This window comes from Amia ocellicauda, unplaced genomic scaffold (assembly GCF_036373705.1).
Source record: "Amia ocellicauda isolate fAmiCal2 unplaced genomic scaffold, fAmiCal2.hap1 HAP1_SCAFFOLD_34, whole genome shotgun sequence".
In the NCBI taxonomy this organism is placed as follows: Eukaryota; Metazoa; Chordata; class Actinopteri; order Amiiformes; family Amiidae; genus Amia; species Amia ocellicauda.
The window spans coordinates 315,944-376,891 of record NW_027102909.1 but is presented as its reverse complement, the minus strand read 5'-3'; the positions used below and the strand labels follow the sequence as shown (position 1 = coordinate 376,891).

The window sequence follows — 60,948 nt, the reverse complement described above, 5'->3', positions numbered from 1 at the left end:
CTGCTAAGCCACCTATTTTAGTATCATCTGCAAATTTGACAAGGTTGCTAAGTATCCCAGAGTCCAGATCATTAATATAGATTAGAAAAAGCAAAGGCCCTAGTACTGATCCCTGTGGAACTCCACTAACAACCTCACTCCAGTTAGAAGTGACTCCTCTAATCTGTTTCCTATACATCAACCAGTTCATAATCCATCTACTTACATGACCCTGAATGCCTACAGCTTCCAATTTGAGGATCAGTCTTTGGTGTGGAACCTTATCAAAAGCTTTTTGGAAATCTAAGTATATCATATCATATGCTTTCACGTGATCTACAGCTGCAGTTGTATGTTCAAAAAAATGTATTAAGTTAGTAAGACATGATCTGCCTCGTCTAAACCCATGTTGACTATCTCCAAGAATATGGTTTTCATTGAGATGCTCCTCTATTTTCTGTCTAATCATTTTTTCCAACATTTTACAGGTGATGCAGGTGAGACTGATTGGTCTGTAATTTCCTGGCTCAGTTTTGTCCCCTTTCTTGTGGATTGGTATGAAATTTGCTGTCTTCCAGTCAGTGGGAACATCCCCTGTTCTAAGTGTCATTTGAAATAATCGAGTTAACGGCCTATACATAATTTCCCTCATTTCTTTAAGTACTGTTGGAAATATCCCATCTGGCCCAGGTGATTTGTTTGATTTTAATTCTGCTAGTCCCTTTAGTACCTCCTCCTCATTTATCCTGATCTCTCTTAGGGTTTGACTGGATTGATTGTCAACCTGTGGCATGTCATCTGTTTTTTCTTTTGTACAAACCTCTGTGAAATACTCATTTAGAATATTTGCCACATCTTGTTCGTTTTCCAAGATACCTCCATTTTTGCCCTTTATCTGTTTCACCTCCTCCTTAATTGACTGCTTGCTGTTGTAATTTTGAAAAAAGCTCATTGCATTGGTTGTAGCTCCAAGAGCTATGTTTCTTTCTATTTCCCTCTTTGCTTTCCTGATCCCTTTCTTAAGATCTCTTTGCAGCTCAACATATTCTATGTATTTTGTTTCATCACCATCCCTTTTGTATGTGCTATACAACATTTTCTTCCTCTTTATATTTTTTTGCATGCCTCTGGTTTGTATGTATGTATGTATGTATGTATGTATGTATGTGTGGAAGGAAAGTTAGAAATTCTTTTCTCACAACTGTTTTTCTCTCTTGTATACTTAAGAAAGATAAGGTCAAGCTAGAAGGTCAGGAGGCCATAAGGTAGTTTGATTTCTCTTTGTTATTTACAATGAGAACCTTGGAGACAATGTCAAACAGAATGACCTACGTGCCTGTTCCCTAATACCATGTATAGACCTATGAACTCTGTTCGATAATGATATATGTTCTGCTTAGTTAGCCTTTAAGATAACATAGTAATGACTTTCTAGCATGTATGTATGTATGTATATATATATATATATATATGTATGAATGTATGTATGTCCAATTGCTTTTGACAATACAAATGAATTGAGAGGGAGAGAGAGAGAGAGAGAGACAGACAGACAGACTGACAAACAGAAAAACAGACACACACACAAACACACACACACACAGAGCCAGCCAGTCCGCCAGCCAGCCAGCCAGCCAGCCAGCCAGCCAGCCAGCCAGCCAGCTCAGCGATGACATCACGAGCCTCTCTCAGCTGACTGCTATGACATCACAGAGCACGTACATTCCGTTGCTTGCCGTCTGTCAACCACTCAGTCACTGCCAGCCAGACTGGCTGGCTGGCTGGATGTGGGGGCTGCTTGCTGCTGCTGCGTACCTTAGCAAGCTTATTTGCTTGACCGGCCTTCCTACTCCTCTGCCCACATGCCCACCTATGCCTCTACTCCAAGATACTTATACAATAGAAAAACTATGGTAATAATAATATAGCCCAAGACAAAAAATATTAATCTTTCTAGACTGTATTAAAGTTCAGCACTTCGGAAAAATAGAATTATTTTGTATTTCAATAAAACAAAAATTATTACTGGTATCCACACACCCAACCAATGTAAATGTCACGGACGGTGTTAATTAGCTCCTTAATCACCATTACTTATTATATTTATATTTCACTTCACTTTATGCAATATGGCTTGTGTATTTTGTTTGGTTCTATATTGCCATTATTTTGTGTGTTGATTATCTTTCACTTTATTGTTTAATTTGTTATTCACTTAGTATTATTTTGATTGTTTGCACGCGTGCCTTATTATTTTTGTTTCTTCTTTCTTACACAACTCACCTGGGTCCACCTGCACTCTTCACACGCGTCCCCACTTAATCACCCTGCCCTGGGTGAGGAGAGGATTATCTGCTGTAGTCCACTTTCCAATGTGGGAGGTCTCTGCGGCTCATATCTCATTCAATTATTTATTCATTTATCCTACATCAAGTTTATTTATTTTCCCACGTTTCATTCAATCACCATCAGAAGCTCTCTGTGCTAAAAGTGGCAGCACATTTGTCTCACACACATCAAACTCGCCTTTTCCTGCTTCCCAAGCCTTATCAACTTACTCAGACCCTCGTCAACTTACTCAAACCCTCTTCAACTTTGGTTAACATTGCTCTGCATTCTAACAGCTATTCTTTCTCCTATTCTTAATTTCTTACAAGAAATGTATTCAGGTTTTTTTATCAATATGTTTTATTTATATTTATACAGATGTCACTCCATTATTCGTTTATTGAAGTCATATATGTACCTAACAAAATATTAGCCAATAGGCCATTGATCTCAATAATGATTCCCATAATCCTAGGACACCTTCTCTTTTACTCTTCCTTTCCATTCTTACTTTTCTCCTGTAAAGCACTTTATATTACTTGAGCTTACTTATTCTATAGTTGTAATCTTATACTTCTGCGGTATCTTACCCTTTTTCTACATCACTCATCTTAAAACCATGGTCTACTTTGACTTTCATTTCAGGTATTATATGCTAGGCACCAATAACCAAACATTTTCTGAAAGACTGTAACATGTCACCAGACTGTTTACATTCTCCTGCTTTCACAGGCTGTCAGGGCTGCACCAGGCTCTCTTCTAGCCTTTCGTTTCCTTGAATTTGACTTTTGACAGAGCTTGTCCATAACATGATGTTTAACAAACAAATTCTGGTTCTTCTTGTGGAGACACCATGACTATTTATGTATTACTATTATTATCCATCTGTTTATTCAATGTATATTTTGGATTACTTTTCTTATAATAGTCTTTCTTTCTGATTTCTGATGCTTGAGGCACTCTGTATAGAGCCAAAGATCCTCATGAATATGATAAATCTGTTGTTACATTTTTAAATATAATTCTAAAATGATTGCCAAAACATAGACATTTACCTTATATCACCTTCAAACTATACATATTCATAAACACACAAAGCACATACACATTGATATCTAAAGATAATTCAGATATCCGATCTGTGGCATGTTTTATTGACCCTGCAGTGTCTCAAACAGCCCTTATAACTTATTATTTAAGCTTATGATTATTTAGAATAAAATGTCAAATAATCCCACTCGATTATTTCATTATTTCACTATCTCAGTTTTCTTGATCCATTGTGAAAAAGTTCTGTTATTTCCTCCTCATCTGTAGAGGCTACATTAGCCCACTCCCCGGTCTGATATTCTCGTAGTAACTGTATCCAAATGTTGGGCGGACATTTAGCCTTCACGATGATGTGTACATCGTGCGGGTGAAGGAGGTGAATAACCATCTTTTCATCTAGAATATCCCAAAAAGTTGTGTTACCCTGGTTTGGTTTTAATTTTGGGAGGGACGCCCATATCATTTCTTTTTCTCCTGGGGAGAAGGGGACATGGGTTTTAGTCGTATAGACTATTGATTGACCTTCCTCTTTACTCTGTCTAGTTTTGACTTGCATGGGTGCAGCTGGGACCGTTTTCAGAGCGGTCAGATCTGGATACAATGTATTATTATAACCAAAATCAGTGATTGATTTATATTCCGGATTATATGGGGGAGGAGTGCTAGCAAAACCTCCTTTTTCATATTCCCATGCTTTGCGATCTAAATCATCCCAATCGGGCCCGTCGTCCTCGGAGTGATCTGTGTCGCGACGCGCTCCTAACACGGCAGCACATCGCGCACCTACACCTTCACCTTTTCTGACCACTTTTCTTGCCCTTCTAATTTGCCTTGTAGTTCTATTAATTCTATCGTATTTTTCACAACTTCTGCTCTCAATTCACATTACTGTTTATGATGATCTTCCATTTCTGTTATTTTCTTTTCTTGATTCTCACCAACCTGACACAATATCACAATTCCTTTCTCTGTCTTATCTGGTTGTTGTTGCTTCCACCAGTCCCGGTGCTCCTTCGGAGACCAGTCTTTCTCCCAACTTCCTTCCAACATTTTCTTCTCTACATTCTGTTTTTTTATTTCTCAAAAAACCAATAATGCTGGTGTCACTCACTGTGACGATTTATCTGAAATATTACATTATTATATATTATATTATGTATATATATTATAATAAAAACAAACACTCCAGTAAGGTACGGACACCCGTACATGACACTGGCTAAGGTAAGGGAACCCATAAACAACCATAAGCACCCCCGGACCTAGGACAGACTGTAACTTGCTAACTTGCTAACTGTTTTGTTTGCTTCACATCGTTTGCTGCTAGTTGCATGCCAAACGAGTTCGTTCTGTCCAAAATATAAGCTTTTTTCTTCTAATAAACTCAATAAAAATACAGTGCACTAGCAACTATTTCCCTTTCAAAAGTTGTAGTCCCGTTTCAGTTAAAACAAAATGTGTTCTTCAAACAAAGAAAATACTTGTGTTTCTTTTCCCTCTTTACCTGCTCTTATCACAAAGCTTCTCAACACAATCTCAGGTGCAGGTGCACTCTGCGCTATCCTTTGCCCGAGCTTTGTCCAGGAAAACTCACTGTAGCCATCTTAGTTCAACACGGGCTCTCCTTACCTGCGAGTCACACGGGTCCAGTTCACTTTGCAAGTGAACAGTCTCTTCTCAGAAACAATAAGGAAACTTGGAAAGAAACACAATCCCAGGTCGGTGTTAAAAAAAAGTTCTTTGTTTTCATATTAAAAGAAAACATTTGTATTTTCTCTGCACACTTCACAGCTCCAATTAGCACACTCAACTAATCCCTGCCCCCCTCAGAACCGTCACTAAAGAAAGGTACTCACAGTCATTTTAAATATGACATCCTGTAGTGTTTGTTTTCAAAATATGATCTTATTATCACTTGAACCAAATAAATCCTTTGACCCACTAATACCAAATTACAGTTATGGGGGCCACAGATGTGATTTGAAAATACGATCTTCCATGTCTTTCTGTTGTGTTTTGACCTGGGGATCTGTAATTGTCCAAGTGGCTACTGCACATGTACTTATTTAATATTAAATGTGTTATTTAATTAGGCTTGGTTCTGGTGAGCATGTACAAGACGTCAGCTTTTTAAATAACTGTGTGTATTGGATCATACACATTTTAGAAATACTCTCTCAAACTTCCCGCATTGGTACCTCACCAGGGAGGTAGAAAACAGCAATAGCATTGAAAAAGTGTGATTGTAGTTCTGCTCTTCTGCAATATATTTCTACAATATCTTTAACATCTTCTTTAACATTGTTTTAAAGGCTGGGACCAATATGGTGGAATATCTCCAACACACGGACATTGAGAGACTCGACCCCTTTGTGCTGCTGCTCAGAGACCAACTCTCAGTTGTCTCTGAGTAGGCTATGGATCAACTTCCTTTCCTAATATGAAGGAGACCATGGATACAAAACCTATGAAAAACAGGTGATTATTGTTATTCTTCTCATTATAAACTACTTAATACATCTCTCCCATAAAGTACAACAGGATAGTGGTGACGTCATTCAGGATTGGATTGCCATTGGTCAAAAGCCCTCTGAGAGAAATTGTGTGGTGACACTCCACACTCTTAGAAGAAATTGTTCTGCACAGAACCATAAAGGGTTCCTCGAGTAATCGCTCTGGTGGATCCCTTTATGGTTCTATGTAGAACCCCTTCAAAGGGGTTACATGAAGAACCCCCAAACATAGCGTTCTACACAGAACCATTCGTTTTAAAATGTTATATATAGAACCCATTCAAAAGGGGGACACGTGCTATACCTGAATTTGTTTTCCAAATACAATCTTTAAAAAATGTATGAGTTCATATATACAAACACACATACACAACGTAAAAATCGCACTACTAGTGAAGTAACTTCATTTACATTATATGCCACAACTCCTCAATTTGGAACGCAAAAACAAGACATCTGATGTAAAAGTGTAAACTAATTACGAACAGCACTTTTGATTTTTATCTTCAATTCAGGGGCTACTTATTCGAACAGTAAACTGTATTCTCTCTTCAGAGTGACTGGAATGTTTTTGCCTACATTCAACTTAAATATGAAAGTTTCCAAAAACGGCATAGTTTTCTTTAAGGCTATTCAATGCCAAACACAAAATTCTCTCTGCTTTCAGTGCTTGTCCTTCAGCACAATTACACAGGTTCATGATGTTCTCATTTCAATACATTGTTTTCTTATTTAAACTATTTGACTTTGAGCTTACATTGAGAATAAAATCACTTTTGCAAGTAAAACCTGGCCAAGAAAGGAAGCAGCACTACAATAAAACAATACACAGAATACAAAGCAGTTCCTTCAAAAGTGAAAGTGATAAAGAGTGATGTCTGTCAGTAAATTACGTTGAGATACATATTGGTTATTTTGAATTAGGAGTCCAACTTCAATAACTTCTATTAACAAGCCAAAATACAGATCAGAATTACGGGTAATTGAAAATAATATGTAGCGCCTAGGTAAGCTTGGATGTGTTCAGAGAAACACTAAAAACGGACCTTCCTCACACCCGTCTTGTTGAGGTGGACGTGGTCATACAGGTGATGTGGCTGGATGTCTCAGTGGTGTGCCAGGTGGACGTTGGGGAGGAGGGCACATCTTCGGGATACTTCTGCGTTGATGGCCTGGATGATGTGCAGGGGCACGTCTGTGCGGGGCAGCAGTGTGGAGATGGTGATTTTGGCAGTTTGGAATTCCTCTGTGGCTTTCTTTGCCACCTGTCTCAGGGCTGAGGCCACATCGCCCCTGCGGGCACTCAGGTCGTTAGTGCCGGTGTGGATGAGGATGTGTTTGACCTGGCACAGCCTCCTCTTGGAGAGCAGCTCCAGGGCTCTCTGTGCTGTCGGGCACCAAAGCTTTTTCACTTTTCGCCCAGGGAAGAGGCGCCTCTCATCCAGGAACTTCCCATTGGAGTCGCTCAGAATGACCACCTCTGTGTTGACCTGCCACTCCGGGTTTTGCGTCGGGAGTGGTGGGGGCAGCGGGTGTGTTTTAGGGGAGTGGCGTTTCAGGGGTTTGTGTATTAGTGGCAGGTCTGGTGATAGTGGGGGTGTCAGGAGTGGTGTGGAGTGTGGGTGGATCAGTGGGTGCGTCAGTGGGTGCGTCAGGGGTTGTAGGTGTTGTGGGGTCAGTGCAGTGCAGTCTCTGTGCTCCTCTCTTAGCTTCTCCAGCTGGCTGTGCTGGGGTGTCCTGGTCAGCTCCTCCCTCGCTCTGTGCAGCTCCGTCCTCAGGGTTTGGCTCTGCTCCTCCTGGTCTCTCACTGCTGCTCTCAGCTTATGGATCTCAGCCTTGTGGTGCATCTTTAGTCCCTGAACTCCGCAAACTTCAGCTCCAGCACTGATAGGCATTCCTTTAGTGTTTTAATGTTGCTGGAGAGTTTTGGGGAGACAGGGGGGCAGTCTGTGGGAGATGGGGCACTGTCTGGCTCCGTGTGGCTGGGGGCAGACTGCAGGGTGGCCGGCTCTGGCTCGTGTTTCTCTACCTCAGTCTGCTGCTTTGAGGTGTGGAAGCCGAGAGATAATTGGTCCAGGCTGCTCTCGCTGTCCTGCACCATGATGGTCCCGTTGTGGTATACATTAAAAGTGAGCATCACACTGTCTGTGTCTTTCTCTACCAGCACTGAGATCTGCCTGCCTCTGCTAATGCCCCTCTTGTTGTTATTGGGGTATGTCTGGCACAGGGTTTTGTGAAAGGCGGTGGGGTACTGAGTGTAGAACAGTAGATTGTTCTTGACCCTGTTTTCTCCTTTACCGGTGTAGTCTAGGATGAGGGTCTCAGGAGATGCTCTCATCACAGCTTGTTTGTAGTCCTTCTTAGCCTGTGCAGAGCGAATGTCTTCAGGGTATCGGATTTCAAAAGGCAGCTCTGCAGTCAGACTGCTGTTCGATAGATTTGTATCAGTCTCAGTGGCAGTTGGGCTCTCTCCTACTGTCACTCTATTCAAATTGGAGCTCTGCATTTTCATTGGCTGAGTCAACTACTGAGAATGCTTATTTATTTTATTAATACATTTTTTTTTGTTTAATTATTTGTCTCTATAGGTGAAAGGTCTTACCTCCAATTCTTGTCTTCAGCTTTTCTTTTCTGACTTTTCTTCCTGAACTGTCTCTCTGCTTTCTTCTTTTTGTGTTTCTCTTAAAATTATTATTTTTTGAATACTTTTTCTTCTGAATTTCTATTCCATGTCTTCTGTGTATGTTTATAGTGCTATATATTCATTTGTAAATGACAAATTAAATCCGCTTATGTATAAAAACAAATGTTTTTTAGGAGCTCATATTCCTCTCTCTCTCTCTCTCTCTCTCTCTCTCTCTCTCTCTCTCTTTCTCTCTCTCCCTCTCAATTCAATTCATTTGTATTGTCAAAGCAATTGGACATACATACATACATATACATACATACATACATACATACATACATACATACATACATACATCTACACGGAAAATAAATAATAGAATTATGAATCACAATAAGATGTAATGAAGTACAGAAAATGAAAATGTAAAAAAATGTGATCTTTAATACATACAAATAAAGAAAATAGGTTTACTATTTCCAGATTCCTTTTTTGAAATACAATGACATGCATAACAAACAAGTATTTACATTATATTTACAGCCGGTGCTCCTGTGTCACTGTGTCCCTCAGGCTGTGGTAGGCGCTGACATATTGGGCAGCCAGGGTGGCTGTGTGTCCCTCCACCAGGAGGACTGAGCGTTTTTCTTTTTTATCAGTTTTGTCACAGGTTGGGTGGGCATCCATTATGTTGTTACAGAATTTGTCCCTTATTTTGGGCTAAAGCTTTCCGTGGAGGGGAACGTGGATCAGTTTGTACCATTTTTGGGAGAATCTGCCTTGTTGGGGCGGAGCTGTGACCAGGTGAACAGCAGATCGGGCATAGGTGGGCATGTGGGCAGAGGAGTTGGAAGGCCGGTCAAGCAAATAAGCTTGCTAAGGTACGCAGCAGCAGCAAGCATCCCCCACATCCAGCCAGCCAGCCAGTCTGGCTGGCAGTGACTGAGTGGTTGTCAGACGGCAAGCAACGGAATGTACGTGCTCTGTGATGTCATAGCAGTCAGCTGAGAGAGGCTCGTGATGTCATCGCTGAGCTGGCTGGCTGGCTGGCTCTGTGTGTGTGTGTGTATGTCTGTGTGTGTGTGTGTGTGTCTGTTTGTCTGTTTTTCAGTCTGTCTGTCTCTCTCTCTCTCTCTCTCTCTCTCTCTCTCCCTCTCAATTCAATTCATTTGTATTGTCAAAGCAATTGGACATACATACATGCATACATGCTAGAAAGTCATTACTATGTTATCTTAAAGGCTAACTAAGCAGAACATATATCATTATAGAACAGAGTCCATAGGTCTACACATGGTTTTAGGGAACAGGCACGTAGGTCATACCGTTTGACATTGTTTCCAAGGTTCTCATCGTAAATAACAAACAGAAATCAAACTAGCTTCTGGCCTGACCTTCTAGCTTGACTCTATCTTTCCGCCTTATATACTTGGTGAATAATTGAGGAAGTAGCACCAAGTGACCACATTAGGCTGCCTGAGGCTTTCTGGGGAGTGTAGTTGTCTAGGGTCGGTTTTCTTCCCTAGAGTGCAGACCTTGCAGCAGACCTGGCCTGACATGTCTGCCATGTATGACCCTGCCCCTTGGTTTGTCCCACATCCTCCCCCCCAGCTGCGACCCCATAGGTCGAGCGACAGCCGCAAAAAAGCATGCACCCGGGACAGCCCATCAACATTCCCCATGGCCTTCCCTGGCCTGTGCTGCAGGGTGAAATGAAAATGTTGGAGACTCAAAAACCACCTCATCACACGGGCATTCCTGTCTTTCGAACGATGCATCCAAGTGAGGGGGGCATGGTCAGTGATCAGGGTGAAGTGCCTGCCCAACAAATAGTATCGAAGACTGTCCAAAGCCCACTTCACTGCCAAACATTCTTCTTCAACTACCAAATAATTTATTTCATTGGATTCCAACTTTCTGCTAAGGAACAACACCGGGTGTTCGTGATCACCCATTCTTTGGGACAAAACCACTCCGATCCCCACCTCAGAGGCGTCCGTCTGGACTATAAATTCTTTCTGAAAGTCAGGTACCATTAAAACGGGGTTGCGGCAGAGCGCCTCCTGTAGGCTCCGGAAAGCCCGGTTTGCTGTATCACCCCATCTAACCATATTGGGTTCTGTAGCCTTAGTCATATCAGTCAGAGGGGCCGCTAAGGTAGCATAGTTGGGAATAAACCTCCGGTAATACCCAGTTAACCCTAAAAATGCCCTAACCTGCTTTTTATTGACAGGCCTAGGCCAAGAGTTTATGGCTTCAACCTTGGATATTTGGGGTTTCACCATACCCCTCCCTACTGTATAGCCCAAGTATTTGGCCTCTTCCAACCCCAAATTGCATTTGGTTGGATTAGCCATCAGGCCTGCTGCATGTATTGAATCCAATACCGCTTGGAGCTGAGACAAATGTGATTCCCAATCTGGACTGTGAATGACCACATCATCTAAATATGCTGCCGCATACGTCCTGTGTGGTCTAAGTATGTGGTCCATCAACCTTTGAAAGGTGGCAGGAGCACCATGCAGGCCAAAGGGCATCACTGTGTAGTGAAACAGACCATCTGGGGTTGCAAAGGCTGTTTTTTCTTTGGCACCCGGGGTCAAGGGAATCTGCCAGTAGCCCTTGGCTAAGTCAATAGTTGAAATATAGCGAGCATTCCCAATATTCTCTAACAATTCATCTACTCGGGGCATTGGGTATGCATCAAACTTTGAAATTTCATTAACCTTTCTAAAATCATTACAGAATCTCCAGGAGCCATCAGGTTTGGAAACCATGACTATAGGGCTGGACCACTCACTGTGGGATTCTTCAATAACCCCTGCCTCCAGCATTTCCTTAACCTCATTTCTAATAGTGTTCCTGCGAGCTTCTGGTACCCTGTAAGGCCTCATATTTACCTTCTTTCCTGGGAGAGACACAATGTTGTGAGAGACTAAATGGGTACGCCCCGGTATGCCGGAGAAAACTTCCCTATTACGTATTATCAAGTCGTTCACCTCCTTCAACTGGTCAGGTGACAAGGCAGCTGCAATATTCACCTTCGGTGTCCCTAGTGGCTGAGGGGGGTAAGTCAACATCAACACTTCCCTGTCCTTCCAGGCTTTTATTAAGTTGACATGATATATTTGTTCTGGGGGTCGGCGGCCGGGTTGCTGAACCTTATAGTTCACTTCCCGTATTCGCTCTATAATCTCATAAGGTCCCATCCACGTAGCCAGAAATTTACATTCTACAGTGGGAACCAACACCAACACCCTATCACCAGGCTGGAACACCCTCAGTGTAGCCTGACGATTATAGGCGAATTGTTGGTGTTCCTGTGCCTGCCTTAGGTGCTCTCTCACAATGGGAGTGACTGTGGCTATTCTCTCTTGCATAGCATTGATGTGCTCGACTACACTCCGGAAAGGAGTGGACTCGTGTTCCCACGTTTCACGGGCTATGTCTAATATCCCCCTGGGGTGCCTCCCATTTAACAGTTCAAAAGGCGAAAAGCCCAGGGAAGCCTGTGGGACTTCCCTAATGGCAGACATCAAGTAGGGCAGCATGAATTCCCAATTTTTCCCATCCTTATCGATTACCTTTCTTAGCATGGACTTCAAGGTCCTATTAAATCTCTCAACCAACCCATCTGTTTGTGGGTGGTAGACTGATGTTCTCAACTGCTTAACCTGCAACAATTTACACAGATCGGTCATAACCTTAGACATAAAGGGTGTGCCCTGATCTGTTAATATCTCCCTCGGTATCCCCACCCTACTACACATCAACATTAGCTCTTTTGCAATACCTTTTGAAGCCATGGTCCGCAGTGGAATGGCTTCTGGGTACCTGGTGGCATAATCCAAAATAACCAGTATATACTGATGCCCTCTGGCTGATTTTGGGAGAGGTCCCACCACATCCATAGCTATCCTAGCAAAGGGGGTCTCTATGATGGGCAAAGGGACCAGTGGGCTTCTGAAGGCTGGTTTAGGAGCATGTAGTTGAAATTAATGACATGAGCTACAATGTTCTGTCACGTCTGCATGTACGCCTGGCCAGTAAAACCTCCTCAGGAGTCTATCCTTGGTTTTGTCCATCCCCAGATGTCCCCCCAGGATATGCCCATGTGCCAGATTGAGAACTGTTCGTCTGAATGGGGTGGGAACTAGCAATTGCTCCACAATGTCCACCCCTATCTTATTTACACGGTACAATAGGTCATTTTTTACCATAAAATAAGGATAAGCTGTTGGCGGGTCTGCAGTAGTCATAGGGGTCCCATTTACTACCTTCACATTTTCTTTAGCATAGTGTAGAGTGAGATCTCGCACCTGTGCGCTGCCAAAATCAGTGGGGAGTCCCTCTAACACTGACACTTCTACATTGTCAGCTTCAGGGGTCTCTATGAATGGATTCTCACCCACCCTGCTAGTGCTGGGTTCCTCACCCTCCATAGGGTCATCTACGTCACTACATTCCACCCCTATGTTTTCAGTTTAATTTTCCCCAACCAAAACCTTCACTGTCGACTCAATATATACATACATACATACATACATGCTAGAAAATCATTACTATGTTATCTTAAAGGCTAACTAAGCAGAACATATTTCATTATAGAACAGAGTTCATAGATCTACACATGGTTTTAAGGAACAGGCACGTAGGTCATACCGTTTGACATTGTCTCCAAGGTTCTCATCGTAAATAACAAACAGAAATCAAACTACCTTATGGCCTCCTGACCTTCTAGCTTGACCTTATCTTTCTTAAGTATACAAGAGAGAAAAACAGGTTTGAGAAAATCATTTCTAACTTTCCTTCCATACAATAATACATACATACATACATACGGAAAATAAATAATAGAATTATGAATCTCAATATAATGTAATGAAGTACAGAAAAAGAAAATGTAATAAAATGTGATCTTTAATACATTCAAATAAAGAAAATAGGTTTACTATTTCCAGATTCCTTTTTGAAATACAATGACATGCATTACAAACGAGGCTTAGGTGGGCATTTGGGCATAGGAGTAGGAAGGCCGGTCAGGCAAATTAGCTTGCTAAGATACGCAGCAGCAGCAAGCAGCCCCCCCATCCAGCCAGCCAGCCAGTCTGGCTGGCAGTGACTGAGTGGTTGACAGACGGCAAGCAACGGAATGTACGTGCTCTGTGATGTCATAGCAGTCAGCTGAGAGAGGCTCGTGATGTCATGGCTGAGCTGGCTGGCTGTCTGGCTGGCTGGCTCTGTGTGTGTGTGTGTGTGTGTGTGTGTGTGTGTGCGTGTGTCTGTCTGTCTGTCAATTCATTTCAATTCAATTCAAAGGTGCTTTATTGGCATGATCTATCACAATATTGCCAAAGCAGATACAAATGTTCTATCAATCAAGACAAAACATTGCAATACAAGATTCAGTGGAACAAATATAGTACACATTGAAATAAAATTAAGTAGGATATAAACCATATTTGTTGTTTGTATCAAAATTTGTGTCATGACATCAGAAAAATCACTGTTTTTATTTTGTTTTGCAAATGGAGTGCCACAGGCTGGTGTCTACACACTGTCTCGCAGGCTGTGGCAGGTGGATACATATTGCGCTGCTAAGAAGGCAGTGCGCTCCTCCTCTCCCAGCAGGACGGGGAGTTTGCAGCAATCGGGGATCATGCTGAACTCAGGGATATGCATTTTTAATATTTTAAAGTATGTCTCCCTGATTTTTGTGTATTCAGGAAATGCGCCTGTGTTTCGACCTCCCCTAGGTCACACTGGCTGCACAGCCGCTCTTCTCTGGCAACCCAGAATTTTCTGTAGCGGCCTTTTTCAATGGCGAGGCTGTGGTCACTGAGCCTGTATTTAGTTAGATTTTGTCTCTCTTTTATATTTTGGATTTTTAAGTATTCAGCCAATGTAATGTTTCTATTCAGGGCCCGGTAGCATTCCAATTTGTTTTGTAATTCTAATTCGTGTCTCTAATCTTTTGTGTATTTGCTTTTCAGGTACATGTCAATTTTCCCAATTGTTGTTGTTTTGGTCATTGTGTGTTCGGGCTCTGTGAGCCTCAGAGCCGTGGGGGCGTTTCTGTGTACGTGTAAGATGTTTTTATTAAATTCTAGGTGGAATATTTCCATGGGGCTTTTGTCCCAATTGTTGTTATTGAGGTTCATGAGGGGACCCCACACTTCGCTCCCATATAGCAGGATTGGTTGGATGATGGAGTTTAATATTTTAATCCAAATAGTTATTGGTATTGTTGTTTTCCCAAATTGTGTCTTTATGGCATAAAATGCCCGGCGTGCCTTGTCTTTTAATGCGTTTATAGCCAGGCTGAAGCTCCCTGACGCACTGATGGTCAGGCCAAGGTAGTTGTATCTGGTGCAGTGCTCTAATCCAGTGCTGCCCAGAGTGAAGCGGTACCTGTTTCCCTGAGATGGGGCTTTTTTCTGGAAAACCATAACTCTGGTCTTGTCCAGATTGACTGCCAGGGCCCATTTCTGACAGTACTGCTCTAGCAGCGCCAGGTTCTGCTGAAGCCCCTGCTCTGTGGGCGACAGCAGCACCAGGTCGTCTGCATAGAGCAGGAACTTGATCTCTGTGTCATGGAGAGTTAGGCTGCGGGCGTCAGACTGCTCCAACACTGTGGCCAACTCGATGATGTAGATGTTGAACAGTGTTGGACTCAGACTGCAGCCCTGTCTCACTCCCCGCCCCTGAGTGAAGAACTCTGTTCTTGAGTTGCCAATTTGAACTCCGCATTTGTTTTCAGAATACATTGATTTAATGATGTCATAAACTTTACCCCCTACACCACTCTGTAGAAGTTTATAAAATAATCCCTTGTGCCAGATTGAGTCAAATGCCTTTCTAAAGTCTACAAAACAGGCAAATATTTTTCCTTTATTGTTTTGGGTATATTTATTTATGAGGGTGTGTAGAGTGTAAATATGATCGGTTGTGCGGTGTTTTGGTAGGAAGCCAATCTGACTCTTATTCAGGACACTGTGCTTGGTAAGGAAGGCCAGTATCTGGGCGTTGATGATACTGCAGAACACCTTCCCCAGGTTACTGCTCACACAGCTGCCCCAGTAGTTATTGGGGTCTAATTTGTCTCCACTTTTAAAAATCGGGGTGATCAATCCTTGATTCCCGACCTCAGGGAAACACCCGGCTCTCAGCACCAGGTTAAAGAGTTTGAGCAGAGCCTCCTGCAGCTGCGGGCTGCTGTGCTTCAGCATCTCAGGGCTGATGCTGTCGGGGCCGCTGGCTTTCCTGGGTTTGAGGATTTTGAGTTGATGTTTTAGTTCCTGTATTGTAAATGGGTTATCTAAGGGATTTTGGTTATTCTTAATGATTTCTTCCAATTTATTTAGGTTTTTTAATATTTTAACCTGTTCTGGCTTTGGATTGTTTTCAACATTTTGGTAAAGTTTTTCAAAGTGTGTTTTCCAGATTTCTCCATTTTGAATTGGTATTTCATTTTTTGTTTTTGGGGTATTTATTCTGCCCATATAGTGGTCTTTTTTCTTACTGAGGAGTTGCTTGTAGTGCCGCAGGGCCTGGCAGTAGCTGAGGCGAGCCTCCTGGTTGTCGGGCTCTCTGTGTTTAGTGTTGGAGAGATGTCTCAGGTGTTTCCTAGAAGTTTCACACTCCTGGTCACACCACTGTTCTTTTTTTCTTTTAGACGATTTCATATTTTGGTTTTTAATTGTTTTAATGTTTGATTTTAAAGCCAGTCTCTCAAATATTTCATTCAGTGTTTTGGTGGCTGAGTTTATTCCGTTTTGGTTTATTTGATAGTGTGAGGATTGATATCTGTCTAACATGTTTTCAATCTCATCACTATTCAGGGCTCTTGTGTAGTTCTCTGTGCTGGGCTCTGACCATCTCTAACTGGGTGGCAGGGAGACCAGTTTTGTGGGAAGTTTGGCTCTGACTTGTGGCTGCGCTGATCTTTTTAGGTAAAGTGTTATTTGGCTGTGGTCTGATAGTGGAGATTGTTGTCTGACTATAAACGCATTGTTGGCTTGTGGGTCCAGGTCAGTTATGGCGTAGTCCACCACACTGCTGCCCAGAGCCGAGCAGTATGTGAATCTCCCCAGAGAGTACCCCCTGGTCCTGCCATTGATGATATATAGACCCAGGCTTTTACATAGGCGCACTACCTGCTTCCTGCTCTTGTTTACCACGCTGTCGTGGCTGTGTCAGTGTGGAGGTGTGTGTGTGGCACAGCGGGGAGTCTCCGAACAGGTGTGTGTTCCCCTCTGTATTGATGTAGTCCATCTCTCTGCCAGTCCTGGCATTGAGATCGCCACACAGCAGTACAGAGCCCAGGGTCTGGAAGTGGCAGATTTCGTTTTGAAGCTCATGAAAGCCTTCCTCATTATAGTAGGGGGAGTCTGCGGGTGGCATATAAATTGCACATAGGTATATATCTGTGTTATTTTGTAGGGTGTCTTTTCTGATTTTCATCCACAGGTGTGTGTCTCCTCTCTGTACTGGGCATAGGGCTGCTCGGAGCTCCTCCCTGTACCACACGATAATCCCCCACGAGGCCCTGCCACACCTGACTTTGGGTTTTTTATAGGAGGGCACAATCAGCTCCCTGTATCCATTGTATCCATCCAGTGTATAGACATATCTGCACAGCACCAAGTCTCTACAAGAATGAAAACATCTGAACTATTTACAGTGTTGATCAGTTCAGGGCCTGTGCTCTTCATTCCAAAAGTTGAGGAGCGTAAACCCTGCATATTCCAACTGCTTATTTTAAAGGACATGTTAATATATTTTATTATACTTGTCTCTTCTACATAAGAAAGTTTAATTTGTGGTCTACAACTGATATTATATTACTATTAATAATTATATATGGATATACATAATAATCACTCAAAGATTTTATCTTTGCATCAAAATATCAGAATAATTAAATCACATTTTTTCTTACTCTCCATCTCCACAACCATATATATGTGTGTTGAGGCTCAGTTAACTCAGCAGTGTGGTACAGATGACACTGAGGAGTTGCCTTATCTGGGCCAGCTGGGCAGCATCGGGCCTCCAGGCTCTGGAAGCCGCTGCTGCGTGGCTGTGTGGCTGTGCTGGTCCCCGGCTGTCCGCTCTGCTGTGCTGGACGGGCCCTCTGGGGATGGGGGGGTGGGGAATGGGGCCGCGGGGTCTCAGGGGCTGGGGCTGGGGTGGAGCCGGTGGCTGGGGATGTGGCCGGGGGCTGGGGGGTTTGCTCCTGGTCTCGAGGTGGGGGTGTGTGGGGTTTCGGCCCAGGGTTGTGTCCTTGAGGACCTTTGAGATGATCCTCACACCCGTCTTGTTGAGGTGGACGTGGTCATACAGGTGATGTGGCTGGATGTCTCAGTGGTGTGCCAGGTGGACGTTGGGGAGGAGGGCACATCTTCGGGACACTTCTGCGTTGATGGCCTGGATGATGTGCAGGGGCACGTCTGTGCGGGGCAGCAGTGTGGAGATGGAAATTTTGGCAGTTGGGAATTCCTCTGTGGCTTTCGTTGCTACCTGTCTCAGGGCTGAGTCCACATCGCCCCTGCGGGCACTCAGGTCGTTAGTGCCGGTGTGGATGAGGATGTGTTTGACTTGGCAAAGCCTCCTCTTGGAGAGCAGCTCCAGGGCTCTCTGTGCTGTGGAGCACCAAAGCTTTTTCACTTTTCGCCCAGGGAAGAGGCGCCTCTCAGCAGGAACTTCCCATTGGATTCGCTCAGAATGACCACCTCTGCGTTGACCTGCCACTCCGGGTTTGCGTCGGGAGTGGTGGGGGCAGCGGGTGTGTTTTGGGGGAGTGGCATTTCAGGGGGTTGTGTATTAGTGGCAGGTCTGGTGATAGTGGGTGTGTCAGGAGTGGTGGGGAGTGTGGGTGGATCAGTGGGTGCGTCAGGGGTTGGAGGTGTTGTGGGGTCAGTGCAGTGCAGTCTCTGTGCTCCAGTGATGTGTAGCTCCTCTCTTAGCTCCTCCAGCTGGCTCTGCAGGCTCCTTAGCTGGCTGTGCTGGGGTGTCCTGGTCAGCTCCTCCCTCGCTCTGCGCAGCTCCGTCCTCAGGGTTTGGCTCTGCTCCTCCAGGTCTCTCACTGCTGCTCTCAGCTCATGGATCTCAGCCTTGTGCTGCATCTTTAGTCTGTGCATCTCATCCCGGAGCTGATCGCACAAAGAGGTCTGGGCCAGGGTGCTCAAGGTCTGCTCCCTGAACTCCGCAAACTCCAGCTCCAGCACTGATAGGCATTCCTTTAGTGTTTTAATGTTGCTGGAGAGTTTTGGGGAGACAGGGGGGCAGTCTGTGGGAGATGGGGCACTGTCTGGCTCCGTGTGGCTGGGGGCAGACTGCAGGGTGGCCGGCTCTGGCTCTTGTTTCTCTACCTCAGTCTGCTGCTTTGAGGTGTGGAAGCCGAGAGCTAATTGGTCCAGGCTGCTCTCGCTGCCCTGCACCATGATGGTCCCGTTGTGGTATACATTAAAAGTGAGCATCACACTGTCTGTGTCTTTCTCTACCAGCACTGAGATCTGCCTGCCTCTGCTAATGCCCCTCTTGTTGTTATTGGGGTATGTCTGGCACAGGGTTTTGTGAAAGGCGGTGTAGAACAGTAGATTGTTCTTGACCCTGTTTTCTCCTTTACCGGTGTAGTCTAGGATGAGGGTCTCAGGAGATGCTCTCATCACAGCTTGTTTGTAGTCCTTCTTAGCCTGTGCAGAGTGAATGTCTTCAGGGTATCGGATTTCAAAAGGCAGCTCTGCAGTCAGACTGCTGTTCGATAGATTTGTATCAGTCTCAGTGGCAGTTGGGCTCTCTCCTACTGTCACTCTATTCAAATCGGAGCTCTGCATTTTCATTGGCTGAGTCAACTACTGAGAATGCTTATTTATTTTATTAATACATATTTTTTTGTTTAATTATTTGTCTCTTACCTCCAATTCTTGTCTTCAGCTTTTCTTTTCTGACTTTTCTTCCTGAACTGTCTCTCTGCTTTCTTCTTTTTGTGTTTCTCTTAAAATTATTATTTTTTGAATACTTTTTCTTCTGAATTTCTATTCCATGTCTTCTGTGTATGTTTATAGTGCTATATATTCATTTGTAAATCACAAATTAAATCCGCTTGTGTATAAAAACAAATGTTTTTTAGGAGCTCATATTCCTCCCTCCCTCTCTCTCTCTCTCTCTCTCTCTCTCTCTCTCTCTCAATTAATTTCATTTGTATTGTCAAAGCAATTGGACATACATACACATACATACATATACACTCACCTAAAGGATTATTAGGAACACCTGTTCAATTTCTCATTAATGCAATTATCTAATCAACCAATCACATGGCAGTTGCTTCAATGCATTTAGGGGTGTGGTCCTGGTCAAGACAATCTCCTGAACTCCAAACTGAATGTCTGAATGGGAATGAAAGGTGATTTAAGCAATTTTGAGCGTGGCATGGTTGTTGGTGCCAGACGGGCCGGTCTGAGTATTTCACAATCTGCTCAGTTACTGGGATTTTCACGCACAACCATTTCTAGGGTTTACAAAGAATGGTGTGAAAAGGGAAAAACATCCAGTATGCGGCAGTCCTGTGGGCGAAAATGCCTTGTTGATGCTAGAGCTCAGAGGAGAATGGGCCGACTCGATTCAAGCTGATAGAAGAGCAACTTTGACTGAAATAACCACTCGCTACAACCGAGGTATGCAGCAAAGCATTTGTGATGCCACAACACGTACAACCTTGAGGCGGATGGGCTACAACAGCAGAAGACCCCACTGGGTACCACTCATCTCCACTACAAATAGGAAAAAGAGGTGAGACATTCAGATGGTAGAGTCAGAATTTGGCGTAAACAGAATGAGAACATGGATCCATCATGTCTTGTTACCACTGTGCAGGCTGGTGATGGTGGTGTAATGGTGTGGGGGATGTCTTCTTGGCACACTTTAGGCCCCTTAGTGCCAATTGGGCATCGTTTAAATGCTACGGCCTACCTGAGCATTGTTTCTGACCATGTCCATCCCTTTTTGACCACCATGTACCCATCCTCTGATGGCTACTTCCAGCAGGATAATGCACCATGTCACAAAGGTCGAATCATTTCAAATTGGTTTCTTGAACATGACAATGAGTTCACTGTACTAAACTGGCCCCCACAGTCACCAGATCTCAACCCAATAGAGCATCTTTGGGATGTGGTGGAACGGGAGCTTCGTGCCCTGGATGTGCATCCCACAAATCTCCATCAACTGCAAGATGCTATCCTATCAATATGGGCCAACATTTCTAAAGAATGCTTTCAGCACCTTGTTGAATCAATGCCACGTAGAATTAAAGCAGTTCTGAAGGCGAAAGGGGGTCAAACACAGTATTAGTATGGTGTTCCTAATAATCCTTTAGGTGATTTCATCGTAGCTCTTAATACTCTCTTTCTGTCTGGAGGAGATATAATTGAAGTATTGTACACGTACCCGGCTACTTTCAACACCCATTGCTGCACTGATATTTTTCCCTCAATTTTTCTTTATCCATTTTTTTCTTGCTGGAAGTTCCGTCAATACCCGTCAACCTTTAAGAGACATCATGCAGCCAGGCCTTTCGGCTTGTGGCCACACCGTCCTGAATGCGCCCGATCTCGTCAGATCTCGGAAGCTAAACGGGGCACGGCCTGGTCAGTACTTGGATGGGAGACTTCCTAGAAATACCAGGTGCTGTAAGCTTTTTACGTCTCCTGGGTAACTTCATCGTAGCTCTTAATACTCTCTTTCTGTCTCCAGGAGATATAATTGAAGAATTGTACACGTACCCGGCTACTTTCAACACCCTTTCCTGCACTGATATTTTTCCCTCCATTTTTCTATTTTTTTTTTTTTTTTTTGCTGGAAATTCCGTCAATACCCGCCAGCCTTTAAGAGACATCATGCAGCCAGGCATCTTGGCTTGCGGTCACACCATCCTGAACTCGCCCGATCTCGTCAGATCTCGGAAGCTAAACGGGGCAGGACCTGGTCAGTACATGAATGTGAGACCTCCTGGAAATACCTGGTGCTGCAAGCTTTTACGTCTCCTGGGTAACTTTATCGTAGCTCTTAATACTCTCTATCTGTCTGGAGGAGATATAATTGAAGTATTGTACACGTACCCAGCTACTGTCAACACCATTTGCTGCACTGATATTTTTCCATCCATTTTTCTTTTTTTTTTTTTTTTTTTGCTGGAAGTTCCGTCAATAACCGCCAACCTTTAAGAGACATCATGCAGTCAGGCATCTTGGCTTGCGGCCACACCATCCTGAACGCGCCCGATCTCGTCAGATCTCGGAAGCTAACGGGGCAGGGCCTGGTCAGTACTTGGATGGGAGACCTCCTAGAAATACCAGGTGCTGCAAGCTTTTTACGTCTCCTGGGTAACTTCATCATAGCTCTTAATACTCTCTTTCAGTCTGTAGGAGATATTATTGAAGAATTGTACACGTACCCGGCTACTTTCAACACCCTTTCCTGCACTGATATTTTTCCCTCCATTTTTCTATTTTTTTTTTTTTTTTTTTTGCTGGAAGTTCCGTCAATACCCGTCAACCTTTAAGAGACATCATGCAGCCAGGCCTCTTGGCTTGCGGCCACACCGTCCTGAACGCGCCCGATCTCATCAGATCTCGGAAGCTAACGGGGCAGGGCCTGGTCAGTACTTGGATGGGTGACCTCCTGGAAATACCAGGTGCTGCAAGCTTTTTACGTCTCCTGGGTAACTTCATCGTAGCTCTTAATACTCTCTTTCTGTCTCCAGGAGATATAATTGAAGAATTGTACACGTACCCGGCTACTTTCAACACCCTTTGCTGCACTGGTATATTTCCCTCTATTTTTCTTTTTTTTTTTTTGCTGGCAGTTCCGTCAATACCCGCCAGCCTTTAAGAGACATCATGCAGCCAGGCATCTCGGCTTGCGGCCACACCATCCTGAACACGCCCGATCTCGTCAGATCTCGGAAGCTAAACGGGGCAGGACCTGGTCAGTACATGAAAGTGAGACCTCCTGGAAATACCTAGTTCTGCAAGCTTTTACGTCTCCTGGGTAACTTTATCGTAGCTCTTAATACTCTCTCTCTGTCTGGAGGAGATATAATTGAAGTATTGTACACATATCCAGCTACTGTCAACACCCTTTGCTGCACTGATATTTTTCCATCCATTTTTCTTTTTTCTTTTTTTCTTTTTTTTTTTTGCTGGAAGTTCCGTCAATACCCGCCAACCTTTAAGAGACATCATGCAGCCAGGCCTTTCGGCTTGTGGCCACACCATCCTGAATGCGCCCGATCTCGTCAGATCTCGGAAGCTAAACGGGGCAGGGCCTGGTCAGTACTTGGATGGGAGACCTCCTAGAAATACCAGGTGCTGCAAGCTTTTTACGTCTCCTGGGTAACTTCATCGTAGCTCTTAATACTCTCTTTCTGTCTCCAAGAGATATAATTGAAGAATCGTACACGTACCCGGCTACTTTCAACACCCTTTGCTGCACTGGTATATTTCCCTCTATTTTTCTTTTTTTTTTTGCTGGCAGTTCCGTCAATACCCGCCAGCCTTTAAGAGACATCATGCAGCCAGGCATCTCGGCTTGCGGCCACACCATCCTGAACGCGCCCGATCTCGTCAGATCTCGGAAGCTAAACGCGGCAGGACCTGGTCAGTACATGAAAGTGAGACCTCCTGGAAATACCTAGTGCTGCAAGCTTTTACGTCTCCTGGGTAACTTTATCGTAGCTCTTAATACTCTCTCTCTGTCTGGAGGAGATATAATTGAAGTATTGTACACGTATCCAGCTACTGTCAACACCCTTTGCTGCACTGATATTTTTCCATCCATTTTTCTTTTTTCTTTTTTTCTTTTTTTTTTTTGCTGGAAGTTCCGTCAATACCCGCCAATCTTTAAGAGACATCATGCAGCCAGGCCTTTCGGCTTGTGGCCACACCGTCCTGAATGCGCCCGATCTCGTCAGATCTCGGAAGCTAAACGGGGCAGGACCTGGTCAGTACTTGGATGGGAGACCTCCTAGAAATACCAGGTGCTGCAAGCTTTTTACGTCTCCTGGGTAACTTCATCGTAGCTCTTAATACTCTCTTTCTGTCTCCAGGAGATATAATTGAAGAATTGTACACGTACCCGGCTACTTTCAACACCCTTTGCTGCACTGGTATATTTCCCTCTATTTTTCTTTTTTTTTTGCTGGCAGTTCCGTCAATACCCGCCAGCCTTAAAGAGACATCATGCAGCTGGGCCTCTCGGCTTTCGGCCACACCGTCCTGAATGCGCATGATATCGTCAGATCTCGGAAGCTAAACGGGGCAGGACCTGGTCAGTACTTGAATGTGAGACCTCCTGGAAATACCAGGTGCTGCAAGCTTTTACGTCTCCTGGGTAACTTTATCGTAGCTCTTAATACTCTCTTTCAGTCTGCAGGACATATAATTGAAGAATTGTACACGTACCCGGCTACTTTCAACACCCTTTCCTGCACTGATATTTTTCCTTCCATTTTTCTATTTTTTTTTTTTTTGATTTTGCTGGAAGTTCCGTCAATACCCGCCAACCTTTAAGAGACATCATGCAGCCAGGCCTTTCGGCTTGTGGCCACACCGTCCTGAATGCGCCCGATCTCGTCAGATCTCGGAAGCTAAACGGGGCAGGGCCTGGTCAGTACTTGGATGGGAGACCTCCTAGAAATACCAGGTGCTGCAAGCTTTTTACGTCTCCTGGGTAACTTCATCGTAGCTCTTAATACTCTCTTTCTGTCTCCAGGAGATATAATTGAAGAATTGTACACGTACCCGGCTACTTTCAACACCGTTTGCTGCACTGGTATATTTCCCTCTATTTTTCTTTTTTTTTTTTGCTGGCAGTTCCGTCAATACCCGCCAGCCTTTAAGAGACATCATGCAGCCACGCATCTCGGCTTGAGACCACACCATCCTAAACGCGCCCGATCTCGTCAGATCTCGGAAGCTAAACGGGGCAGGACCTGGTCAGTACATGAATGTGAGACCTGCTGGAAATACCTAGTGCTGCAAGCTTTTGCGTCTCCTGGGTAACTTTATCGTAGCTCTTAATACTCTCTCTCTGTCTGGAGGAGATATAATTGAAGTATTGTACACGTATCCAGCTACTGTCAACACCCTTTGCTGCACTGATATTTTTCCATCCATTTTTCTTTTTTCTTTTTTTATATTTTTTTTTTGCTGGAAGTTCCGTCAAAACCCGCCAACCTTTAAGAGACATCATGCAGCCAGGCATCTCGGCTTGCGGCCACACCGTCCTGAAGACGCAAGATCTCGTCAGATCTCGGAAGAAAAACTGGGCAGGGCCTCGTCAGTACTTGGATGAGTGACCTCCTGGAAATACCAGGTGCTGAAAGCTTTTTACATCTCCTGGGTAACTTCAGCGTAGCTCTTAATACTCTCATTCAGTCTGGAGGAGATATAATTGAAGAATTGTACATGTACCCGGCTACTTTCAACACCCTGTCCTGCACTGATATTTTTCCCTCCATTTTTCTATTTATTTATTTTTTATTTTTTGCTGGAAGTTCTGTCAATACCCGCCAGCCTTTAAGAGACATCATGCAGCCCGGCCTCTTGGCTTGTGGCCACACCGTCCTGAACACGCCCGATCTCGTCAGATCTCGGAAGCTAAACGGGGCAGGGCCTCGTCAGTACTTGGATGGGAGACCTCCTGGAAATTCCTGGTGCTGCAAGCGTTTTACGTCTCCTGGGTAACTTCATCGTAGCTCTTAATACTCTCTTTCTGTCTCCAGGAGATATAATTGAAGAATTGTACACGTACCCGGCTGCTTTCAACACCCTTTGCTGCACTGGTATATTTCCCTCTATTTTTCTTTTTTTTTTGCTGGCAGTTCCGTCAATACCCGCCAGCCTTTAAGAGACGTCATGCAGCCAGGCATCTTGGCTTGCGGCCACACCATCCTGAACGCGCCCGATCTCGTCAGATCTCGGAAGCTAACGGGGCAGGGCCTGGTCAGTACTTGGATGGGAGACCTCCTAGAAATACCAGGTGCTGGAAGCTTTTTACGTCTCCTGGGTAACTTCATCATAGCTCTTAATACTCTCTTTCAGTCTGTAGGAGATATTATTGAAGAATTGTACACGTACCCGGCTACTTTCAAAACCCATTGCTGCACTGATATTTTTCCCTCCATTTCTCTTTTTTCTTTTTTTTTTTGCTGGAAGTTCCGTCAATACCCGCCAGCCTTAAAGAGACATCATGCAGCTGGGCCTCTCGGCTTTCGGCCACACCGTCCTGAATGCGCATGATATCGTCAGATCTCGGAAGCTAAACGGGGCAGGACCTGGTCAGTACTTGAATGTGAGACCTCCTGGAAATACCAGGTGCTGCAAGCTTTTACGTCTCCTGGGTAACTTTATCGTAGCTCTTAATACTCTCTTTCAGTCTGCAGGAGATATAATTGAAGAATTGTACACGTACCCGGCTACTTTCAACACCCTTTCCTGCACTGATATTTTTCCTTCCATTTTTCTATTTTTTTTTTTTTTTCTTTTTGCTGGAAGTTCCGTCAATACCCGCCAACCTTTAAGAGACATCATGCAGCCAGGCCTTTCGGCTTGTGGCCACACCGTCCTGAATGCGCCCGATCTCGTCAGATCTCGGAAGCTAAACGGGGCAGGGCCTGGTCAGTACTTGGATGGGAGACCTCCTAGAAATACCAGGTGCTGCAAGCTTTTTACGTCTCCTGGGTAACTTCATCGTAGCTCTTAATACTCTCTTTCTGTCTCCAGGAGATATAATTGAAGAATTGTACACCTACCCGGCTACTTTCAACACCCTTTGCTGCACTGGTATATTTCCCTCTATTTTTCTTTTTTTTTTTTGCTGGCAGTTCCGTCAATACCCGCCAGCCTTTAAGAGACATCATGCAGCCACGCATCTCGGCTTGCGGCCACACCATCCTGAACGTGCCCGATCTCGTCAGATCTCGGAAGCTAAACGGGGCAGGAACTGGTCAGTACATGAATGTGAGACCTCCTGGAAATACCTGGTGCTGCAAGCTTTTACGTCTCCTGGGTAACTTTATCGTAGCTCTTAATACTCTCTCTCTGTCTGGAGGAGATATAATTGAAGTATTGTACACGTATCCAGCTACTGTCAACACCCTTTGCTGCACTGATATTTTTCCATCCATTTTTCTTTTTTCTTTTTTTATATTTTTTTTTTGCTGGAAGTTCCGTCAAAACCCGCCAGCCTTTAAGAGACATCATGCAGCCCGGCCTCTTGGCTTGTGGCCACACCGTCCTGAACACGCCCGATCTCGTCAGATCTCGGAAGCTAAACGGGGCAGGGCCTCGTCAGTACTTGGATGGGAGACCTCCTGGAAATACCTGGTGCTGCAAGCATTTTACGTCTCCTGGGAAACTTCATCGTAGCTCTTAATACTCTCTATCTGTCTGGAGGAGATATAATTGAAGTATTGTACACGTACCCGGCTACTTTCAACAGCCTTTGCTGCACTGATATTTTTCCCTCCATTTTCCATTTTTTTTTTTTTTTTTTTTGCTGGAAGTTCCGTCAATACCCGCCAGCCTTTAAGAGACATCATGCAGCCAGGCCTCTTGGCTTGCGGCCACACCGTCCTGAACGCGCCTGATCTCGGAGGCTAACGGGGCAGGGCCTGGTCAGTACTTGGATGGGTGACGTCCTGGAAATACCAGGTGCTGCAAGCTTTTTACGTCTCCTGGGTAACTTCATCATAGCTCTTAATACTCTCTTTCAGTCTGTAGGAGATATTATTGAAGAATTGTACACGTACCCGGCTACTTTCAAAACCCTTTGCTGCACTGATATTTTTCCCTCCATTTTTCTTTTTTCTTTTTTTTTTTGCTGGAAGTTCCGTCAATACCCGCCAGCCTTAAAGAGACATCATGCAGCCGGGCCTCTCGGCTTTCGGCCACACCGTCCTGAATGCGCATGATATCGTCAGATCTCGGAAGCTAAACGGGGCAGGACCTGGTCAGTACTTGAATGTGAGACCTCCTGGAAATACCAGGTGCTGCAAGCTTTTTACGTCTCCTGGGTAACTTTATCGTAGCTCTTAATGCTCTCTCTCAGTCTGCAGGAGATATAATTGAAGAATTGTACACGTACCCGGCTACTTTCAACACCCTTTCCTGCACTGATATTTTTCCCTCCATTTTTCTATTTTTTTTTTTTTTTTTTTTTGCTGGAAGTTCCGTCAATACCCGCCAACCTTTAAGAGACATCATGCAGCCAGGCCTTTCGGCTTGTGGCCACACCGTCCTGAATGCGCCCGATCTCGTCAGATCTCGGAAGCTAAACGGGGCAGGGCCTGGTCAGTACTTGGATGGGAGACCTCCTAGAAATATCAGGTGCTGCAAGCTTTTTACGTCTCCTGGGTAACTTCATCGTAGCTCTTAATACTCTCTTTCTGTCTCCAGGAGATATAATTGAAGAATTGTACACGTACCCGGCTACTTTCAACACCCTTTCCTGCACTGATATTTTTCCCTCCATTTTTCTATTTTTTTTTTTTTTTTTTTTTTGCTGGAAGTTCCGTCAATACCCGCCAACCTTTAAGAGACATCATGCAGCCAGGCCTTTCGGCTTGTGGCCACACTGTCCTGAATGTGCCCGATCTCGTCAGATCTCGGAAGCTAAACGGGGCAGGGCCTGGTCAGTACTTGGATGGGAGACCTCCTAGAAATATCAGGTGCTGCAAGCTTTTTACGTCTCCTGGGTAACTTCATCGTAGCTCTTAATACTCTCTTTCTGTCTCCAGGAGATATAATTGAAGAATTGTACACGTACCCGGCTACTTTCAACACCCTTTCCTGCACTGATATTTTTCCCTCCATTTTTCTATTTTTTTTTTTTTTTTTTTTTTGCTGGAAGTTCCGTCAATACCCGCCAACCTTTAAGAGACATCATGCAGCCAGGCCTTTCGGCTTGTGGCCACACTGTCCTGAATGTGCCCGATCTCGTCAGATCTCGGAAGCTAAACGGGGCAGGGCCTGGTCAGTACTTGGATGGGAGACCTCCTAGAAATACCAGGTGCTGCAAGCTTTTTACGTCTCCTGGGTAACTTCATCGTAGCTCTTAATACTCTCTTTCTGTCTCCAGGAGATATAATTGAAGAATTGTACACGTATCCGGCTACTTTCAACACCCTTTGCTGCACTGGTATATTTCCCTCTATTTTTCTTTTTTTTTTTGCTGGCAGTTCCGTCAATACCCGCCAACCTTTAAGAGACATCATGCAGCCAGGCCTTTCGGCTTGTGGCCACACTGTCCTGAATGTGCCCGATCTCAACAGATCTTGGAATTTAAACGGGGCAGGGCCTGGTCAGTACTTGGATGGGTGACCTCCTGGAATGCCAGGTGCTGCAAGCTTTTTACGTCTCCTGGGTAACTTCATCATAGCTCTTAATACTCTCTTTCAGTCTGTAGGAGATATTATTGAAGAATTGTACACGTACCCGGCTACTTTCAAAACCCTTTGCTGCACTGATATTTTTCCCTCCATTTTTCTTTTTTCTTTTTTTTTTTGCTGGAAGTTCCGTCAATACCCGCCAGCCTTAAAGAGACATCATGCAGCCGGGCCTCTCGGCTTTCGGCCACACCGTCCTGAATGCGCATGATATCGTCAGATCTCGGAAGCTAAACGGGGCAGGACCTGGTCAGTACTTGAATGTGAGACCTCCTGGAAATACCAGGTGCTGCAAGCTTTTTACGTCTCCTGGGTAACTTTATCGTAGCTCTTAATGCTCTCTCTCAGTCTGCAGGAGATATAATTGAAGAATTGTACACGTACCCGGCTACTTTCAACACCCTTTCCTGCACTGATATTTTTCCCTCCATTTTTCTATTTTTTTTTTTTTTTTTTTTTGCTGGAAGTTCCGTCAATACCCGCCAACCTTTAAGAGACATCATGCAGCCAGGCCTTTCGGCTTGTGGCCACACCGTCCTGAATGCGCCCGATCTCGTCAGATCTCGGAAGCTAAACGGGGCAGGGCCTGGTCAGTACTTGGATGGGAGACCTCCTAGAAATATCAGGTGCTGCAAGCTTTTTACGTCTCCTGGGTAACTTCATCGTAGCTCTTAATACTCTCTTTCTGTCTCCAGGAGATATAATTGAAGAATTGTACACGTACCCGGCTACTTTCAACACCCTTTCCTGCACTGATATTTTTCCCTCCATTTTTCTATTTTTTTTTTTTTTTTTTTTTTGCTGGAAGTTCCGTCAATACCCGCCAACCTTTAAGAGACATCATGCAGCCAGGCCTTTCGGCTTGTGGCCACACTGTCCTGAATGTGCCCGATCTCGTCAGATCTCGGAAGCTAAACGGGGCAGGGCCTGGTCAGTACTTGGATGGGAGACCTCCTAGAAATATCAGGTGCTGCAAGCTTTTTACGTCTCCTGGGTAACTTCATCGTAGCTCTTAATACTCTCTTTCTGTCTCCAGGAGATATAATTGAAGAATTGTACACGTACCCGGCTACTTTCAACACCCTTTCCTGCACTGATATTTTTCCCTCCATTTTTCTATTTTTTTTTTTTTTTTTTTTTTGCTGGAAGTTCCGTCAATACCCGCCAACCTTTAAGAGACATCATGCAGCCAGGCCTTTCGGCTTGTGGCCACACTGTCCTGAATGTGCCCGATCTCGTCAGATCTCGGAAGCTAAACGGGGCAGGGCCTGGTCAGTACTTGGATGGGAGACCTCCTAGAAATACCAGGTGCTGCAAGCTTTTTACGTCTCCTGGGTAACTTCATCGTAGCTCTTAATACTCTCTTTCTGTCTCCAGGAGATATAATTGAAGAATTGTACACGTATCCGGCTACTTTCAACACCCTTTGCTGCACTGGTATATTTCCCTCTATTTTTCTTTTTTTTTTTGCTGGCAGTTCCGTCAATACCCGCCAACCTTTAAGAGACATCATGCAGCCAGGCCTTTCGGCTTGTGGCCACACTGTCCTGAATGTGCCCGATCTCAACAGATCTTGGAATTTAAACGGGGCAGGGCCTGGTCAGTACTTGGATGGGTGACCTCCTGGAATGCCAGGTGCTGCAAGCTTTTTACGTCTCCTGGGTAACTTCATCGTAGCTCTTAATACTCTCTTTCTGTCTGGAGGAGATATAATTGAAGAATTGTACACGTACCCGGCTACTTTCAACACCCTTTCCTGCACTGATATTTTTCCCTCCATTTTTCTATTTTTTTTTTTTTTTTTTTGCTGGAAATTCCGTCAATACCCGCCAGCCTTTAAGAGACATCATGCAGCCAGGCATCTCGGCTTGCGGCCACACCATCCTGAACTCGCCCGATCTTGTCAGATCTTGGAAGCTAAACGTGGCAGGACCTGGTCGGTACATGAATGTGAGACCTCCTGGAAATACCTGGTGCTGCAAGCTTTTACGTCTCCTGGGTAACTTTATCGTAGCTCTTAATACTCTCTATCTGTCTGGAGGAGATATAATTGAAGTATTGTACACGTACCCAGCTACTGTCAACACCCTTTGCTGCACTGATATTTTTCCTTCCATTTTTTTTTTTTTTTTTTTTTTTGCTGGAAGTTCCGTCAATACCCGCCAACCTTTAAGAGACATCATGCAGCCAGGCCTCTTGGCTTGTGGCCACACCGTCCTGAACGCGCCCGATCTCGTAAGATCTCGAAAGCTAAACGGGGCAGGACCTGGTCAGTACTTGGATGGGAGACCTCCTGGAAATACCTGGTGCTGCAAGGTTTTACGTCTCCTGGGTAACTTTATCGTAACTCTTAATTCTCTCTTTCTGTCTGGAGGAGATATAATTGAAGAATTGTACACGTACCCGGCTATTTTCAACACCCTTTGCTGCACTGATATTTTTCCCTCCATTTTTCTATTTTTTTTTTTTTTTTTTTGCTGGAAATTCCGTCAATACCCGCCATCCTTTAAGAGATATCATGCAGCCAGGCATCTCGGCTTGCGGCCACACCATACTGAACGCGCCCGATCTCGTCAGATCTCGGAAGCTAAACGGGGCAGGACCTGGTTAGTACATGAATGTGAGACCGCCTGGAAATACCTAGTGCTGCAAGCTTTTACGTCTCCTGGGTAACTTTATCGTAGCTCTTAATACTCTCTATCTGTCTGGAGGAGATATAATTGAAGATATGTACATGTACCCGGCTACTTTCAACACCCTTTGCTGCACTGATATTTTTCCCTCCCTTTTTCTATTTTTTTTTTTTTTTTTTTGCTGGAAGTTCCGTCAATACTTGCCAGCCTTTAAGAGACATCATGCAGCCAGGCATCTTGGTTTGCGGCCACACCGTCCTGAACGTGCCCGATCTTGTCAGATCTCGGAAACTAAACAGGGCAGGGCCTGGTCAGTACTTGGATGGGTAATCTCCTGGAAATACCAGGTGCTGCAAGCTTTTTCGTCTCCTGGGTAACTTCATCGTAGCTCTTAATACTCTCTTTCTGTCTGGAGGAGATATAATTGAAGTATTGTACACGTACCCGGCTACTTTCAACACCCTTTGCTGCACTGATATTTTTCCCTTCATTTTTCTTTTTTCTTTTGTTCTTTGCTGGAAGTTCCGTCAATACCCTCCAGCCTTTAAGAGACATCATGCAGCCAGACCTCTTGGCTTGCAGCCACACCGTCCTGAACGCGCCCGATCTCATCAGATCTCAAAAGCTAAACGGGACAGGGCCTGGTCAGTACTTGGATGGGTGACCTCCTGGAAATACCAGGTGCTGCAAGCTTTTTACGTCTCCTGGGTAACTTCATCGTAGCTCTTAATACTCTCTTTCTGTCTGGAGGAGATAAATTTGAAGAATTGTACAAGTACCCGAATACTTTCAACTCCCTTTGCTGCACTGATATTTTTCCCTCCATTTTTCTTTTACTTTTTTATTTTTTCTGGAAGTTCGTCAATACCCGCCAGCCTTTAAGAGACATCATGCAGCCAGGCCTCTTGGCTTGCGGCCACACCGTCCTGAATGCGCCCGATCTTGTCAGATCTTAGAAGCAAAACGTGGCAGGGCCTGGTCATTATTTGGATGGGTGACATCCAGGAAATACCAGGTGCTGCAAGCTTCTTACGTCTCCTGGGTAACTTCATCGTAGCTCTTAATACTCTCTTTCTGTCTGGAGGAGATATAATTTAAGTATTGTACACGTACCCAGCTACTGTCAACACCCTTTGCTGCACTGATATTTTTCCATCCATTTTTCTTTTTTTTTTTTTTTTTTTTTTTGCTGGAAGTTTCATCAATACCCGCCAACCTTTAAGAGACATCATGCTGCCAGGCCTCTCGGCTTGTGGCCACACTGTCCTGAATGCGCCCGATCTCGTCAGATCTCGGTAGCTAAACGGGGCAGGGCCTGGTCAGTACTTGGATGGGAGACCTCCTAGAAATACCAGGTGCTGCAAGCTTTTAACGTTTCCTGGGTAACTTCATCGTAGCTCTTAATACTCTCTTTCTGTCTGGAGGAGATATAATTGAAGTATTGTACACGTACCCGGCTACTTTCAACACCCTTTGCTGCACTGATATTTTTCCCTCCATTTTTCATTTTTCTTTTTTTTTCTGCTGGAAGTTCCGTCAATACCCGCCAGCCTTTAAGAGACATCATGCAGCCAGGCCTCTTGGCTTGCTGCCACACCGTCCTTAACGCGCCCGATCTCGTCAGATCTCGGAAACTAAACGGGGCAGGGCCTGGTCAGTACTTGGATGGGAGACCTCCTGGAAATACCAGGTGCTGCAAGCTTTTTCGTCTCCTGGGTAACTTCATCGTAGCTCTTAATACTCTCTTTCTGTCTGGAGGAGATATAATTGAAGTATTGTACACGAACCCGGCTACTTTCAACACCCTTTGCTGCACTGATATTTTTCCCTCCGTTTTTCTTTTTTTTTTTTTGATGGAAGTTCCGTCAATACCCGCCAGCCTTTAAGAGACATCATGCAGCCAGGCCTCTTGGTTTGCGGCCACACCGTCCTGAACACGCCCGATCTCGTCATATCTCAGATTCTAAACGGGGCAGGGCCTGGTCAGTACTTGGATGGGAGACCTCCTGGAAATACCAGGTGCTGCAAGCTTTTTACGTCTCCTGGGTAACTTCATCGTAGCTCTTAATACTCTCTTTCAGTCTGGAGGATATATAATTGGAGAATTGTACACGTACCCGGCTACTTTCAACACCCTTTGCTGCACTGATATTTTTCCCTCCATTTTTCTATTTTTTTTTTTTTTTTTTTAAGGTGGAAATTCCGTCAATACCCGCCAGCCTTTAAGAGACATCATGCAGCCAGGCCTTTTGGTTTGCGGCCACACCGTCCTGAACGCGCCCAATCTCATCAGATCTCGGAAGCTAAACGGGACAGGGTCTGGTCAGTATTTGGATGGGTGACCTCCTGGAAATACCAGGTGCTGCAAGCTTTTTACATCTCCTGGGTAACTTCATCGTAGCTCTTAATACTCTCTTTCAGTCTGAAGGAGATATAATTGAAGTATTGCACACGTACCCGGCTACTTTCAACACCCTTTGCTGCACTGATATTTTTCCATCCATTTTTCTTTTTCTTTTTTTTTTTTTCTGCTGGAAGTTCCGTCAATACCCGCCAACCTTTAAGAGACATCATGCAGCCAGGCGTCTCGGCTTGTGGCTTCACCGTCCTGAATGCGCCCGATCTCGTCAGATCTCGGAAGCTAAACGGGGCAGGGCCTGGTCAGTATTTAAATGGGAGACCTCCTGGAAATACCAGGTGCTGCAAGCTTTTTACTTCTCCTGGGTAACTTTATCGTAGCTCTTAATACTCTCTTTCTGTCTGGAGGAGATATAATTGAAGTATTGTACACGTACCCGGCAACTTTCAACACCCTTTGCTGCACTGATATTTTTGCCTCCGTTTTTCTTTTTTTTTTTTGCTAGAAGTTCCGTCAATACCCGCCAGCCTTAAAGAGACATCATGCAGCCAGGCCTCTTGGCTTGCGGCCACACCGTCCTAAACGCCCCCAATCTCGTCAGATCTCGGAAGCTAAACGGGGCAGGGCCTGGTCAGTACTTGGATTGTTGACCTCCTGGAAATACCAGGTGCTGCAAGCTTTTTACGTCTCCTGGGTAACTTCATCGTAGCTCTTAATACTCTCTTTCAGTCTGGAGGAGATATAATTGAAGAATTGTACACGTACCCGGCTACTTTCAACACCCTTTCCTGCACTGATATTTTTCCCTCCATTTTTCTATTTTTTTTTTTTTTTTTTTTCTGCTGGAAGTTCCGTCAATACCCTCCAGCCTTTTAGAGACATCATGCAGCCAGGCCTCTTGGCTTGCGGCCACACCGTCCTGAACGTGCCCGATCTCGTCAGACCTTGGAAACTAAACGGGCCAGGGCCTGGTTAGTACTTGGATGGGTGACCTCCAGGAAATACCAGGTGATGCAAGCTTTTTACGTCTCCTGGGTAACTTCATCGTAGCTCTTAATACTCTTTATCTGTCTGGTGGAGATATAATTGAAGTATTGTACACTTTGTCTTAGGGACAGTCTGGCTAGCAGTGACTGAGTGGTTGACAGACGACAAGCAACGGAATGTACGTGCTCTGTGATGTCATAGCAGTCAGCTGAGAGAGGCTCGTGATGTCATCGCTGAGCTGTCTGTCTGTCTGTCTGTCTCTCTCTCTCTCTTTCTCTCTCTCTCTCTCTCTCTCTTCCTCTCAATTCAATTCATTTGTATTGTCAAAGCAATTGGACATACATACATATATATATATATATATATATATATATATATACATACATACATACATCCATACATGCTAGAAAGTCATTACTATGTTATCTTAAAGGCTAACTAAGCAGAACATATATCATTATAGAACAGAGTTCATAGGTCAACACATGGTTTTAGGGAACAGGCACGTAGGTCATACCGTTTGACATTGTCTCCAAGGTTCTCATCGTAAATAACAAACAGAAATCAAACTATCTTCTGGGCTGACCTTCTAGCTTGACCGTATCTTTCTTAAGTATACAAGAGAGAAAAACAGGTGTAAGAAAATAATTTCTAATTTTCCTTCTACACATATATACATACATACATACATATGTAGCGTTATGTTGGGTGTATTTGGATAAGAGCATTTGGGCTCTGAGCTGAAGCACTGTTCTAAAGAAGACCTCTCCCCCCCCAAAGTTATCAGATTTCCTTAGCTCATCAGCTTGGAACTGGTTTGCATCAAAGTGACAGTTTTGGGGAGGATGGCACCGAGAAGAGGCCAAATAGTTTGGAATTCTGCTATGAGATGTCTGGAGAAAGGGGCCTGTAGGTGATAAAAACTCTTTGAAGTGGATGAGAGCCGAAATCCCGACATAGAGCTACGAACCCAGGCCAACCGGCATTTCCAAAAGATGGCATGGATTGACATCAGTCATAAATAAAGCCTCCCTCCAATAGGACACTGGGGGCTGAAACCGAAATCCAATCTCAAGAACTCAGGGACCAATCACCTACTGATCTGACAGACTATAAGGAACAGCGGACAGTCTTTCTCTCTCTCTCTCTCTCACCTGAACCAGAAACTCGCTGCCACAGCTCAACCTGTAGCTCTGTTGCCAGAACCGGAATCAGAAACCAACCAAGTCTTTGCCGGCAACAGAAGAGTTAAACTGGGAGAAGGAGATTGAGCGAAGAATTATTTTAAAGGACTTTATTAAATAAATAACTTTACAGACCCACCTGATCAGTGGAGTTTTACAGCTGGACAATTGACTAAGTCGACTGAATATGAAAGTGTCAGTCACTTAAATAGCTATTTGAGTCTTAAGAAACTTGACCCTTGGAACAAACAGGGCCCTGCTTTCCTCAAAGACTTTGTCTTCAAGTAACTACGGTGGAACCCTGCTTACAAAGAAGATTTTGTGCACAACCTTGGAGCCTTCAAACCAATGGAAAATCTGTTTGGAAAAGACTCTACATTCGCGAAACCCCAACTTCCAGGTGCATCGACTGAGTGGAAGTTCTTGGACAAAGCCGAACCGGACTGCCTTTGTTCCAAACCACACGGACCTCGTGCCGTGTGCTGTTATCTGAGCCCGAAGCCAGAGAGGCCTCTCTGCGACGAAGTTCACATAAGTTTAACAGTTTGGAGTTTGTGATTCATGACATTTGAGAAATCAATTACAAATGTTAATCTGTGATTCATAACTCTAGAATGTGTAATATCATTTAGTTTTCTTAAATATAAATGTGTGTTGCATTAAACTGTTTTGTTGATAATTTTAGAAATAAAATCTGTCAACGCCGAGAAATATCTTCTCATTCCTGTTTAACTGTTTAGTCTGAAATTGACACAAGTTAATAGACATTAGATTATTGGTGGCCCTGCCTATCCTTAATCATTGAATAATAATCAGTTAAGGGAAATTGTGGTAACAAATAGGATCTTTCTCGGCACCTAAACGTAAATGAGACTGATATATATATAACGAGAAGTTACCTGACATAAATACTAACCTGCGTAGTTATTGAATGTCTGACTAACAATACTAATGAGAGACTCACCTTCGTCTTACTAACCGGTATTGTAGTCAATGTGTTTATAACCTTTTTTGTTTAATGATTTGTGTGTTATCATATGCGATCCCATGGTCTTTGATTTGGTCACGGAAGTGATTTGTCTTTGATTTGTTGATCTAGAGTTGAATTTTAATTAGTTTTTCCCTTTTGTATAATTAGTGTAGTGCTACATTTAGTCTTTGTTTTTAAATAAATTTGACAATTTATATCTTTGGAATTGGTGTCTGCGTCCAATTATTACAGAAATTGAGTTCTACAAGACTCCAGGATTCGTGATAAGGTGATACTATGAATTCACTTCTTTAATTGAAATTTAAAAGTGTACCTTACGCTACATATATATATATATATATATATATATATATATATATATATATATGTATGTATGTATGTATGTCCAATTGCTTTGACAATACAAATGAATAGAATTGAGAGGGAGAGAGAGAGAGACAGACAGACAGACTGACAAACAGAAAAACAGACAGACATAGACACACACACACACACACACACACACAGAGCCAGCCAGCCAGCCAGCTCAGCGATGACATCACGAGCCTCTCTCAGCTGACTGCTATGACATCACAGAGCACGTACATTCCGTTGCTTGCCGTCTGACAACCACTCAGTCACTGCCAGCCAGACTGGCTGGCTGGCTGGATGTGGGGGATGCTTGCTGCTGCTGCGTACCTTAGCAAGCTTATTTGCTTGACCGGCCTTCCAACTCCTCTGCCCACATGCCCACCTATGCCCGATCTGCTGTTCACCTGGTCACAGCTCCGCCCCAACAAGGCAGATTCTCCCAAAAATGGTACAAACTGATCCACGTTCCCCTCCACGGAAAGCTTTAGCCCAAAATAAGGGACAAATTCTGTAACAACATAATGGATGCCCACCCAACCTGTGACAAAACTGAGAAAAAAGAAAAACACCAGTCCTCCTGGGGGAGGGACACACAGCCACCCTGGCTGCCCAATATGTCAGCGCCTACCACAGCCTGAGGGACACAGTGACACACGAGCACCGGCTGTAAATATAATGTAAATACTTGTTTGTTATGCATGTCATTGTATTTCAAAAAAGGAATCTGGAAATTTTTTTACATTTTCATTTTCTGTACTTCATTACATCTTATTGTGATTCATAATTCTATTATTTATTTTCCGTGTAGATGTATGTATGTATGTATGTATGTATGTATATGTATGTATGTCCAATTGCTTTGACAATACAAATGAATTGAATTGAGAGGGAGAGAGAGAAAGAGAGCGAGAGAGAGAGAGAGAGAGAGAGAGAGAGAGAGAGAGAGAGGAATATGAGCTCCTAAAAAACATTTGTTTTTATACATAAGCGGATTTAATTTGTGATTTACAAATGAATATATAGCACTATAAACATACACAGAAGACATGGAATAGAAATTCAGAAGAAAAAGTATTCAAAAAATAATAATTTTAAGAGAAACACAAAAAGAAGAAAGCAGAGAGACAGTTCAGGAAGAAAAGTCAGAAAAGAAAAGCTGAAGACAAGAATTGGAGATAAGAGACAAATAATTAAACAAAAAAATATGTATTAATAAAATAAATAAGCATTCTCAGTAGTTGACTCAGCCAATGAAAATGCAGAGCTCCGATTTGAATAGAGTGACAGTAGGAGAGAGCCCAATTGCCACTGAGACTGATAGAAATCTATCGAACAGCAGTCTGACTGCAGAGCTGCCTTTTGAAATCCGATACCCTGAAGACATTCGCTCTGCACAGGCTAAGAAGGACTACAAACAAGCTGTGATGAGAGCATCTCCTGAGACCCTCATCCTAGACTACACCGGTAAAGGAGAAAACAGGGTCAAGAACAATCTACTGTTCTACACCGCCTTTCACAAAACCCTGTGCCAGACATACCCCAATAACAACAAGAGGGGCATTAGCAGAGGCAGGCAGATCTCAGTGCTGGTAGAGAAAGACACAGACAGTGTGATGCTCACTTTTAATGTATACCACAACGGGACCATCATGGTGCAGGGCAGCGAGAGCAGCCTGGACCAATTAGCTCTCGGCTTCCACACCTCAAAGCAGCAGACTGAGGTAGAGAAACAAGAGCCAGAGCCGGCCACCCTGCAGTCTGCCCCCAGCCACACGGAGCCAGACAGTGCCCCATCTCCCACAGACTGCCCCCCTGTCTCCCCAAAACTCTCCAGCAACATTAAAACACTAAAGGAATGCCTATCAGTGCTGGAGCTGGAGTTTGCGGAGTTCAGGGAGCAGACCTTGAGCACCCTGGCCCAGACCTCCTTGTGCAATCAGCTCCGGGATGAGATGCACAGACTAAAGATGCAGCACAAGGCTGAGATCCATGAGCTGAGAGCAGCAGTGAGAGACCTGGAGGAGCAGAGCCAAACCCTGAGGACGGAGCTGCGCAGAGCGAGGGAGGAGCTGACCAGGACACCCCAGCACAGCTAGCTGAGGAGCCTGCAGAGCCAGCTGGAGGAGCTAAGAGAGGAGCTACACATCACTGGAGCACAGAGACTGCACTGCACTGACCCCACAACACCTCCAACCCCTGACGCACCCACTGATCCACCCACACTCCCCACCACTCCTGACACACCCACTATCACCAGACCTGCCACTAATACACAACCCCCTGAAACGCCACTCCCCCAAAACACACCCGCTGCCCCCACCACTCCCGACGCAAACCCGGAGTGGCAGGTCAACGCAGAGGTGGTCATTCTGAGCGAATCCAATGGGAAGTTCCTGGTTGAGAGGCGCCTCTTCCCTGGGCGAAAAGTGAAAAAGCTTTGGTGCTCCACAGCACAGAGAGCCCTGGAGCTGCTCTCCAAGAGGAGGCTTTGCCAAGTCAAACACATCCTCATCCACACCGGCACTAATGACCTGAGTGCCCGCAGGGGCGATGTGGCCTCAGCCCTGAGACAGGTAGCAACGAAAGCCACAGAGGAATTCCCAACTGCCAAAATTTCCATCTCCACACTGCTGCCCCGCACAGACGTGCCCCTGCACATCATCCAGGCCATCAACGCAGAAGTGTCCCGAAGATGTGCCCTCCTCCCCAACGTCCACCTGGCACACCACTGAGACATCCAGCCACATCACCTGTATGACCACGTCCACCTCAACAAGACGGGTGTGAGGATCATCTCAAAGGTCCTCAAGGACACAACCCTGGGCCGAAACCCCACACACCCCCACCTCGAGACCAGGAGCAACCCCCCCAGCCCCCGGCCACATCCCCAGCCACCGGCTCCACCCCAGCCCCAGCCCCTGAGACCCCGCGGCCCCATTCCCCACCCCCCCATCCCCAGAGGGCCCGTCCAGCACAGCAGAGCGGACAGCCGGGGACCAGCACAGCCACACAGCCACGCAGCAGCGGCTTCCAGAGCCTGGAGGCCCGATGCTGCCCAGCTGGCCCAGATAAGGCAACTCCTCAGTGTCATCTGTACCACACTGCTGAGTTAACTGAGCCTCAACACACATATATATGGTTGTGGAGATGGAGAGTAAGAAAAAATGTGATTTAATTATTCTGATATTTTGATGCAAAGATAAAATCTTTGTGTGATTATTATGTATATCCATATATAATTATTAATAGTAATATAATATCAGTTGTAGACCACAAATTAAACTTTCTTATGTAGAAGAGACAAGTATAATAAAATATATTAACATGTCCTTTAAAATAAGCAGTTGGAATATGCAGGGTTTACGCTCCTCAACTTTTGGAATGAAGAGCACAGGCCCTGAACTGATCAACACTGTAAATAGTTCAGATGTTTTCATTCTTGTAGAGACTTGGTGCTGTGCAGATATGTCTATACACTGGATGGATACAATGGATACAGGGAGCTGATTGTGCCCTCCTATAAAAAACCCAAAGTCAGGTGTGGCAGGGCCTCGTGGGGGATTATCGTGTGGTACAGGGAGGAGCTCCGAGCAGCCCTATGCCCAGTACAGAGAGGAGACACACACCTGTGGATGAAAATCAGAAAAGACACCCTACAAAATAACACAGATATATACCTATGTGCAATTTATATGCCACCCGCAGACTCCCCCTACTATAATGAGGAAGGCTTTCATGAGCTTCAAAACGAAATCTGCCACTTCCAGACCCTGGGCTCTGTACTGCTGTGTGGCGATCTCAATGCCAGGACTGGCAGAGAGATGGACTACATCAATACAGAGGGGAACACACACCTGTTCGGAGACTCCCCGCTGTGCCACACACACACCTCCACACTGACACAGCCACGACAGCGTGGTAAACAAGAGCAGGAAGCAGGTAGTGCGCCTATGTAAAAGCCTGGGTCTATATATCATCAATGGCAGGACCAGGGGGTACTCTCTGGGGAGATTCACATACTGCTCGGCTCTGGGCAGCAGTGTGGTGGACTACGCCATAACTGACCTGGACCCACAAGCCAACAATGCGTTTATAGTCAGACAACAATCTCCACTATCAGACCACAGCCAAATAACACTTTACCTAAAAAGATCAGCGCAGCCACAAGTCAGAGCCAAACTTCCCACAAAACTGGTCTCCCTGCCACCCAGTTAGAGATGGTCAGAGCCCAGCACAGAGAACTACACAAGAGCCCTGAATAGTGATGAGATTGAAAACATGTTAGACAGATATCAATCCTCACACTATCAAATAAACCAAAACGGAATAAACTCAGCCACCAAAACACTGAATGAAATATTTGAGAGACTGGCTTTAAAATCAAACATTAAAACAATTAAAAACCAAAATATGAAATCGTCTAAAAGAAAAAAAGAACAGTGGTGTGACCAGGAGTGTGAAACTTCTAGGAAACACCTGAGACATCTCTCCAACACTAAACACAGAGAGCCCGACAACCAGGAGGCTCGCCTCAGCTACTGCCAGGCCCTGCGGCACTACAAGCAACTCCTCAGTAAGAAAAAAGACCACTATATGGGCAGAATAAATACCCCAAAAACAAAAAATGAAATACCAATTCAAAATGGAGAAATCTGGAAAACACACTTTGAAAAACTTTACCAAAATGTTGAAAACAATCCAAAGCCAGAACAGGTTAAAATATTAAAAAACCTAAATAAATTGGAAGAAATCATTAAGAATAACCAAAATCCCTTAGATAACCCATTTACAATACAGGAACTAAAACATCAACTCAAAATCCTCAAACCCAGGAAAGCCAGCGGCCCCGACAGCATCAGCCCTGAGATGCTGAAGCACAGCAGCCCGCAGCTGCAGGAGGCTCTGCTCAAACTCTTTAACCTGGTGCTGAGAGCCGGGTGTTTCCCTGAGGTCGGGAATCAAGGATTGATCACCCCGATTTTTAAAAGTGGAGACAAATTAGACCCCAATAACTACTGGGGCAGCTGTGTGAGCAGTAACCTGGGGAAGGTGTTCTGCAGTATCATGAACGCCCAGATACTGGCCTTCCTTACCAAGCACAGTGTCCTGAATAAGAGTCAGATTGGCTTCCTACCAAAACACCGCACAACCGATCATATTTACACTCTACACACCCTCATAAATAAATATACCCAAAACAATAAAGGAAAAATATTTGCCTGTTTTGTAGACTTTAGAAAGGCATTTGACTCAATCTGGCACAAGGGATTATTTTATAAACTTCTACAGAGTGGTGTAGGGGGTAAAGTTTATGACATCATTAAATCAATGTATTCTGAAAACAAATGCGGAGTTCAAATTGGCAACTCAAGAACAGAGTTCTTCACTCAGGGGCGGGGAGTGAGACAGGGCTGCAGTCTGAGTCCAACACTGTTCAACATCTACATCATCGAGTTGGCCACAGTGTTGGAGCAGTCTGACGCCCGCAGCCTAACTCTCCATGACACAGAGATCAAGTTCCTGCTCTACGCAGACGACCTGGTGCTGCTGTCGCCCACAGAGCAGGGGCTTCAGCAGAACCTGGCGCTGCTAGAGCAGTACTGTCAGAAATGGGCCCTGGCAGTCAATCTGGACAAGACCAGAGTTATGGTTTTCCAGAAAAAAGCCCCATCTCAGGGAAACAGGTACCGCTTCACTCTGGGCAGCACTGGATTAGAGCACTGCACCAGATACAACTACCTTGGCCTGACCATCAGTGCGTCAGGGAGCTTCAGCCTGGCTATAAACGCATTAAAAGACAAGGCACGCCGGGCATTTTATGCCATAAAGACACAATTTGGGAAAACAACAATACCAATAACTATTTGGATTAAAATATTAAACTCCATCATCCAACCAATCCTGCTATATGGGAGCGAAGTGTGGGGTCCCCTCATGAACCTCAATAACAACAATTGGGACAAAAGCCCCATGGAAATATTCCACCTAGAATTTAATAAAAACATCTTACACGTACACAGAAACGCCCCCACGGCTCTGAGGCTCACAGAGCCCGAACACACAATGACCAAAACAACAACAATTGGGAAAATTGACATGTACCTGAAAAGCAAATACACAAAAGATTAGAGACACGAATTAGAATTACAAAACAAATTGGAATGCTACCGGGCCCTGAATAGAAACATTACATTGGCTGAATACTTAAAAATCCAAAATATAAAAGAGAGACAAAATCTAACTAAATACAGGCTCAGTGACCACAGCCTCGCCATTGAAAAAGGCCGCTACAGAAAATTCTGGGTTGCCAGAGAAGAGCGGCTGTGCAGCCAGTGTGACCTAGGGGAGGTCGAAACACAGGCGCATTTCCTGCTGTCCTGCCCTAAATACACAAAAATCAGGGAGACATACTTTAAAATATTAAAAATGCATATCCCTGAGTTCAGCATGATCCCCGATTGCTGCAAACTCCCCGTCCTGCTGGGAGAGGAGGAGCGCACTGCCTTCTTAGCAGCGCAATATGTATCCACCTGCCACAGCCTGCGAGACAGTGTGTAGACACCAGCCTGTGGCACTCCATTTGCAAAACAAAATAAAAACAGTGATTTTTCTGATGTCATGACACAAATTTTGATACAAACAACAAATATGGTTTATATCCTACTTAATTTTATTTCAATGTGTACTATATTTGTTCCACTGAATCTTGTATTGCAATGTTTTGTCTTGATTGATAGAACATTTGTATCTGCTTTGGCAATATTGTGATAGATCATGCCAATAAAGCACCTTTGAATTGAATTGAAATGAATTGACAGACAGACAGACACACGCACACACACACACACACACACACACACACACACACAGAGCCAGCCAGCCAGACAGCCAGCCAGCTCAGCCATGACATCACGAGCCTCTCTCAGCTGACTGCTATGACATCACAGAGCACGTACATTCCGTTGCTTGCCGTCTGTCAACCACTCAGTCACTGCCAGCCAGACTGGCTGGCTGGCTGGATGGGGGGGCTGCTTGCTGCTGCTGCGTATCTTAGCAAGCTAATTTGCCTGACCGGCCTTCCTACTCCTATGCCCAAATGCCCACCTAAGCCTCGTTTGTAATGCATGTCATTGTATTTCAAAAAGGAATCTGGAAATAGTAAACCTATTTTCTTTATTTGAATGTATTAAAGATCACATTTTATTACATTTTCTTTTTCTGTACTTCATTACATTATATTGAGATTCATAATTCTATTATTTATTTTCCGTATGTATGTATGTATGTATTATTGTATGGAAGGAAAGTTAGAAATGATTTTCTCAAACCTGTTTTTCTCTCTTGTATACTTAAGAAAGATAAGGTCAAGCTAGAAGGTCAGGAGGCCATAAGGTAGTTTGATTTCTGTTTGTTATTTACGATGAGAACCTTGGAGACAATGTCAAACGGTATGACCTACGTGCCTGTTCCTTAAAACCATGTGTAGATCTATGAACTCCGTTCTATAATGAAATATGTTCTGCTTAGTTAGCCTTTAAGATAACATAGTAATGATTTTCTAGCATGTATGTATGTATGTATGTATGTCCAATTGCTTTGACAATACAAATGAATTGAATTGAGAGGGAGAGAGAGAGAGAGAGAGACAGACAGACAGACAGACTGACAAACACAAACAGACACACACACACACACACACACACACACACAGACACACACACAGCCAGCCAGCCAGCCAGCCAGCCAGCTCAGCGATGACATCACAAGCCTCTCTCAGCTGACTGCTATGACATCACAGAGCATGAACATTCCGTTGCTTGCCGTCTGTCAACCACTCAGTCACTGCCAGCCAGACTGGCTGGCTGGCTGGATGGGGGGGCTGCTTGCTGCTGCTGTGTACCTTAGCAAGCTTATTTGCTTGACCGGCCTTCCTACTCCTCTGCCCACATGCCCACCTATGCCCGATCTGCTGTTCACCTGGATCACAGCTCCGCCCCAACAAGGCAGATCCTCCCAAAAATGGTACAAACTGATCCACGTTCCCCTCCACAGAAAGCTTTAGCCCAAAATAAGGGACACATTCTGCCCAATATGTCAGCGCCAACCACAGCCTGAGGGACACAGTGACACACGAGCACCGGCTGTAAATATAATGTAAATACTCATTTGTAATGCATGTCATTGTATTTCAAAAAAGGAATCTGGAAATGGTATACCTATTTTCTTTATTTGTATGTATTAAAGATCACATTTTATTACATTTTCTTTTTCTGTACTTCATTACATCTTATTGTGATTCATAATTCTATTATTTATTTTCCGTGTATATGTATGTATGTATGTATTGTGACAAACCAAGGGGCAGGGTCATACATGGCAGATATGTCAGGCCAGGTCTGCTGCAAGGTGTGTACTCTAGGGTAGAATACCGACCCTAGGCAACTACACTCCCCAGAAACCCTCAGGCAGCCATTCTAGCACCTAATGTGGTCACTTGGTGTTACTTCCTCAATTATTCACCAGGTATATAAGGCGGGCCTGAGAGAGAGAGAAGTGAGAGACAATAGGGTGAGTTATCTGGAAAACAGAGGTAGCTCATAAGGAGAAAACCAAGACTTATTTATTCCAGACTTTGTTTAAAATAGAATGATTATGTAAGATTAGTTACAACTCCAGTGTGAGTTAGGTTTTGTTTTCAGATTTGTTTTGTTTGAAGTAAACATACAGGCACAGCCCTGTATTTGCAACCTCCTCCCTGGGTCATGACTGGTTTTTACTCCTAAGAAGATCACAGAGAAGACCCGCACATGTGTACAGCCAAGGCGTTTTGTCACATTTGGTGTAGAATGCGGGCAGCACCTCATGAAACCCAGACTGGCTGAGTGAATTTTTTTATCCAAAAAAAAAAAAACTACAGGCTGTAATAGCCCAACAGGAAGCGACCAGGGTGCAGCAGGTGGCTCACCAGGATGCTATGCGGATGCATCAGGAAGCACTGCAGGTCCAGCATGATACAAATAAAATGTTTAGAGAAGAGCAGGAAAAGGTGACTAAAGAGCTGAAAGAGAGTGTTGAAGCACTTGCAACCAGGATTGGGCCACAGGGGGCTGCAACCCATTCCACTCCCCGCACCAATCACTTTCTGCAGAAAATGACAAAACAGGACGATGTTGAGGCCTTCCTTATGACCTTTGAGAGGACAGCGGAGAGAGGGATGGCCAAAAGATTCCTGGGCAGGGCTTGTGGCACCTTATCTGGCAGGGGATGCACAGAAAGCGTACTTTGATCTGGAGCTGAAGGACGCCCAGGACTATGATAAATTGAAAGCGGAGATAATGACCCGATTGGGCGTGACCACCGCAGTGAGGGCACATCGGTTTCAGCAGTGGGCCTACCAACCAGGACAACCAATCCGAACGCAGATGTTTGATCTGATCCATCTGGCCAGGAAATGGCTACAGCCAGAGGTCCATTCATCAGCCGAGGTGGTGGAGGCCATAGTCCTTGACAACTACCAACGCTGTTTGCCCAAGGACGTTCGACGCTGGGTTGGCCAGAATGAGGTGCTGTCCGCTGACACCTTGGTGGCCATTGTAGAGCGGTTCTATACAGCCGGAGCAGCAGAGCATGTACCGGAGGTTAAAAACTCGTTCCCCAGGCCATGACGAGCCAGCGGACCGGGTAAGATGGTTCCAAAGTACTCTGGGAAACATGACGCGCTGGGTTGGAAGAAAAGAGCAAGACTGGGGGGGGCAAAGGTGGGGCCTAAAGCCGAGACTAAGGGTTATAGGGGGTCACCATCACAACCAATTGTCTGCTACAGTTGTGACAAAGTAGGACATATTGCGGCCCACTGCCCAGGTAGAGAGGAACCAATGCAATGTAATGTGTGTGATATGGGGAAAGAGAAACCGGTATTTTATGCCTGCCCTGTTGGGACGGATGTTTTCATAGGCGGAGTACCTAATCCAAAACACATGTGTACAGTGATAGTCGATGAGAAAGAAGTGGCTGCTCTGCTCGACTCTGGCAGTATGGTTACACTGGTCACAGAAAAATTAGTAGCGACCAACAAGCTGGATAGACATCAGGAGCTCAGTATCACATGCACACATGGTGACACACGCCCCTATCCCACAGCCCTTGTAAACATACAGACAGAGGCCGGGAAACTAGATTACGAAGTCGGTGTGGTACCCAACATGCCATATGATGTGATACTGGGACGATATTTTCCTAATTTTGGAAAACTAGATAGAAAACATAGTAAATTGGAAATGCACACTGAAAACTGTAAGCCAGAAGTTGCCTCGATCCCACAACTAGAGCTAAAAGTAGACCTGGTTCCAGTTGAGTCGACAGTGAAGGTTTTGGTTGGGGAAAATTAAACTGAAAACATAGGGGTGGAATGTAGTGACGTAGATGACCCTATGGAGGGTGAGGAACCCAGCACTAGCAGGGTGGGTGAGAATCCATTCATAGAGACCCCTGAAGCTGACAATGTAGAAGTGTCAGTGTTAGAGGGACTCCCCACTGATTTTGGCAGCGCACAGGTGCGAGATCTCACTCTACACTATGCTAAAGAAAATGTGAAGGTAGTAAATGGGACCCCTATGACTACTGCAGACCCGCCAACAGCTTATCCTTATTTTATGGTAAAAAATGACCTATTGTACCGTGTAAATAAGATAGGGGTGGACATTGTGGAGCAATTGCTAGTTCCCACCCCATTCAGACGAACAGTTCTCAATCTGGCACATGGGCATATCCTGGGGGGACATCTAGGGATGGACAAAACCAAGGATAGACTCCTGAGGAGGTTTTACTGGCCAGGCGTACATGCAGACGTGACAGAACATTGTAGCTCATGTCCTGAATGTCAACTACATGCTCCTAAACCAGCCTTCAGAAGCCCACTGGTCCCTTTGCCCATCATAGAGACCCCCTTTGCTAGGATAGCTATGGATGTGGTGGGACCTCTCCCGAAATCAGCCAGAGGGCATCAGTATATACTGGTTATTTTGGATTATGCCACCAGGTACCCAGAAGCCATTCCACTGCGGACCATGGCTTCAAAAGGTATTGCAAAAGAGCTAATGTTGATGTGTAGTAGGGTGGGGATACCGAGGGAGATATTAACAGATCAGGGCACACCCTTTATGTCTAAGGTTATGACCGATCTGTGTAAATTGTTGCAGGTTAAGCAGTTGAGAACATCAGTCTACCACCCACAAACAGATGGGTTGGTTGAGAGATTTAATAGGACCCTGAAGTCCATGCTAAGAAAGGTAATCGATAAGGATGGGAAAAATTGGGAATTCATGCTGCCCTACTTGATGTCTGCCATTAGGGAAGTCCCACAGGCTTCCCTGGGCTTTTCGCCTTTTGAACTGTTATATGGGAGGCACCCCAGGGGGATATTAGACATAGCCCGTGAAACGTGGGAACACGAGTCCACTCCTTTCCGGAGTGTAGTCGAGCACATCAATGCTATGCAAGAGAGAATAGCCACAGTCACTCCCATTGTGAGAGAGCACCTAAGGCAGGCACAGGAACACCAACAATTCGCCTATAATCGTCAGGCTACACTGAGGGTGTTCCAGCCTGGTGATAGGGTGTTGGTGTTGGTTCCCACTGTAGAATGTAAATTTCTGGCTACGTGGATGGGACCTTATGAGATTATAGAGCGAATACGGGAAGTGAACTATAAGGTTCAGCAACCCGGCCGCCGACCCCCAGAACAAATATATCATGTCAACTTAATAAAAGCCTGGAAGGACAGGGAAGTGTTGATGTTGACTTACCCCCCTCAGCCACTAGGGACACCGAAGGTGAATATTGCAGCTGCCTTGTCACCTGACCAGTTGAAGGAGGTGAACGACTTGATAATACGTAATAGGGAAGTTTTCTCAGGCATACCGGGGCGTACCCATTTAGTCTCTCACAACATTGTGTCTCTCCCAGGAAAGAAGGTAAATATGAGGCCTTACAGGGTACCAGAAGCTCGCAGGAACACTATTAGAAATGAGGTTAAGGAAATGCTGGAGGCAGGGGTTATTGAAGAATCCCACAGTGAGTGGTCCAGCCCTATAGTCATGGTTTCCAAACCTGATGGCTCCTGGAGATTCTGTAATGATTTTAGAAAGGTTAATGAAATTTCAAAGTTTGATGCATACCCAATGCCCCGAGTAGATGAATTGTTAGAGAATATTGGGAATGCTCGCTATATTTCAACTATTGACTTAGCCAAGGGCTACTGGCAGATTCCCTTGACCCCGGGTGCCAAAGAAAAAACAGCCTTTGCAACCCCAGATGGTCTGTTTCACTACACAGTGATGCCCTTTGGCCTGCATGGTGCTCCTGCCACCTTTCAAAGGTTGATGGACCACATACTTAGACCACACAGGACGTATGCGGCAGCATATTTAGATGATGTGGTCATTCACAGTCCAGATTGGGAATCACATTTGTCTCAGCTCCAAGCGGTATTGGATTCAATACATGCAGCAGGCCTGATGGCTAATCCAACCAAATGCAATTTGGGGTTGGAAGAGGCCAAATACTTGGGCTATACAGTAGGGAGGGGTATGGTGAAACCCCAAATATCCAAGGTTGAAGCCATAAACTCTTGGCCTAGGCCTGTCAATAAAAAGCAGGTTAGGGCATTTTTAGGGTTAACTGGGTATTACCGGAGGTTTATTCCCAACTATGCTACCTTAGCGGCCCCTCTGACTGATATGACTAAGGCTACAGAACCCAATATGGTTAGATGGGGTGATACAGCAAACCGGGCTTTCCGGAGCCTACAGGAGGCGCTCTGCCGCAACCCCGTTTTAATGGTACCAGACTTTCAGAAAGAATTTATAGTCCAGACGGACGCCTCTGAGGTGGGGATCGGAGTGGTTTTGTCCCAAAGAATGGGTGATCATGAACACCCGGTGTTGTTCCTTAGCAGAAAGTTGGAATCCAATTAAATAAATTATTTGGTAGTTGAAGAAGAATGTTTGGCAGTAAAGTGGGCTTTGGACAGTCTTCGATACTATTTGTTGGGCAGGCACTTCACCCTGATCACTGACCATGCCCCCCTCACTTGGATGCATCGTTCGAAAGACAGGAATGCCCGTGTGATGAGGTGGTTTTTGAGTCTCCAACATTTTCATTTCACCCTGCAGCACAGGCCAGGGAAGGCCATGGGGAATGTTGATGGGCTGTCCCGGGTGCATGCTTTTTTGCAGCTGTCGCTCGACCTATGGGGTCGCAGCTGGGGGGGAGGATGTGGGACCAACCAAGGGGCAGGGTCATACATGGCAGATATGTCAGGCCAGGTCTGCTGCAAGGTCTGCACTCTAGGGAAGAAAACCGACCCTAGACAACTACACTCCCCAGAAACCCTCAGGCAGCCTAATGTGGTCACTTGGTGCTACTTCCTCAATTATTCACCAAGTATATAAGGCGGAAAGATAGAGTCAAGCTAGAAGGTCAGGCCAGAAGCTAGTTTGATTTCTGTTTGTTATTTACGATGAGAACCTTGGAAACAATGTCAAACGGTATGACCTACGTGCCTGTTCCCTAAAACCATGTGTAGACCTATGGACTCTGTTCTATAATGATATATGTTCTGCTTAGTTAGCCTTTAAGATAACATAGTAATGACTTTCTAGCATGTATGCATGTATGTATGTATATATATATATATATATATATATATATATATATATATATATGTATGAATGTATGTATGTCCAATTGCTTTGACAATACAAATGAATTGAATTGAGAGGGAGAGAGAGAGAGAGAGAGAGAGAGAGAGAGACAGACTGAAAAACAGACAAACAGACACACACACACACACACACAGACATACACACACACACACAGAGCCAGCCAGCCAGCCAGCTCAGCGATGACATCACGAGCCTCTCTCAGCTGACTGCTATGACATCACAGAGCACGTACATTCCGTTGCTTGCCGTCTGACAACCACTCAGTCACTGCCAGCCAGACTGGCTGGCTGGCTGGATGTGGGGGATGCTTGCTGCTGCTGCGTACCTTAGCAAGCTTATTTGCTTGACCGGCCTTCCAACTCCTCTGCCCACATGCCCACCTATGCCCGATCTGCTGTTCACCTGGTCACAGCTCCGCCCCAACAAGGCAGATTCTCCCAAAAATGGTACAAACTGATCCACGTTCCCCTCCACGGAAAGCTTTAGCCCAAAATAAGGGACAAATTCTGTAACAACATAATGGATGCCCACCCAACCTGTGACAAAACTGAGAAAAAAGAAAAACGCCAGTCCTCCTGGGGGAGGGACACACAGCCACCCTGGCTGCCCAATATGTCAGCGCCTACCACAGCCTGAGGGACACAGTGACACACGAGCACCGGCTGTAAATATAATGTAAATACTTGTTTGTTATGCATGTCATTGTATTTCAAAAAAGGAATCTGGAAATAGTAAACCTATTTTCTTTATTTGTATGTATTAAAGATCACATTTTTTTACATTTTCATTTTCTGTACTTCATTACATCTTATTGTGATTCATAATTCTATTATTTATTTTCCGTGTAGATGTATGTATGTATGTATGTATGTATGTATGTATGTATATGTATGTATGTCCAATTGCTTTGACAATACAAATGAATTGAATTGAGAGGGAGAGAGAGAAGAGAGAGAGAGAGAGAGAGAGAGAGAGAGAGAGAGAGGAATATGAGCTCCTAAAAAACTTTTGTTTTTATACATAAGCGGATTTAATTTGTCATTTACAAATGAATATATAGCACTATAAATATACACAGAAGACATGGAATAGAAATTCAGAAGAAAAAGTATTCAAAAAATTATAATTTTAAGAGAAACACAAAAAGAAGAAAGCAGAGAGACAGTTCAGGAAGAAAAGTCAGAAAAGAAAAGCTGAAGACAAGAATTGGAGGTAAGACCTTTCACCTATAGAGACAAATAATTAAACAAAAAAATATGTATTAATAAAATAAATAAGCATTCTCAGTAGTTGACTCAGCCAATGAAAATGCAGAGCTCCGATTTGAATAGAGTGACAGTAGGAGAGAGCCCAACTGCCACTGAGACTGATACAAATCTATCGAACAGCAGTCTGACTGCAGAGCTGCCTTTTGAAATCCGATACCCTGAAGACATTCGCTCTGCACAGGCTAAGAAGGACTACAAACAAGCTGTGATGAGAGCATCTCCTGAGACCCTCATCCTAGACTACACCGGTAAAGGAGAAAACAGGGTCAAGAACAATCTACTGTTCTACACTCAGTACCCCACCGCCTTTCACAAAACCCTGTGCCAGACATACGCCAATAACAACAAGAGGGGCATTAGCAGAGGCAGGCAGATCTCAGTGCTGGTAGAGAAAGACACAGACAGTGTGATGCTCACTTTTAATGTATACCACAACGGGACCTTCATGGTGCAGGACAGCGAGAGCAGCCTGGACCAATTAGCTCTCGGCTTTCACACCTCAAAGCAGGAGACTGAGGTAGAGAAACACGAGCCAGAGCCGGCCACCCTGCAGTCTGCCCCCAGCCACACGGAGCCAGACAGTGCCCCATCTCCCACAGACTGCCCCCCTGTCTCCCCAAAACTCTCCAGCAACATTAAAACACTAAAGGAATGCCTATCAGTGCTGGAGCTGGAGTTTGCGGAGTTCAGGGACTAAAGATGCACCACAAGGCTGAGATCCATGAGCTGAGAGCAGCAGTGAGAGACCAGGAGGAGCAGAGCCAAACCCTGAGGACGGAGCTGCACAGAGCGAGGGAGGAGCTGACCAGGACACCCCAGCACAGCCAGCTGAGGAGCCTGCAGAGCCAGCTGGAGAAGCTAAGAGAGGAGCACAGAGACTGCACTGCACTGACCCCACAACACCTACAACCCCTGACGCACCCACTGACGCACCCACTGATCCACCCACACTCCCCACCACTCCTGACACCCCCACTATCACCAGACCTGCCACTAATACACAAACCCCTAAAACGCCACTCCCCTAAAACACACCCGCTGCCCCCACCACTCCCGACGCAAAACCCGGAGTGGCAGGTCAACACAGAGGTGGTCATTCTGAGCGACTCCAATGGGAAGTTCCTGGATGAGAGGCGCCTCTTCCCTGGGCGAAAAGTGAAAAAGCTTTGGTGCCTGACAGCACAGAGAGCCCTGGAGCTGCTCTCCAAGAGGAGGCTGTGCCAGGTCAAACACATCCTCATCCACACCGGCACTAACGACCTGAGTGCCCGCAGGGGCGATGTGGCCTCAGCCCTGAGACAGGTGGCAAAGAAAGCCACAGAGGAATTCCAAACTGCCAAAATCACCATCTCCACACTGCTGCCCCGCACAGACGTGCCCCTGCACATCATCCAGGCCATCAACGCAGAAGTATCCCGAAGATGTGCCCTCCTCCCCAACGTCCACCTGGCACACCACTGAGACATCCAGCCACATCACCTGTATGACCACGTCCACCTCAACAAGACGGGTGTGAGGAAGGTCCGTTTTTAGTGTTTCTCTGAACACATCCAAGCTTACCTAGGCGCTACATATTCTTTTCAATTACCCGTAATTCTGATCTGTATTTTGGCTTGTTAATAGAAGTTATTGAAGTTGGACTCCTAATTCAAAATAACCAATATGTATCTCAACGTAATTTACTGACAGACATCACTCTTTATCATTTTTACTTTTGAAGGAACTGCTTTGTATTCTGTGTATTGTTTTATTGTAGTGCTGCTTCCTTTCTTGGCCAGGTGTTACTTGCAAAAGTGATTTTATTCTCAATGTAAGCTCAAAGTCAAATAGTTTAAATAAGAAAACAATGTATTGAAATGAGAACATCATGAACCTGTGTAATTGTGCTGAAGGACAAGCACTGAAAGCAGAGAGAATTTTGTGTTTGGCATTGAATAGCCTTAAAGAAAACTATGCCGTTTTTGGAAACTTTCATATTTAAGTTGAATGTAGGCAAAAACATTCCAGTCACTCTGAAGAGAGAATACAGTTTACTGTTCGAATAAGTAGCCCCTGAATTGAAGATAAAAATCAAAAGTGCTGTTCGTAATTAGTTTACACTTTTACATCAGATGTCTTGTTTTTGCGTTCCAAATTGAGGAGTTGTGGCATATAATGTAAATGAAGTTACTTCACTAGTAGTGCGATTTCTACGTTGTGTATGTGTGTTTGTATATATGAACTCATACATTTTTTAAAGATTGTATTTGGAAAACAAATTCAGGTATAGCACGTGTCCCCCTTTTGAATGGGTTCTATATATAACATTTTAAAACGAATGGTTCTGTGTAGAACGCTATGTTTGGGGGTTCTTCATGTAACCCCTTTGAAGGGGTTCTACATAGAACCATAAAGGGATCCACCAGAGCGATTACTCGAGGAACCCTTTATGGTTCTGTGCAGAACAATTTCTTCTAAGAGTGTGGAGTGTCGCCACACAATTTCTCTCAGAGGGCTTTTGACCAATGGCAATCCAATCCTGAATGACGTCACCACTATCCTGTTGTACTTTATGGGAGAGATGTATTAAGTAGTTTATAATGAGAAGAATAACAATAATCACCTGTTTTTCATAGGTTTTGTATCCATGGTCTCCTTCATATTAGGAAAGGAAGTTGATCCATAGCCTACTCAGAGACAACTGAGAGTTGGTCTCTGAGCAGCAGCACAAAGGGGTCGAGTCTCTCAATGTCCGTGTGTTGGAGATATTCCACCATATTGGTCCCAGCCTTTAAAACAATGTTAAAGAAGATGTTAAAGATATTGTAGAAATATATTGCAGAAGAGCAGAACTACAATCACACTTTTTCAATGCTATTGCTGTTTTCTACCTCCCTGGTGAGGTACCAGTGCGGGAAGTTTGAGAGAGTATTTCTAAAATGTGTATGATCCAATACACACAGTTATTTAAAAAGCTGACGTCTTGTACATGCTCACCAGAACCAAGCCTAATTAAATAACACATTTAATATTAAATAAGTACATGTGCAGTAGCCACTTGGACAATTACAGATCCCCAGGTCAAAACACAACAGAAAGACATGGAAGATCGTATTTTCAAATCACATCTGTGGCCCCCCTAACTGTAATTTGGTATTAGTGGGTCAAAGGATTTATTTGGTTCAAGTGATAATAAGATCATATTTTGAAAACAAGCACTACAGGATGTCATATTTAAAATGACTGTGAGTACCTTTCTTTAGTGACGGTTCTGAGGGGGGCAGGGATTAGTTGAGTGTGCTAATTGGAGCTGTGAAGTGTGCAGAGAAAATACAAATGTTTTCTTTTAATATGAAAACAAAGAACTTTTTTTTAACACCGACCTGGGATTGTGTTTCTTTCCAAGTTTCCTTATTGTTTCTGAGAAGAGACTGTTCACTTGCAAAGTGAACTGGACCCGTGTGACTCGCAGGTAAGGAGAGCCCGTGTTGAACTAAGATGGCTACAGTGAGTTTTCCTGGACAAAGCTCGGGCAAAGGATAGCGCAGAGTGCACCTGCACCTGAGATTGTGTTGAGAAGCTTTGTGATAAGAGCAGGTAAAGAGGGAAAAGAAACACAAGTATTTTCTTTGTTTGAAGAACACATTTTGTTTTAACTGAAACGGGACTACAACTTTTGAAAGGGAAATAGTTGCTAGTGCACTGTATTTTTATTGAGTTTATTAGAAGAAAAAAAGCTTATATTTTGGACAGAACGAACTCGTTTGGCATGCAACTAGCAGCAAACGATGAGAAGCAAACAAAACAGTTAGCAAGTTAGCAAGTTACAGGCTGTCCTAGGTCCGGGGGTGCTTATGGTTGTTTATGGGTTCCCTTACCTTAGCCAGTGTCATGTACGGGTGTCCGTACCTTACTGGAGTGTTTGTTTTTATTATAATATATATACATAATATAATATATAATAATGTAATATTTCAGATAAATCGTCACAGTGAGTGACACCAGCATTATTGGTTTTTTGAGAAATAAAAAAACAGAATGTAGAGAAGAAAATGTTGGAAGGAAGTTGGGAGAAAGACTGGTCTCCGAAGGAGCACCGGGACTGGTGGAAGCAACAACAACCAGATAAGACAGAGAAAGGAATTGTGATATTGTGTCAGGTTGGTGAGAATCAAGAAAAGAAAATAACAGAAATGGAAGATCATCATAAACAGTAATGTGAATTGAGAGAAGAAGTTGTGAAAAATACGATAGAATTAATAGAACTACAAGGCAAATTAGAAGGGCAAGAAAAGTGGTCAGAAAAGGTGAAGGTGTAGGTGCGCGATGTGCTGCCGTGTTAGGAGCGCGTCGCGACACAGATCACTCCAAGGACGACAGGCCCGATTGGGATGATTTAGATCGCAAAGCATGGGAATATGAAAAAGGAGGTTTTGCTAGCGCTCCTCTCCCATATAATCCGGAATATAAATCAATCACTGATTTTGGTTATAATAATACATTGTATCCAGATCTGACCGCTCTGAAAACGGTCCCAGCTGCACCCATGCAAGTCAAAACTAGACAGAGTAAAGAGGAAGGTCAATCAATAGTCTATACGACTAAAACCCATGTCCCCTTCTCCCCAGGAGAAAAATAAATGATATGGGCGTCACTCCCAAAATTAAAACCAAACCAGGGTAACACAACTTTTTGGGATATTCTAGATGAAAAGATGGTTATTCACCTCCTTCACCCGCACGATGTACACATCATCGTGAAGGCTAAATGTCCGCCCAACATTTGGATACAGTTACTACGAGAATATCAGACCGGGGAGTGGGCTAATGTAGCCTCTACAGATGAGGAGGAAATAACAGAACTTTTTCACAATGGATCAAGAAAACTGAGATAGTGAAATAATGAAATAATCGAGTGGGATTATTTGACATTTTATTCTAAATAATCATAAGCTTAAATAATAAGTTATAAGGGCTGTTTGAGACACTGCAGGGTCAATAAAACATGCCACAGATCGGATATCTGAATTATCTTTAGATATCAATGTGTATGTGCTTTGTGTGTTTATGTATATGTATAGTTTGAAGGTGATATAAGGTAAATGTCTATGTTTTGGCAATCATTTTAGAATTATATTTAAAAATGTAACAACAGATTTATCATATTCATGAGGAACTTTGGCTCTATACAGAGTGCCTCAAGCATCAGAAATCAGAAAGAAAGACTATTATAAGAAAAGTAATCCAAAATATACATTGAATAAACAGATGGATAATAATAGTAATACATAAATAGTCATGGTGTCTCCACAAGAAGAACCAGAATTTGTTTGTTAAACATCATGTTATGGACAAGCTCTGTCAAAAGTCAAATTCAAGGAAACGAAAGGCTAGAAGAGAGCCTGGTGCAGCCCTGACAGCCTGTGAAAGCAGGAGAATGTAAACAGTCTGGTGACATGTTACAGTCTTTCAGAAAATGTTTGGTTATTGGTGCCTAGCATATAATACCTGAAATGAAAGTCAAAGTAGACCATGGTTTTAAGATGAGTGATGTAGGAAAAGGGTAAGATACCGCAGAAGTATAAGATTACAACTATAGAATAAGTAAGCTCAAGTAATATAAAATGCTTTACAGGAGAAAAGTAAGAATGGAAAGGAAGAGTAAAAGAGAAGGTGTCCTAGGATTATGGGAATCATTATTGAGATCAATGGCCTATTGGCTAATATTTTGTTAGGTACATATATGACTTCAATAAACGAATAATGGAGTGACATCTGTATAAATATAAATAAAACATATTGATAAAAAAACCTGAATACATTTCTTGTAAGAAATTAAGAATAGGAGAAAGAATAGCTGTTAGAATGCAGAGCAATGTTAACCAAAGTTGAAGAGGGTTTGAGTAAGTTGACGAGGGTCTGAGTAAGTTGATAAGGCTTGGGAAGCAGGAAAAGGTGAGTTTGATGTGTGTGAGACAAATGTGCTGCCACTTTTAGCACAGAGAGCTTCTGATGGTGATTGAATGAAACGTGGGAAAATAAATAAACTTGATGTAGGATAAATGAATAAATAATTGAATGAGATATGAGCCGCAGAGACCTCCCACATTGGAAAGTGGACTACAGCAGATAATCCTCTCCTCTCCCAGGGCAGGGTGATTAAGTGGGGACGCGTGTGCAGGTGGACCCAGGTGAGTTGTGAAAGAAAGAAGAAACAAAAATAATAAGGCACGCGTGCAAACAATCAAAATAATACGTGAATAACAAATTAAACAATAAAGTGAAAGATAATCAACACACAAAATAATGGCAATATAGAACCAAACAAAATACACAAGCCATATTGCATAAAGTGAAGTGAAATATAAATATAATAAGTAATGGTGATTAAGGAGCTAATTAACACCGTCCGTGACATTTACATTGGTTGGGTGTGTGGATACCAGTAATAATTTTTGTTTTATTGAAATACAAAATAATTCTATTTTTCCGAAGTGCTGAACTTTAATACAATCTAGAAAGATTAATATTTTTTGTCTTGGGCTATATTATTATTACCATAGTTTTTCTATTGTATAAGTATCTTGGAGTAGAGGCATAGGTGGGCATGTGGGCAGAGGAGTAGGAAGGCCGGTCAAGCAAATAAGCTTGCTAAGGTACGCAGCAGCAGCAAGCAGCCCCCACATCCAGCCAGCCAGCCAGTCTGGCTGGCAGTGACTGAGTGGTTGACAGACGGCAAGCAACGGAATGTACGTGCTCTGTGATGTCATAGCAGTCAGCTGAGAGAGGCTCGTGATGTCATCGCTGAGCTGGCTGGCTGGCTGGCTGGCTGGCTGGCGGGCTGGCTGGCTCTGTGTGTGTGTGTGTTTGTGTGTGTGTCTGTTTTTCTGTTTGTCAGTCTGTCTGTCTGTCTGTCTCTCTCTCTCTCTCTCTCCCTCTCAATTCATTTGTATTGTCAAAAGCAATTGGACATACATACATTCATACATATATATATATATATATATATATATATATATATATATATATACATACATACATACATGCTAGAAAGTCATTACTATGTTATCTTAAAGGCTAACTAAGCAGAACATATATCATTATCGAACAGAGTTCATAGGTCTATACATGGTATTAGGGAACAGGCACGTAGGTCATTCTGTTTGACATTGTCTCCAAGGTTCTCATTGTAAATAACAAAGAGAAATCAAACTACCTTATGGCCTCCTGACCTTCTAGCTTGACCTTATCTTTCTTAAGTATACAAGAGAGAAAAACAGTTGTGAGAAAAGAATTTCTAACTTTCCTTCCACACATACATACATACATACATACATACATACATACAAACCAGAGGCATGCAAAAAAATATAAAGAGGAAGAAAATGTTGTATAGCACATACAAAAGGGATGGTGATGAAACAAAATACATAGAATATGTTGAGCTGCAAAGAGATCTTAAGAAAGGGATCAGGAAAGCAAAGAGGGAAATAGAAAGAAACATAGCTCTTGGAGCTACAACCAATGCAATGAGCTTTTTTCAAAATTACAACAGCAAGCGGTCAATTAAGGAGGAGGTGAAACAGATAAAGGGCAAAAATGGAGGTATCTTGGAAAACGAACAAGATGTGGCAAATATTCTAAATTAGTATTTCACAGAGGTTTTTACAAAAGAAAAAACAGATGACATGCCACAGGTTGACAATCAATCCAGTCAAACCCTAAGAGAGATCAGGATAAATGAGGAGGAGGTACTAAAGGGACTAGCAGAATTAAAATCAAACAAATCACCTGGGCCAGATGGGATATTTCAAACAGTACTTAAAGAAATGAGGGAAATTATGTATAGGCCGTTAACTCGATTATTTCAAATGACACTTAGAACAGGGGATGTTCCCACTGACTGGAAGACAGCAAATTTCATACCAATCCACAAGAAAGGGGACAAAACTGAGCCAGGAAATTACAGACCAATCAGTCTCACCTGCATCACCTGTAAAATGTTGGAAAAAATGATTAGACAGAAAATAGAGGAGCATCTCAATGAAAACCATATTCTTGGAGATAGTCAACATGGGTTTAGACGAGGCAGATCATGTCTTACTAACTTAATACATTTTTTTGAACATACAACTGCAGCTGTAGATCACGTGAAAGCATATGATATGATATACTTAGATTTCCAAAAAGCTTTTGATAAGGTTCCACACCAAAGACTGATCCTCAAATTGGAAGCTGTAGGCATTCAGGGTCATGTAAGTAGATGGATTATGAACTGGTTGATGTATAGGAAACAGATTAGAGGAGTCACTTCTAACTGGAGTGAGGTTGTTAGTGGAGTTCCACAGGGATCAGTACTAGGGCCTTTGCTTTTTCTAATCTATATTAATGATCTGGACTCTGGGATACTTAGCAACCTTGTCAAATTTGCAGATGATACTAAAATAGGTGGCTTAGCAGATACAATCTTGGCAGCACATGCTATTCAGAGGAACTTAGATAAATTCAGTTGTGGGCTGACACCT

General features: G+C 44.1%; 13 non-coding genes and 26 pseudogenes across 13 annotated transcripts; all 39 read left to right on the top strand.

Annotated features, from left to right (window-relative positions):
- The first annotated feature begins 21,079 nt into the window (after window positions 1-21,079).
- Window positions 21,080-21,198, top strand: LOC136732458 (uncharacterized; annotated as a pseudogene).
- A 218-nt stretch (window positions 21,199-21,416) lies between these two features.
- On the top strand, window positions 21,417-21,535 carry LOC136732478 (uncharacterized; annotated as a pseudogene).
- A 216-nt stretch (window positions 21,536-21,751) lies between these two features.
- LOC136732275 (uncharacterized) lies at window positions 21,752-21,869 on the top strand (annotated as a pseudogene).
- A 220-nt stretch (window positions 21,870-22,089) lies between these two features.
- On the top strand, window positions 22,090-22,207 carry LOC136732185 (5S ribosomal RNA). The gene has a single exon (XR_010809823.1). It is a non-coding gene; the product is annotated as a 5S ribosomal RNA (ribosomal RNA).
- Window positions 22,208-22,418: 211 nt separating this feature from the next.
- On the top strand, window positions 22,419-22,537 carry LOC136732657 (uncharacterized; annotated as a pseudogene).
- Window positions 22,538-22,761: 224 nt separating this feature from the next.
- On the top strand, window positions 22,762-22,880 carry LOC136732430 (5S ribosomal RNA). Its single transcript, XR_010809933.1, has one exon. It is a non-coding gene; the product is annotated as a 5S ribosomal RNA (ribosomal RNA).
- Window positions 22,881-23,089: 209 nt separating this feature from the next.
- Window positions 23,090-23,208, top strand: LOC136732635 (uncharacterized; annotated as a pseudogene).
- A 224-nt stretch (window positions 23,209-23,432) lies between these two features.
- Window positions 23,433-23,551, top strand: LOC136732212 (5S ribosomal RNA). The gene has a single exon (XR_010809855.1). It is a non-coding gene; the product is annotated as a 5S ribosomal RNA (ribosomal RNA).
- A 208-nt stretch (window positions 23,552-23,759) lies between these two features.
- On the top strand, window positions 23,760-23,878 carry LOC136732113 (uncharacterized; annotated as a pseudogene).
- A 219-nt stretch (window positions 23,879-24,097) lies between these two features.
- On the top strand, window positions 24,098-24,216 carry LOC136732603 (5S ribosomal RNA). The gene has a single exon (XR_010809949.1). It is a non-coding gene; the product is annotated as a 5S ribosomal RNA (ribosomal RNA).
- Window positions 24,217-25,109: 893 nt separating this feature from the next.
- LOC136732344 (uncharacterized) lies at window positions 25,110-25,228 on the top strand (annotated as a pseudogene).
- Window positions 25,229-25,436: 208 nt separating this feature from the next.
- Window positions 25,437-25,554, top strand: LOC136732424 (uncharacterized; annotated as a pseudogene).
- A 216-nt stretch (window positions 25,555-25,770) lies between these two features.
- On the top strand, window positions 25,771-25,889 carry LOC136732112 (uncharacterized; annotated as a pseudogene).
- A 220-nt stretch (window positions 25,890-26,109) lies between these two features.
- LOC136732591 (5S ribosomal RNA) lies at window positions 26,110-26,228 on the top strand. Its single transcript, XR_010809948.1, has one exon. It is a non-coding gene; the product is annotated as a 5S ribosomal RNA (ribosomal RNA).
- Window positions 26,229-26,438: 210 nt separating this feature from the next.
- On the top strand, window positions 26,439-26,557 carry LOC136732573 (uncharacterized; annotated as a pseudogene).
- A 224-nt stretch (window positions 26,558-26,781) lies between these two features.
- On the top strand, window positions 26,782-26,900 carry LOC136732312 (uncharacterized; annotated as a pseudogene).
- Window positions 26,901-27,443: 543 nt separating this feature from the next.
- LOC136732110 (uncharacterized) lies at window positions 27,444-27,562 on the top strand (annotated as a pseudogene).
- Window positions 27,563-27,783: 221 nt separating this feature from the next.
- On the top strand, window positions 27,784-27,902 carry LOC136732195 (5S ribosomal RNA). The gene has a single exon (XR_010809835.1). It is a non-coding gene; the product is annotated as a 5S ribosomal RNA (ribosomal RNA).
- Window positions 27,903-28,124: 222 nt separating this feature from the next.
- Window positions 28,125-28,243, top strand: LOC136732331 (uncharacterized; annotated as a pseudogene).
- Window positions 28,244-28,465: 222 nt separating this feature from the next.
- On the top strand, window positions 28,466-28,584 carry LOC136732271 (5S ribosomal RNA). The gene has a single exon (XR_010809916.1). It is a non-coding gene; the product is annotated as a 5S ribosomal RNA (ribosomal RNA).
- Window positions 28,585-28,793: 209 nt separating this feature from the next.
- LOC136732485 (uncharacterized) lies at window positions 28,794-28,911 on the top strand (annotated as a pseudogene).
- A 216-nt stretch (window positions 28,912-29,127) lies between these two features.
- On the top strand, window positions 29,128-29,246 carry LOC136732109 (uncharacterized; annotated as a pseudogene).
- A 221-nt stretch (window positions 29,247-29,467) lies between these two features.
- LOC136732194 (5S ribosomal RNA) lies at window positions 29,468-29,586 on the top strand. The gene has a single exon (XR_010809833.1). It is a non-coding gene; the product is annotated as a 5S ribosomal RNA (ribosomal RNA).
- A 222-nt stretch (window positions 29,587-29,808) lies between these two features.
- Window positions 29,809-29,927, top strand: LOC136732330 (uncharacterized; annotated as a pseudogene).
- A 222-nt stretch (window positions 29,928-30,149) lies between these two features.
- LOC136732270 (5S ribosomal RNA) lies at window positions 30,150-30,268 on the top strand. Its single transcript, XR_010809915.1, has one exon. It is a non-coding gene; the product is annotated as a 5S ribosomal RNA (ribosomal RNA).
- Window positions 30,269-30,477: 209 nt separating this feature from the next.
- Window positions 30,478-30,595, top strand: LOC136732484 (uncharacterized; annotated as a pseudogene).
- A 219-nt stretch (window positions 30,596-30,814) lies between these two features.
- LOC136732119 (uncharacterized) lies at window positions 30,815-30,933 on the top strand (annotated as a pseudogene).
- Window positions 30,934-31,147: 214 nt separating this feature from the next.
- On the top strand, window positions 31,148-31,266 carry LOC136732388 (uncharacterized; annotated as a pseudogene).
- Window positions 31,267-31,484: 218 nt separating this feature from the next.
- Window positions 31,485-31,603, top strand: LOC136732549 (uncharacterized; annotated as a pseudogene).
- A 218-nt stretch (window positions 31,604-31,821) lies between these two features.
- LOC136732334 (uncharacterized) lies at window positions 31,822-31,940 on the top strand (annotated as a pseudogene).
- Window positions 31,941-32,155: 215 nt separating this feature from the next.
- LOC136732179 (5S ribosomal RNA) lies at window positions 32,156-32,274 on the top strand. The gene has a single exon (XR_010809815.1). It is a non-coding gene; the product is annotated as a 5S ribosomal RNA (ribosomal RNA).
- A 215-nt stretch (window positions 32,275-32,489) lies between these two features.
- LOC136732101 (uncharacterized) lies at window positions 32,490-32,608 on the top strand (annotated as a pseudogene).
- A 221-nt stretch (window positions 32,609-32,829) lies between these two features.
- LOC136732264 (5S ribosomal RNA) lies at window positions 32,830-32,948 on the top strand. Its single transcript, XR_010809909.1, has one exon. It is a non-coding gene; the product is annotated as a 5S ribosomal RNA (ribosomal RNA).
- Window positions 32,949-33,164: 216 nt separating this feature from the next.
- On the top strand, window positions 33,165-33,283 carry LOC136732322 (uncharacterized; annotated as a pseudogene).
- Window positions 33,284-33,493: 210 nt separating this feature from the next.
- LOC136732596 (uncharacterized) lies at window positions 33,494-33,612 on the top strand (annotated as a pseudogene).
- Window positions 33,613-33,833: 221 nt separating this feature from the next.
- On the top strand, window positions 33,834-33,952 carry LOC136732182 (5S ribosomal RNA). The gene has a single exon (XR_010809819.1). It is a non-coding gene; the product is annotated as a 5S ribosomal RNA (ribosomal RNA).
- Window positions 33,953-34,171: 219 nt separating this feature from the next.
- On the top strand, window positions 34,172-34,290 carry LOC136732226 (5S ribosomal RNA). Its single transcript, XR_010809872.1, has one exon. It is a non-coding gene; the product is annotated as a 5S ribosomal RNA (ribosomal RNA).
- Window positions 34,291-34,500: 210 nt separating this feature from the next.
- On the top strand, window positions 34,501-34,619 carry LOC136732508 (uncharacterized; annotated as a pseudogene).
- Window positions 34,620-34,841: 222 nt separating this feature from the next.
- LOC136732378 (uncharacterized) lies at window positions 34,842-34,960 on the top strand (annotated as a pseudogene).
- The last annotated feature ends 25,988 nt before the right edge of the window (window positions 34,961-60,948 follow it).